A 65,420-nucleotide genomic window follows, 5' to 3' on the forward strand; every position below is an offset into this window, starting at 1 on the left:
TGTATCTCAACTACCCAATTTATTGTTTTTTAGTGATCCGATCCTGGATTGAAAATGTGCAATTAAACACAGTTATTAAGTTGCCTTGCAATCTCAACCAATGATATACTTTGGCTAGTATATATATTTGAGATTTACATCTACAAAAGTTAGCTAGGCTTTTGTTATCATAACTAGTATTATCTCAATCTCACTCTATTGAGAATATACTATATTATCAGATGTTAAATCTTTCATATCAAATATACTAATCAGTATATCATTTATATTTTAAGGCATACAATGACTTACGCATCACATTTATGTCATTGTCTCGGTAGTAGCTTTAATCCATTCAAGGACTTATAAGTTTGCACACTTGACTTTTCAACTGGAACAAATAACTCAGCACTTCAACTGAAAAAAGAACTCTTCTAGTTGTTCCATAATATTTTCCTCGTAGGAAATAATATGCACTATTGTTATAATAATATAAATGATTTTTGGTTCTATCCTAAAGCTTTTAAGACTTGGAACCCCCCACATTTATAAGTATTTCTGTTAAGATGAGTGACTCGTAACAAATTTCATCTATGGATAATATCTCCCCACAACTTTGGGATAATCCTGAAATTTTATCTCTAATGTATTTATTATGATTTTTCAACTATGAAAGTACCATATATTAAATACTTCACCTCATCTACCTTTTCAAGGTTCCATATTCGCTTCTCAACAAGCATATATAATAGTCTCTAGTGTATATGCACTCACTTTATCTTTAGCATATTCTTATAATAATTCACCGACATTACCGTGAATTAATGCTAAAGATATTAATTACAATGGGCTCTAATTAATATTTGATTTTACTTCTTTTATATTTATAAATTGAGTTATTCATGTTTAGGTTCATGTTAAGTCAGTCATATTAACATGTTATAACCTTTCATGTATCACACATCACATAACTCAATCATTTAAGCAAATAATTATCTTATTATTTAAGCTTTGGATACAATCACTACAGAGTGAGCACTCACTTCTCAGCTATCATTACTAGTCAAAAGTGAGTTCTTAACTATCATTACTAGCTTAGATTAAGTACACTCTTCTCATATCTCACTACTAGTTATAATGAGCACCCACTTTTTAGCTATTACCGCTAGCTTGAAGTTAAGTTTGTTTAGCTATCAATTCTAGTAGTTCATAGTTTTAGTACACACTTATCTAAGTAGTCTACCTTGGTAGTAGAGTAATTTGTTTTGAAGAATATTCTTCAAAAACTACTACTTTACAAGTAGTATTATTCCCTCCTATATGAGCAGATATGATGAATAGCTCAAATAGCTTATGGCTAAAATAGCTACTCATCACCCTCGTATTTTTTTTTTTACTACCAAGTTGAGAGCTAGAACCAACTAACAGATTTTTCATCTTCCTCTTAGGTTCTGTGCACCTCATTAATCATTTTAGCTTATAGCTAAGCTACCTTGTTTGCAACTCAGTAACATTTTAGCTTTTAGCTAAATTGTACATTAGAGCTAACTAGTTTGATTTAGCCTGTCTTAGTGTACTAGCTTAGTGTATCTATAACATTTTCCATTAAACTCTTTAGAGTTATCGGAAAATCTTTTCTTATTTATCCCATTCACAGCTATACGTGTCTTAGACACTAGTATAGATCTTTCTCCCTTGACTATTGGAAGAATTGACATACTTAGACTAATCAATTTTTGTCTGTTGTATTAAATACACAAACCAGTCATGAATTCATACAAAATTAATAATATCACACATTAAATAAATTATGTTGTAAATTTGAATTACAATACACATTAAGTAATTCAACTACATAGTTCAATATTATAGTATCAAATGAAAGTAAACATTTATAAAAATAATATTAAACTTGCATAACAATATAGTTTCATATTATATCACATGATTAATTATATCACATAATTAATATAAGAAATAATAATAATCAAGAGAAGAATTTGCTTCCTTAAAGCTTTGTGGCTTGTTCTCCAATAAACATGTTAGAAAATCAGGAATAAAAGATTTAGACGTTCTAGCCTTTTTACTACCTCTAAGCTCATCTTTATTTTCATTGTATGATTTATGCACAAGGAAATGATATGCAATACTGTTATGAGCATAACCTATCAAAGATTTTATGTGTGGGGACTATGCACTTGTAGCTCGCCTAATGTGGTAGCCTGTTAGTGCCTCTTGCACCCGTCCACGACAGACTCACCTATAAAGTTGTCACATTTTAGGACCACTTTAACCTTTCATACGAGTAGGATCTGCAACCTTAAATAGACACCCCCACACTTTTAAGAATTTATAGAAAGGTTTTCAACCTTTCCGTAATTCATATGATGTCACATTTCTAAAGTTTCATCTTTGTTTCGTGGCAAATACAGATAACGGTATCTTGTGCAACCAATGATAAAAGCAACGAAGTACTTTTTTCCACCTCTAGTTGGTACATGTTTAAGGTAATGTCATATACTTCATAATATCATATTACAAAATTAAATAATTCAACCAATATTGAATAATTCAATAATCTACTTATATAACATGCTTCAATTTCACATAATATTGAATGCATTAATATTTAACATATTATCATATAATAATGTATATAACATTATTTTATCATATCTCAACTATTAGTATAATATCTACTTGTTTATATCTTAAATAGAAATATATAATAAAATCTACGTAAGGAAGGAATCTGTCTTAAGATTGTTGGAAAAATATATGCTTCATGTGACATTTAAGATATAACAAATCTTATACTAATATGTTATTAGATAATTAACAATATGCTAAGAAATCATTAATTAAATATGCAACTCTATATTTAATTAAATATGCAAAATAAATTAATAAAATCATAATAATCAATAAAGAACCTGGACCGAGGCTAGTATTGAATACTATGTCCTTTAGACAGATTCGCCCCGCTATGGTGCTAACGGACTCAGTGGCGTCTATCTCCCAGGATACAACGGTCTACATCCACCAGTAGCAGCACTACAAACTCATGGATATGGCGAACCTTCTCCGTGTAATACTCTCTCTAACTCAAAAATGCATCTATGCTATATAAATGCTGAATTGGGTGCAATTCGAATCAAATGGTTCGGACCAATCTTAATATGGCTCGATGAAATTGGATTAGGGTCTAAGTGATTCGGACCACTTAACCTATGGTTTGAACCCACTTGGGTTGGGTTCAAGTCTAGAGAGGGAGATAGAAGAAAATGAAAAATGAACTCATTGCAAATGATCCAAAGGGGGGTATTTATAGAAACAGATATGCCTTTTCGGATTGGGTGTATCTTTTCATTATTGGACACAACCATTGCAATAGGTTGCAATGGTTCACATGGTGTCTGTTCACGACTAGACACATCTATTCCAATAGGTTGCAATGGTTCACATGATGTCTGTTCACCAATAGACACATCCATTCCAATAGGTTGCAATGTGCCTTTTCGAGTGGGTGCAACCATGGGTCATGATGGTTCGGAAAAAGGTGTAACCCTTTGAAAAAACTAAAAAGTGATTTTTTAATTTAAAAGGTATAACCCTTTAGAAAAACTAAAATATGGTTTTTTAATTTAAAAGGTGTAACCTTTTAGAAAAACTAAAAAGTAGTTTTTTTAATTCAAAAAACCAACCACCCAAAAAACCCACTCATTTGTGAAACCCATTTAAATAAGCCCAGCCCAAAATTAGGTCCAATCCAAAATTCCAAAAAGAATAATCTGGACTTTACAATTAGGCCCAAGCCCAAGCCCAAATCCTAAACTCAGCTTATTTAAATTTCAATTTGTTTTAACATTTTTTCTATGTGGGACAAACACTTCCCACATTTTGCATACCCATTTAGGCTTATCAAAACACCACACTTTGGAGCTAATTTCTCATTCATCCAGAAACGGATTTCAGAAAATAAATATACCACATTCATCTCCTTGCGGAGAGAAACGCGTTTGTCTAGAGATCCGTAAAAAATTATTAGCGGAATCTATTTCAAATCTCATCCAAAGTTTATATTTTTAATGCCCCCGTTTCCAACATTTATATGCCCTGGCATAGCAAATTCCTATCTGGATTATAGTGACATATGTTCCTGACATATCTAAAATATTTATGATTTATATAATTGGTGAATTCAATGTATTATGTTTCGATTCACTATGAAATTGATAGTGTCCCTGTGATTACAAGAAATATTTATATATATATGTAAGTGATGGCAATCAATGCATGATATATAAATAGTAATTATAAATTGTTCATAGTCGGTAATTATGGATAGACTCATAATTAATTAAGACTTGAACTGGATCCGCGTTAGGTTGAGATATATTGAGAGAGTCGTCGTATGCAATTGCTCCCTATCACCGTTATAACATTTGACTTCAAGCATGAGAAAAGTATAAACTCTTTTATTAATTAATAATTACTTTGATTTGTTCGGCGGATTCTTCGGGATCCTTAGACCGACACTTTGGGTAGTTATGTAATTAATAGTTAGAGGGTTATATTTTCAATATTTGCATCATTGCTACTTGTATTTATTTTGTATTGATTATGGTTGATCACAAAGTAAATTCGAAGGCCTTAGTGTGTTTTTAGACAAAATGATTTATTATATACTTATTTATTTAAATTATTATTTTTTGTCAAACAAATGTTTTATTGTGATCGAGTCAGAAATAATCAAAGGTACCAAAATAAATATATTAATTAAGTAGTTGGATTGATGGCTTTACTTATCCGATAACTAATTATGCATAGAGGAGTCAAAGTGTAATATTGACTTAGAGGTTATTTATTATTTAATTGGAGTTCAATTAATTTCTTTTAGTGGAGTAGGAATTAATTTATGAATTAATTGAATTGGGTCCATGGACCGGGCCAATTATTAATTCATTGTAGCCAATAAAATAATAGGCCCATTGGATTGTCACTCATAGCCCAACTTGATATTGGAATCATATTAGATTTGAGACATGTAAATTAGAGATTGAGAAGGATTCGTTGTTTCATTTTCTTTACCTTTATGTTGCCTATAAATATACATGGTCTATGTATATTTTGGGGGACGATTTTTAGAAGAAGGAAAAAGGAATTTATTTTCTCTCTCTAGAAAATTAGGGTTTATGTTCTCATCTAATGGAGGCTTCCACAAGCCTAGTTTTTCAAGGTCATCTATGGAGGCTTATGAGTGATTCCTAAAGGCAAGACCATTACCAAGAAGATGGAGATCCATGGAAAAGGTGTCTAGCAAAAAGGATTTACAATAAGTGAAAACATTCACTTTAGAGGAGAGATCTAAGGTTTACTCAAACCTTGATGTAAGTATTCAATCTTTTAATTGAATGATACATCATGTTTTATTTTTGTATAAAACTTGTCTCTATGTAATGAATCAAGATCTATGAATTAAAATTCCTCGAAAAGTTTTTAAAACTAGCATGTTTCCCAACAGATAACCCTCTCCTGGTTTTGCCTATGTCTATTGCTAATAACTTAAATATTTAAATTTTTAATTGTTGAAGTAGCCTGTAACTGGTTGTCGATTAATAAAGGCCTGTGAGTCAAATCTCTTATTTCAGAATTTTCCAATAAACTAAACGCTACACCAACCATCCAACTACTTTAATCACCTTGTAGCATAGAGGCCCATCCTGTAGCTTAAATGCAATATTAGCACCCACTGATTGGTTATAGGAACGATTTTTCAGATCACATTTGTCCATTTCCTCGGTAATGTTTTTGTTTATTTTATTTCTTGTCTTGTGTGTGTATTAATCTAATTTTGCTTACCTAAAGTAGTTTATTATTATATATTTTTTCCAAAGTACCTTCCTCTATTTCTTTTGTTTTGTTTGTATTTAATACTGTTGTGTACCATCGAGAATAAGGAATCGAAAGCAAAGGTTATATTTGTGTAGTTAGCAATATTTCATTACTTGCCAATGTCTTGAATGGAAAACATAGTGTCTACATAGTCTAGTCTTATTGCTTCTTTTTTTGTGGGCTTTGGCGCCCGAAACATAGTGTTAACGATTTTTCAGATCACATTTGATCCGGTAATGCATATTCCAATAAACTAAACTCTACACCAAGCATCCAACTAATTTAATCGCCTTGTAGCGTAGAGACCCAAGTTATGTGTGTCCATCCGGTAGCTTAAAATGCAATATTAGCACCCACTGATAGGTTATAGGAATGATTTTTCAGATCACATTCGTCCATTACCTTTGTAATTTTTTGTTTATTTTTTAATACTGTTTATTATTAATTTTTTTTATTTTTTTTTGGCCGAATAGAATACGAAATGGCGGTGGGTTGAGGTTTCTCCGGTGAGGTATGCGAGTTTTTTTCTCTTTTTTTTCATCTCCCTTGATTGGATATATTTAGTTGGTGAAATCTGATAAGAGTTATTATTATTATTTTTTTTGAGAAAACGTGTTGTGAAATTAATATTTTTGTTTCGTTTAGTCTTTTTGGTGGTTTTTCGCACCTCCTGCGACGCAGAGGCTCTTTAAATTTCCCTGGGGTTAGTTTTGTGAGATTTCAGTCTAATGCTTCATCTTATTATGGGGTAATTGTGTTTTTTTTTCCTTCTAATTATTTTTTTTCACCTCATTTGAATTTTTTTTTTTTTTTTTTTTCCTCCTAACGAAACTATTTTACAGGTCTACTACCCAAAAAAGCCATATATGTTGAACTGTTGCGTTACAGTAGTTGGGTTAATGATGCGAGGGAGGCTGAAAAGGAGAAGATATCTTCAATTTTGTCCTCAAAGTGGTTTATACGGATTCTCCTTTGATTGAATCTATAGAAGCTGTGCAGCCTGAAGAAAGGCCTGTACTGCGATGGCGGGTACAACCACGAGACTGGCATAGGTAGCATTGGTATGTATTTTAATTTCAATTCAAATTCTTTTTTATTTGTTATTTTCATAAGGGCCTGAACATTGCACTTTCTAAATATAAAAATTACAGAGATTTTAAAGTCATTTCAGACTGTGGCAACATTGTGGATTCGTTGAGGCCGATTCCTAAGCGAAGCCCCAGAGTTTCCCAGGGGCTTGATCAAAGGGCATAGCTACCAAGGAGAAGAATTTTCCTGGTGGGTATGTATTTTAATTTCAATTCAAATTCTTTTCTATTTGTTATTTTCATAATATTATTTTCATTAAATATGTGCAGGAGTTGCGGGAAAAAGCCAAAAGATTCAAACCGTGGAATATTGTTTTTGCTCATCGAGAAATTAATCGTGCTGCTAATTATTGTGCCAGGGCTGCAATGCATCCAACAACTCTCCCTTGTTCCCGAGCTGATATGGAGACTCTGGTGCTGAAAGACCTGAGATAGATTTTCGATTTTATAAAAGGGAATTGAAGACAGAGAGGAGATTGAAGGGAACAGGTTCATAACCCTTGATGGGAAGGTGTTGAAGTGATTTTTTGGTCTGTGTAACTTTGAAGTGATTTTATCCTATATGTTAATGGTAGTTCACTTTGGCTATTTTATGCGCAGTTTGGTATGGTATGGACCTTGGTTTTCGATAATACTGTAGTGTTTGATCAATTATTACTACTGTAAAGGGGTTGGCTATTTATGCCCAAACCAGCTGACTTTTCTGGTTTTGGTTGGAATTAAAATGTCGTTGCATTTGTTGTCTTGTGACAATGCAAAGTAAGATTTGACCAAGTTTGATTTATTATTACTGGAAGGTTGGAAATTTATTGCCAACATTCATTAAGCCGACCAATGATTATTGGTGTTTTGGGCAGTGATTTTAGAGGCAGTTTCTTATCATAAAAGTGTCATTTAGATTCAAATTAATCACAGGATACGGGATGGGGTCAGGCTTGGCTTTGCTCAAGTGAAATTTTAAGGGTAGTTCGTTCCATATTTAAATAAGATGCTTGCTAAAGTGGAATTGTAAGAGTAACATCTCATTTTTAAATAAGATGCCCTAGGTCTGACCACCCCCTTAATTGACACAAGAGAGACATCTATCCATGACAGAGAGAAAAGGTTCATTTTAGCCGCCCATGCTCGTGAATGGGCGCGTTTTGCACGGACGGTTGTGCTTGGTGCATCGGACACAATGAATATCCATACAAGCCCATGCCCCTCTATGGGTGCGTTTTGGATGGATGGTTGTGCTCGGTGCGCGTGCACATTGAATATCGGTTAACAATTATTTTGCGGTAGAGAGAGTCTATTGACAGAGATTGACCGATGGATCCGACATTGTTTGGGAATTTAAAAAGAAAATTATGGTCTTTTGCTAACGAATTTTGATATTTGGATTTCTAGCTCATTTTTACAGAGTTTCTGTTTTGAATCAGTTGGACAAGCTAGACCCCTTGTCAGTTCAGAAGGCAACCAATGAATTTAATGTTTTCGTACAAAAACTGAAAAATAATTATGGATTATTGATTCTGGCCTAGATTTGGTTCTGAGTTTTTTTTATTAATTTACTTTGATATCCTGCTCTTTTTTTGTTTTGAAATTATCCGGAAAAAAAAAATGTATGACATTATCACAAAATTGCATATTTATAATAAATTTATATTTTTAATCATACGGGTAAGTATGTCATACCTACTAACTGTTAACATGATCTAATTACAAATGCATAGCTAATCTACAATTGGTAATGAGATCCAATTACAAAATTAAAAAAATAATATATAAAGATGATAATTTTCTTTGAAATAAATTCAATCACTCCTCCCATTAGGTGGATACCAGAGAGAGAAAGAGAGTGTTTCATGTCCATGGGTTGAAAAGAACGACCCAATTCAAACAACTTTGGCTGAGGGTTGAGATTTATCTCGGGCATACGGGCCATTGGTGGGCTGCTTTTGTAAACAAATTGGGTTCAATTCATTAAATACTTTAGACTTAATTAGCTTTGTCAATAATGATAGCCCACTGACTGTTATTGTTTCTTGCCATTGTAATAAAAAATAATGTCAATAATGGACTTTAATTCGTATATAATATATATATACATATAATGTCATCTAACAAGATAAGTAAAGTATACATCAAGTATGGTCCGTAAGTGCACTGTATTCATTTTAATATATTATATATATATATTTTTTAATATAGTACTTTTTAATATATCTATTTTAAAAATAAATGTAATAGTGTTAAAAATCATTACAGTATCACCCTTCCAATATCTTCTCTCCTCCTATTTCAGCAACATATCTTTTCCTCTCTTCTCCATCTTTAGATGCAATGTTACGTCCTAGACTCTTTCAACAATCCATCTTTCCACGGTTTTGCAACTTTTGCTTATTTTCATTTGTATTTTCTTTAATTCGCATATTTTCCAGGTGGTGATTCAATTCTCTTGAGCTGATTTTGTTAACCAAGTGAGATCACCTTAGTGCAACATAGTTGAAAACCACCCTCACACCGTCCCAATGCCACCAAACACAGCCGGAAAAGAGCCTTCACGCGCAGTCACAAGTTGTTGTGACTACATCCGTTCTCACAGGTGTCCACACGCGCCAACATGCATTCACACTCGTTGGTCGTCATTTCACGCGCCCACACACGCCGTAATTGTCCTTGCACTCAGAAACCACATCCCGTCAGCCACTTAAGCATCCAGTCAATCCTGCTGCCACGTCACTCGTCTGCCGTGTTGGATTTTTTTTTTTTTTGATGAACTTTGAGGTTGTATGTATCCTATTACTGATGATTATCTTTCTGCATTTGTCTGCAATTGTACTTTATACTTGGAAGTATCCTTTTTTGAGAATATTTGTTTTTGTATACTTGTAACATGTTAAGTTGTGCAGATTGTGGATTTGATTAATGCTAAAAGAAACCTAAAGTGATTCATAAGTTTCAGTACTATAGAATTAAGGCTCATGGATCATCTCAGATACATGGAAGTCTCGAGCTTGTTCTAGAGAGAAATAAAGAGACTAATTCAATATCTACAAAGTTCAATTCAAAAAAGGTTTCTCTTAAACATAACTCTTTTTTAGTTTCTGGTTTTTACTTGTATTTAGAGACTAATTCAATATCTACAAAGTTCAATTCAAAAAAGGTTTCTCTTAAACATAACTCTTTTTTAGTTTCTGGTTTTTACTTGTATTTAGGACTACAACTCGGGCGAGTTGGGCTGGCTTGGCACTCATCTCGGGCTAGGCCCATATAGAATAATTTGTGTGTAACAAAAAAAATCAATTAATGTTGCACCCATGACTTGAACCTGAATGATAAAGTATAAATCCCAAGCACACTACCAACTTAGTTACCACACTATTGTGACTTAAGTATAATTATAAATATATATAATATTTTTTGGCTCGGGTTGGGCTTCGAGCTTCGGGCTTCATCCATATAAACCAAGCCCAACTTGAATTGAATTCAGGCTTGAAATATATAGCTCAGGCCTAAACTGAAATTAAAAAAATATTGCCTAAGCCCACAAAATTTCGGATTGTGCTTAGGTTATTTCGGGTTGGGTCCCCCTGAGTTGCAGCCCTACTTGTATTTGTGGTTTCATCGTGTCAACATGTAACGACCCACTCCACTAAATAGTATGATATTGTCTGCTTTGGACCTGAGCCCGCATGATTTTACTCTAAGACTTTACCCGATAAAGTCTTATACCAATTGGAGATAACACCACCACATATAAGCACTTCACATTTCCCTTACTCAGGTAATGTTGAATTGTACACCTGTAACTCGTCCAGTGTGGTAATCTGTCAGTGTCTCGTACCCACCCACAGGGTCATCACAATCCACTTCCCTTGGAGGCCCGATTTCCCCGTCGACACATTTCTGACGGGGTCAGGCTTTGATATCATTTGTAGCGACCCACTCCATCACATGGTATGATATTTTTATTAGAATTTATTGGGATGAGCTTGTGGGCTGGTGTGCCGTGGGTGGGTGCGAGACACTAGGAAGCTACTACACTGGTCGAGTTACAGGTGCACAATCACATATCGCCTTGGTAAGGGAAAGGTGAAGTACTTATATATGGTGGCGTTATCTCCAATTGGTATGACGCTTTTTGGGGTAAAGCACAAGAGCAAAACTGTGAGGACTCGGTCCCAAAGCAGACAATATCATATCACGTGGTGGAGTGAGTCGTTATAAATGGTATCAGAGCCTGACCTAGCCTGAAGTGTGTCGACAGGGACGTCGAGCTTCCAAGGGGGGTGGATTGTGATGAACCTATGAGTGGGTGTGCCATAGGCGGGTGCGAGACACTAACAGGCTACCACACTGGGCGAGTTACGGGTGTACAATCCTACATCACCTGGGTAAGGGAAAGATGAAATGCTTATATGTGGTGATGTTATCTCCAATTGGTATGAAACCTTTTGGGGCAAAGTCCAAGAGTAAAACCGTGCTACGGGTGCACAATCTCACATCTCCTGTGTAAGGGAAATGTGAAGTGCTTATATGTGGTGGTGTTATTTCCAATTGGTATGAAACCTTTTAGGGTAAAGCCCAAGAATAAAACTGTGCGGACTCAAACCCAAAATGAACAATATCATATCATGTGGTGGAGTAAGTTGTTACACAACACCTTCTATTCTATCCTCTCAGATTCCATAGAGATCTGGGTTTAGAATTGGAAAAGCAATTGCCAGGTCTTGTAATTTCGTTTTCTTTGACCGATATGGACGATAATGCACACTCAAAATAATATATTGAACTGGTAAGACTACTTTGTTATTGTATTTCTATATCACGTGTAATGATCATGTCATTATTTTGCCCCAACTTGTAACTAATACCAAATTCTTTACTTTATACTTGATATTATTGACTTTATATATCCATTTATGCAGCGTTTGGTGTCAGTGATCTAATGAATAACATTTTGTAGTAAGTATGTTTTTCTAAAACTTTTGGGTTAAATTTCCTCTAAATTTAGAAGAAGAAAAAAATATGTCCTACAAATTGGTATATATGGTATTTTGGCATACTCCACCCACAGATGTGTCAAATTTATTAATTTATTAATATTTTATAATAACTATAAAATATATCTTAAAATAATAATAGGAACACATATAGATTAATATATATTGTCCAAAATGGTCCAAGTGTGTACCATATATTATAATATTACTATTTAAATATTATGTAAAAATATAATATATATATATATAATTATTATTATAAAACAATAATATATATATATATAATTTTATAATAAAATATAGTTATATATATATATATATATATATATATAAAAAATAAAATAAAACTATATAGAAAAACCTGTCAATTGGTTGAGTCTACAATTGGATTTTATCTCTTTAAGATTGATTCGTTTCACTATGGTGCTGACGGACTCAGTGGCGTCTATTGCCCAGAATATAACGACATTTCTTAATTTTTTCGGTAGCAGCACTGCAAACCGAAAAAATGGAGAAATGGGTAAACCGGCTCTGTGAAGTACTCTCTCTGAACCAGACTCGAATTGATACACCAACACTATATATATGTATTCAGCATAAGAGAGGAAGAATTCAAAAATCTGTAAAATGATTCTGAATTGGTGTATTTGGCAAATGATCCATGGGGTATTTATAGGCTACCAGGTGCCTTTTCTCAATGGACGTAATAGTTGAGTGGCACTGGTTCGCAACAGGTGTAATGGTTCACACCAGTTGCAACCCTTGGATGCACTGGTTCGGAATAGACACACCATTTATGAAGCCCACTAGATTAATTCCAGCCTAAAAAACCAAGGCCCAGTTCGTGAAGCCCGCTAGAGTAATTCCAGCCCAAAATAAAATTAAACCAAACATAAGGCCCTATCCAAAAAATCCGTTTAATAAAAAATTAATCGAATTTTTCAAATAAGCCTAATCCTAAGCTTAGGCCCGGACCGGGTCGGGTCGGTTCAAGCGCACGTTTGTTTGGTAAATGGTTTGGACCCAAGCTTGCCTAAGTCCTCCCTCTATTAAAAACTTTGGTGCCTTTGGCCCAAACTCAAATTCCAAACTTGGATTATTTAAACTCTAATTGGTTTCATCATTTTTTTAATGTGGGACAAGCACTTTCCACATTTTGCATACCCATTTAAGCTTATCAAACATCTTACTTTGGAGCTAATTTCTCATTCATTCGGAAACGGATTTGAGAAAATAAATATACTACATTCATCTATAGATCCGCGAGAAATTCTTAGCGGGACCTACTCAAAATTTTGCCCAAAGTTTATTTTTTGTATACTCCATTTCCAACAATATAATAAGAAAAATTCATTTGGCAAACCATTTTTTGATATTCCAAATTTGACGATATGCCAAATGCCAAGTAGGCATTTTAGGTTTTGATTCGAGGAGTTCTTAATGTCAAAAGTAGCTGTGTTGCATATGCCACAGAGGATTTGACAAGATTTGACATATTGGTTGGAAATGCTCTCAGCTTGGAAGATTATTATTGGTTAATTATTTAAAAAATTATAACTCACTCATTAAGGGTTTTGTTTGGGTAAAGTAGAAGCTGTTGTAAAACAGACCCAAAAATTCTTTTAATAAAATTATTTGCTTTAATATTTTCGGTTCTAAAGTGGCTGCAATTGGTTTTGCATGTTGTGAGATAATGTGGGTCATTGGCCCAAATGTGGAAGCCCAAATCTATTGTTATGTAACTTTCCTAAATCCTAGGGTTCGGATAGCCCTCTCTCTCAATTGTTAGGGCAACTAAGTAGCTATATTAGAGTGGAATGACTGTTGTATTGAGTTGGGACATTTGGGTGAAAATGTTTAGGTCTTATAGACCTCTATTCAGTAGGCTTTTCAGTTACAATGGAGCTCCTCATCAGCAGAAAGTTATTATGTGTTCTCATTTAGGTAAAATTTCTAGATTGTGCTTTTACAATTTTCACTATTGATTTATAAGTAGTGTTCTATGAAATAATGGTCAATAATTTCCAATTTTTCTTTGATTCTCTTTTATTTCTTTTTATGAAATACCTGTTACTTATATTTGTATTCTTTATGAAAATATCTTTTAACCAAATTTATAATGTTTTAATTTTTGTTTCCCATGTGATTTTATTAATACATTTATCTATTTTTGTTTGGTAATAAAGGAGTGGTTAATTTATTCATTTTTTTCTCTTATTCCAAAAGGAAGTTATCTGAAGTTACCAAAAGAAGTAAAATTCAAATAATTGGATTTGTTTGGTTATTTAGAGTTCGTTTTATATATGGATACTTAGTTTTGTATCATAGATGTAATTTTCTTTCAATTTATTTTACTGTTAGTCCCTGTAACTTTTTATTATAATTTCAATTGGGATTGTGTTTCGTTTTCTGTAATTATCTTGTTTGTAGAATGGACCATGTAGCCCTCTTCCATGGGATTTATATTGTAATTAAGGTTTTTTTGTTGGTCCCTAACTTGTTGAAATGCAAGGCCCGATTTTCATAAGAAATATTTCACTGAACCTGGAAGTCTTGGACTATTAAGAATTTTGCTGTGTACCATTGAGAATAAGCAATTGAAAAGGTTATATTTGTGTAGTTATTATTGATATCTCATTATTTGCTAATGTCTTGAATGGAAAACATAGTATCTACACAATTTTATCTTATTGCTTCTCTTTTGCAGGCTTTGGCACCCGAAAGACATATCTCTGTTTTGTTTGATCTAGTTGGTACTATACCAACTGCAAGCCAGTTCTCCAATGTCTCCGAGAGTGAAATTGGAAAGATTGAATCATCAAAGACTCCTGCATTTGATCCGGTGATATTTGCTTTACTAGATCCAATTCAGGTATGTTGTGCTTGTATTTAATGTATATTTATTATACTGATAACCCTCTCCTGGTTGCCTATGCTTATTAATGTAACAAAATAACATAATGTTTATATTTTTAATTGTTCAAGTAGCTTATAACTGGTTGTCGATTCTTGACTACCATGAAATCCATGCTCCGCCTGTTAGTCTGATAGAGGTTTGTGATTCAATCTATTTTTTTTCATCTCCCTTGATTGGATTTTTCTCTCTCCACCTAACCAAACAATGCCACAGGCTATGTAAAATTTATTTTGTTTTGTCCACTAATGGATATTTTTATATTTAGTTGGTGAAATCTTATATCTTTAACTTAAGTAATTTCTATGCTATTAAAGAGTTTCCATTTGAGAAAACGTGTTATAAAAGTAATATTTTTGTTTCGTTTAGTCATTTGGTGGTTCTCGCATCTCTTGAGACGCAGAGGCTTTTTAAATGGCTATGGGTTTAGTTTTGTAAGATTTCAGTCAAATGCTTCACCTTATGAGGTACTCGTGGTGTTATTTTTTCTTTTAATTATTTTTTTCGCCTCAATTGAATTTCTTCTTTTTCTTCCTAAAGAAACAATTTTAAAGGTCTACCTAAAGTTAACTTGTTGAAGAAAAACAAATTGATTTCTGTGGAATGTTTTCGGCCTCGAGCCATATATCTTGATCTCTTATGGTACATTAGATGGGTTGATCATGCGAGTGAGGCTGAAAAGGAGAAGATATCTTCATTATTGTCGTGACAGTGATTTCATGTTGTTGATACGGAAACCTCTCTAATTGAATCTATCATGCCCTTGGTGCCTCGAAAATTGACGAATGGCCATATTCGAGCATATTGCGATGCTGGGTATGATCACGGTAATGGCATAGGTAGCATTGGTATCATTTTCGTTGATAGTAATGGCAATTACATGGACCATGTATCCCAGGGCATGTTTCTATGCCTAAAGTTACTGAAATGCGGGTTACAGAGATGCTGGCCCTTTTCACAATTGGCATGATGGTTCAGTGGCATTGGCTCGCAACAGGTGCAATGGTTCACACTAGTTATAACCTTTTGAGGCACTGGTTCGGAATAGACACAACCATTCATGAAGCACACTAGATTAATTCCAGTCCAAAAAACCAAGCCTAGTTCGTGAAGCCCATTAGAGTAATTCCATCCTAAAATAAAATAAAACCAAACACAAGGCCCTATGATTTTACAATTAAGCCTAATCTTAAGTCGGGGCCCGGACCAGGTCAGGTCAGGCGCGCACGTGTGTTGTACATGGTTTGGACCTAAGCTTGACTAGGTCATCCTCCTCTTAAAAACTTGGGTGCCCTTGGGCCCAAACCCAAATTCCAAACTTGGCTTATTTATACTCCAATTGGTTTTATCATTTTTTTAATATGGGACAAGCACTTCCCACATTTTGTATATTCATTTAAGCTTATCAAACACCTTACTTTGGAGCTAATTTATCATTTTCTCGAAAATGGATTTGAGAAAGTAAATATACCACGTTCATCTTTTTGCAAAGAGGAACACGTTCGTTTATAGATCCGCATGAAATTCTTAACGGGACCTTCCCAAAATTTCGCCCAAAGTTTATGTTTTGTATTTTCCATTTCCAACAATATAACGGGAAAATTTTATTTGGCATACCATTTTCTGATATGCCAAATTTGACGGTATGCCAAATGGCAAGTAGGCATTTTAGGTTTCGTTTGGAGGAGTTATTGATGTCAAAAATAGTTGTGTTGCATATGCCATGGAGGATTTGACTTGATTTGACATATTGGTTGGAGATGCTCTTAGCTTGGAAAATTACTATTGGTTAATTATTTTTAAAAATATAACTCACTTATTAAGGGTCTTGTTTGGGTAAAACAGAAGCTGCTGTAAAATTAGCCCAAAAATTATTTTCATAGAATTATTTGCTTTAATATTTTGGGTTCCAAACTAGCTGCAATTGATTTTACATGTTGTGAAATAATGTGGGTTATTGGCCCAAATGTGGAAGCCCAAATCTATTGTTATGTAACTTTCCAAAATCATAGGGTTCGAACAATACTCTCTCTCTCAATTGTTAGGGCAACTAAGTAGCTATATCAGAGTGGAATGACTGTTGTATTTAGTTAGGACATCTGGGTGAAAATGTTTAGGACTTATAGACCTCTATACAGTTGGCTTTTCAGTTGCAATGGAGCTCCTCATCGGCCAAAAGTCATTATATGTTCTCATTTAGGTAAAATTTCTAGATTGTGCTTTTACGATTTTCACTATTGATTTATAAGTAGTGTTCTATGAAGTAGTTGTCAATAATTTCCAATTTCTCTCTCTTATTATTATTATTTTTTAATTTCTTTTTATGCAAGAACTTACTTATATTTTTATTCTTTATGAAATATCTTTTAGCTAAATTTATATTGTTTTAATTTTTGTTTCCCATATGATTTTATTAATGCATTTATCTATTTCTGTTTGGTAACAAGGGAGTAGTTTTTTTTTTTTTTTTTTTTTTGTCTCTTATTCCCGAAGGAAGTTATCCGGAGTTACTAAAAGAAGTAAAATTTTAATAATTGGATTTGTTTGGTTATTTAGAGTTCGATTTATATATGGATACTTAGTTTTGTATTATAAATGTAATTTTCTTTCAATTTATTTTACTGTTAGTCCCTGTTTTTCTTACGTAGAACTTTTTATTATAATTTCAATTGGGATTGTGTTTCGTTTTCTGTAATTATTTTGTTTTTTGAATGGATCAGGCCACCATATTTTCCCTGGGATTTATATTGTAATTAGGGTTTTTTTGTTGGTCCCTAACTTGTTGAAATGGAGGGCTCGATTTTCATAAGAAATATTTCACTGACCTGGAAGTCTCGGACCATTAAGAATTTTGATGTGTACTATTGAGAATAAGCAATTGAAAGCAAATGTTATATTTGTGTAGTTATTATCGATATCTCATTACTTGCCAATGTCTTGAATGGAAAACATAGTATCTACAAAGTGTGATGTTCTGAACATGAGATGCTCTGACACCACCTGTGATGTTCCGAACATGAGATGCTCTGATACCACCTGTGACGTTCTGAATTTTCACAAACCCGGATATGTTAATGTGACTCGAAATTTGATCTGATAACGGATCCGGAATGCGGAAGCGAAAATAAAGAAAATAAGGTCTCTAGGGATATTCGACATCCCAAAGATGCTAGGGTGACTTTCCATGAAGTTACGGAACTTAAAAAAAAAAAAAAAACAAAATGCGGAAGCGATGATCTAAAAATGGATAATTTTAGCCTTAGGGGCAAAATAATAATTTACAGAAAGATATGGGTGCCACCGAGTACACCATTGGATAGACAACGAAAAATTAATAAGTTTAGACTAAAAAATCACCTTATTTGAGTCCAGATGAAAAAGTTATGCAATTTTGAAGTTTTAGGGTAAAAACAAAATTTTTATAAGTATCAGGCATCGTGGATCGATCGAGAAATTTCTGGATCGATCGAAAATTTCTGAATGGATCGAGATCTGCAAAAATACACCAGAAAGTCCAGAACAGAGAGCAAAAATGGACCCCGAGATGATTTTTTTTTTGAAAAACATAAAGAAGAAACTCCCATCAAAATTAAAATTTTCTTTTGACATGGTCAGCTAGAAAACATTATTTTAAGCGGGGTTTTTCTTTGTATTTTTCCAAAAAATTTCATCTCGGGGTCCGTTTTTGTTCTCTGTTTTGGACTTTCTGGTGCATTTTTGCAAATCTCGATCGATCCAGAAATTTTTCGATCGATCCAAAATTTCTCGATCGAACCAAAATGCCTGATACTTGTCAAAATTATGTTTTTACCCTAAAACTTCAAAGTTGTATAACTTTTTCATCTGGACTCCAAATTAGGAGATTTTTGAGTCTAAACTTATTAATTTTTCGTTGTCTATCTAATGGTTTGCTTAGTGGCACCCATATCTTTCTAGAAATTATCATTTTGCCCCCAGTGCTAAAATTGTCCTTTTAAAATCATTGCTTCCGCATTTTGTTTTCTTTTAAGTTCTGTGACTTCATGGAAAGTCACCTTAACGTCTTTGGGATGCCGTATATCCCTAAAGACCTTATTTTCTTTATTTTTGCTTTTACATTTCGGACCCGTTATCGGATCAACTTTCGGGTCACGTTGACACATCCGGGTTTGTGAAAATTCGGAATGTCACACAAAGTCTTATCTTAGTGCTTTTCTTTTACTGGTTTTGGCACCCGAAAGACATATCTTTATTTTGTTTGATCTGGTTGGTACTGTACCAACTTCAAACCAGTTCTCCAATGTCTCCGAGAGTGATATTGAAAAGACTGAATCAGCAAAGGCTCCTGCTTTGATCCAGTGATATCTATTTTACTAGATCTAATTCAGGTATGTTGTGCTTGTATTTAATGTATATTTATTATACTGATAGTCCTTTCCTGGTTGCTTATGCTTATTGCTGTAATAAAATAACATACTGTTTAAATTTTTAATTGTTCAAGTAGCCTATAACTAGTTGTCGATTCTTGATTACCATGAAATCCATGCTCCGCCTGTTTGTTTGATAGAGGACTGTGATTCAATCTCTCTTTTTTCATCTCCCTTGATTGAATTTTTCTCTTTCCTCATAACCAAACAATGCTACAGGCTATGTAAAATTCATTTTGTTCTATCCACTAATGGATAATTTTATATTTAGTTGGTGAAATATTATATCCTAATTAGAGTAATTTCTATGCTATTATAGAGTTTTCGTTACAGAAAATGTGTTATGAAAGTAATATTTTTGTTTCGTTTAGTCATTTGGTGGTTTTTCACACCTCCTGAGACACAGAGGCTTTTTAAATGGCTCTGGGTTTAGTTTTGTGAGATTTCAGTCAAATGCTTCACCTTATTAGGTACTCGTGGTGTTAGTTTTTCTTTTAATTATTTTTTTCACCTCATTTGAATTTTTTTTTTCTTCTTTTTCCTCCTAACAAAATAATTTTACAGGTATACCTAGAGCAAACTTGTTGAAGAAAAATAAATTGATTTATTTGGAATGCTTTCGGCCTCGAGCCGTATATGTTGATCTCTTGTGGTACATTAGATGGGTTGATCATGCGAGTGAGGCTGAAAAGGAGAAGATATCTTTATTTTTGTCGTGAAAGTGGTTTCATGTTATTGATACAGAAACCTCGCTAATTGAATCTATCATGCCTTTGGTGCTTCGGAAATTGACGAATGGCCGTATTCGAACATATTGCGATGGTGGGTATGATCATGGTACTGGCATAGGTAGCATTGGTATCGTCTTCATTGACAGTATTGGCAAATACATTGACCATGTGTCCCAGGCTATATGGCATGTTTCTATGCCTGAAGATGCTGAGATGTGGTTATAGAGATACTAGCTCTTTTCGCAATGGATGTGATGGTTCAGTGACAATAGTTCGCAATAGGTGCAATGGTTCACATTAGTTGTAACTCTTGGATGCACTGGTTCAAAACATACACAATCATTCATGAAGCACACTAGATTAATTCCAGCCCAAAAAACAAAGGCCTAGTTCGTGAAGCCAATTAGAGTAATTCCAGCCTAAAATAAAATTAAAACAAACACAAGCCCTATAATTTTACAATTAAGCCTAATCCCAAACCGGGGCCCAGATCGAGTTGGGTTGGGCGAGCTCATGTGTGGTAAATGGTTTGGACCTAAACTTGCTTAGGTTCTCCCTCTCTTAAAAAGTTGGTGCCATTGGGCCCAAACCCAAATTTAAACTTGGCTTATTTAAACTCTAATTGGTTTGTCATATTTTCAATATGGGACAAATACTTCCTACATTTTGTATACCCATTTTAGCTTATCAAACATCTTACTTTGAAGCTAATTTCTCATTCACCCAAAAATGAAATTGAGAAAATAAATATACCAGGTTCATCTCTTTGCGGAGAGGAACACGTTCGTCTATAAATTTGCAAGAAATTCTTAGCGGGACCTACTCAAAATTTTGCCCAAAGTTTATATTTTGTATGCTCTATTTCTAACAATATAACGGGAAAATTTCATTTCGCATACCATTTTCTGATTTGCCAAATTTGATGGTATGCCAAATGCCAAGTAGGTATTTTAGGTTTTGGGAGAAGTTTTTGATGTCAAAAGTAGTTGTGTTGCATATGCCACGGAGGATTTGACTTGATTTGACATATTGGTTGGAGATGTTCTTAGCTTGGAAGATTACTATTGGTTAATTATTTTAAAAATTATAACTCAATTATTAAGGGTCTTGTTTGGGTAAATCAAAAGTAGTTGTAAAACAGGCAAAAAATTATTTTCATAAAGTTATTTGCTTTAATATTTTGGGTTCTAAACTGGCTGCAATTGGTTTTACATGTTATGAGATAATGTGGGTCATTGGCCCAAATGTGTAAGCCCAAATCTATTGTTATGTAACTTTCCTCAATCCTAGGGTTCGGACAACTCTCTCTGTCTGAATTCTTAGGGCAACTATGTAGCTATATCAGAGTGGAATGACTGTTATATTTAGTTAGAACATCTGGGTGAAAATGTTTAGGTCTTATAGACCTCTGTTCATTAGGCTGTTCAGTTGCAATGGAGTTCATCATCGGTAGAAAGTTATTATTTGTTCTCATTTAGATAAAATTTCTAGATTTTCCTTTTACGATTTTCACTATTGATTTATGATTATTTTTCTATGAAATAGTGGTCAATAATTTCCAATTTCTCTTTAATTTTCTTTTATTTCTTTTTATGAAAGACCTGTTACTTATATTTTTATTCTTTTTGAAAATATCATTTAACCAAATTTATATTGTTTTAATTTTTGTTTCCCGTATGATTTTATTAATACATTTATCTATTTCTGTTTCGTAACAAGGGAATGGTTTATTTATTTATTTTTTCTCTTATTCTAAAAGGAAGTTATCTAGAGTTAGCAAAAGAAGAAAAATTCAAATAATTGGAATATAATAATTGGACTTGTTTGGTTATTTAGAGTTCGTTTTATATATGGATACTTAGTTTTATATTGTAGATGTAATTTATTTCAATTTATTTTACTGTTTGTCCCTGTTTTTCTTATGTAGAACTTTTTTTGATAATTTCAATTGGGATTGTGTTTCATTTTATGTAATTATTTTGTTTGTTGAGTGGATCATGCAGTCCTCTTTTCCATGGGATTTATATTGTAATTATGGTTTTTTTTGTTGGTCCCTAACTTGTTGGAAATGCAACCCGATTTTCATAAGAAATATTTCACTAGACCTGGAAGTCTTGGACTATTAAGATTTTTGCTGTGTACCATTGAGAATAAGCAATTGAAAAGGTTATATTTGTGTAGTTATTATCAATATCTCATTACTTGCTAATGTCTTAAATGGAAACATAGTATCTATACAGTCTTATCTTATTGCTTCTCATTTGCAGGCTTTGGCACCCGAAAAACATATCTCTGTTTTGTTTGATCTGGTTGGTAATGTACCAACTTCAAGCCTGTTCTCTGATGTCTACGAAAGTGATATTGGAAAGACTGAATCAGCAAAGATTCCTGCATTTGATCCAGTGATATCTGCTTTACTAGATCCAATTCAGGTATGTTGTGCTTGACTTTAATATATATTTATTGTACTGATAGCCCTCTCCTGGGTGCCTATGCTTATTGCTGTAACAAAATAGCATAATGTTTAAATTTTTAATTGTTCAAGTAACCTGTAACTGGTTGTCGATTCTTGACTACCATGAAATCCACACTCCACCTGTTACTTTGATAGAGGACTGTGATTCAATCTCTCTTTTATTTTTCATCTCCCTTGATTGGATTTTTCTCTTTCCTCCTAACCAAACAATGCTAAAGGCTATATAAAATCCATTTTGTTCTGTCCACTAATGGATATTTTTATATTTAGTTGGTGAAATATTATATCCTAACTTGAGTAATTTTTATGCTATTATAAAGTTTCCATTTGAGAAAACGTGTTATGAAAGTAATATTTTTGTTTCGTTTAGTCATTTGGTGGTTTTCGCATCTCCTGAGACGCAGAGGCTTTTTAAATGGCTCTGGGTTTAGTTTTGTAAGATTTCAGTCAAATGCTTCACCTTATGAGGTACTCTTGGTGTTATTTTTTCTTTTAATTATTTTTTTCACCTTAATTGAATTTCTTTTTTCTTCTTTTTCCTCCTAAAGAAACAATTTTATAGGTATACCTAAAGCAAACTTGTTGAAGAAAAATAAATTGATTTCTGTGGAATATTTTCGGCCTCGAGCCTTATATGTTAATCTTTTGTGGTACATTAGATGGGTTGATTACGCGAGTGAGGCTGAAAAGGAGAAGATATCTTCATTTTTGTCATGACGGTGGTTTCATGTTGTTGATACGAAAATCTCGCTAATTGAATCTATCATGCCCTTGGTGCCTCAAAAATTGACGAATGGCCGTACTCGAGTATATTGCGATGGTGGGTATGATCATGGTACTAGCATAGGTAACATTGGTATCGTCTTCATTGACAGTAATGACAAATACATGGACCAGATGTTCCGGGCATGTTTCTATGCCTGAAGATGCTGAGATGCGGGTTACAGAGATGCCGACCCTTTTTTCAATAGACGTGATGATTCAGTGGTATTGGTTCACAACAGGTGCAATGGTTCACAGCAGTTAAAACCCTTTAATGCACTAGTTCAGAATAGACACAACCATTCATGAAGCACATTAGATTAATTCCAGCCCAAAAAACCAAGGCTTAGTTTGTGAAGCCCACTTGGGTTATTCCAGCCCAAAATAAAATGAAACCAAACGAAAGGCCCTATGATTTTACAATTAAGCCTAATCTTAAGTGGGGGCCCGGATCGGGTCGAGTTGGGCGCGCGCGTGTGTGGTAAATGATTTGGACCCATACTTGCCAAGGTCCTACCCTTCTTAAAAACTTGGGTGCCCTTGGCCGAAACCAAATTTCAAACTTGGCTTATTTAAACTCCAATTAGTTTCATCATATTTTCAATGTGGGACAAGCACTTCCCATATTTTGCATACCCATTTAAGTTTATCAAATACCTTACTTTGGAGCTAATTTCTCATTCACCCGGAAACGGATTTGAGAAAGTAAATATACCACGTTTATCTCTTTGCGGTGAGTAACACGTTCGTCTGTAGATTCGCATGAAATTCTTAGCGGGACCTACTCAAAATTTCGCCCAAAGTTTGCATTTTGTATTTTCCATTTCCAACAATATAATGGGAAAAATTCATTTGGCATATCATTTTCTAATATTCCAAATTTGACGGTGTGTCAAATGCCAAGTAGGCATTTTAGGTTTCAGTTGGAACAGTTATTGATGTCAAAAGTAGGTGTGTTGCATATGCAACGGAGGATTTGACTTGATTTGACATATTGGTTGAAGATGCTCATAGCTTGGAAGATTACTATTGATTAATTATTTAAAAAATTATAACTCACTTATTAAGGTTCTTGTTTAGGTAAAACAGAAGCTGCTGTAAAATAGGCCCAAAAAGGGCCCAAAAATTATTTTCATAGAATTTTTTGCTATAATATTTTGGGTTCCAAACTGGCTGCAATTGATTTTACATGTTGTGAGATAATGTGGGTCATTGGCCCAAATGTGGAAGCCCAAATCTATTGTTATGTAACTTTCCTAAATCCTAGGGTTCGGACAAACCAATCTCTCTCAATTGTTAGGGCAACTAAGTAACTATATCAAAGTGGAATGACTGTTGTATTTAGTTAGGACATTTGGGTGAAAATGTTTAGGTCTTATAGACCTCTGTACAACAGGTTTTTCAGTTGCAATGGAGCTCCTCATTGGCGGAAAGTCATTATGTGTTCTCATTTAGGTAAAATTTCTAGATTGCGCTTTTACGATTTTCACTATTGATTTATAAGTAGTGTTGTATGAAGTAATGGTCAATAATTTTCAATTTCTATTTGTTTTTCTTTTTCTGAAAGACCTGTTAGTTATATTTTTATTCTTTATGAAGATATCTTTTAACGAAATTTATATTGTTTTAATTTTTGTTTCCCATGTGATTTTATTAATACATTTATCTATTTCTGTTTGGTAACAAGGGGTGACTTTTTTTTTTTTTTTTTTTTTTTCTTGTCTCTTATTCCCAAAGGAAGTTATCTAGAGTTACCGAAAGAAGTAAAATTCAAATAATTGGATTTGTTTGGTTATTTAGAGTTCGTTTTATCTATGAATACTTTGTTTTGTATTGTAGATGTAGTTTTCTTTCAATTTATTTTAGAGTTAGTTCCTGTTTTTTTTTCTTATGTAGAACTTTTTATTATTATTTCAATTGGGATTGTGTTTTTGTTTTCTGTAATTATTTTGTTTGTTGAATGGACGTGACGGCCCAAGTTTTACAAACCTGGTACGTCATCGATAACCCTATGAATTGATCCAAAACGGATCTGAAATACGGAATCAATGAAAAGAAGGTAGTCACTAGGAACTGATACCAACCCTAAGACCCAAAGTGGACTTCAACAAAGCCACGGAACTCAAAAGAGAAAACTAAAAATGGAAATAAAGATCAAAACGGGAAAAATCCGTTAATCAAGGGTAAAATGGTCATTTCACAATAAAAAGAGAAATTTGACTCCAAACAAGTCAAATAAAATTCATGAAACCTAATCTAACCATTACACAATAATCAAAGAGGTTCTAAGAACTTTGGCCAAGAATCCCACAAAACGCCAATTCCTTATTTAAGTAAAATCAGACATTATCCCACAAAAACATGAATAACTTCCACTGTGATTTGAATCTGAGATTGGCATTGGTACCATTGGAAAGCTGACTCAAAATCCTTAAAGATAGGCTAAAAAATGACCCCATTTGGATTAGAAATGAAAATGATATGACCGTTTGAAATTTGAGTAACAAAGCTATCCCAAAACTAAGGAGTAGTGAGCCTGTGGCATTTCGGTCGTCTGAAATAAACCTAGTCTCACCAGCAGACTGAAATGAAAGGGAAAATTCATTTCAGTAGTCTGAAATGAAGAACCGATCTACCGGTTGTGACCTAAACTGACCGTTAGCTACTGGAAAATGCAAAAAAACTGTTCAATTAAATCTAAGAAGTAACTGGACGTCCGAAATAGCATTTCGGTTGCAAGAAATGACTAGAGAAATAGCAAAAGAACCTGTTATGTACCAAAATGTTAAGGTTTCACCCAAGCATCAATCCCGATCATGAATTGGTCCAAAAGAAAGATTTAAAGCTGTGCAAACATGCCAACAAACAAAATTTACATAAATGAATGAAATACAACGGCTCATGGCCTCATACATGTCAATTACAAAAATTTCACATGCCAAGCCTCCAAAGTTCGTAAAATTACTTTCAAAAGTAAAACATGGCACCAAAAGAGTATAAGTATTAACTAAAACATGCTTGGCCCTTGGCCTCATTACATACGTGATAAAAAATATCAAAATAAAGTACTTAGGTACTTTTACACAACCAAAAAGGACGCTAGTGCATGTTTCCATACAAGTTTACATTACATCAAAAATATGAATAAAACAAAACATGCTAACACTTGCATGATAATTATACACAAAAGTGATCCAAATTGCTATAAAGCCACTTAAATCATACCAAGTCATGTACTAAAAGCTTTAAACACTTAAGCACATAAGCACGTAAACAGGTGAACACATCAAAACATGTCACCAAGAAGTATGAAATGAACCCAAGAAAACCCGTCGTCCTAAGGTTTTCGAATCTCAAGCTCTGATACCACTCAATGGCGCATCGGGTTCTTTAAAATTTGGGCTGTCACAATGGATCATGCAACCGCATTTTCTATGGGATTTATATTGCAATTAGGGTTTTTTGTTGGTCCATACTTTTTGAAATGCAGGCCTGATTTTCATAAAAAAATATTTCACTAGACTTAGAAGTCTTGAGATACAGAAGAATAGGCTATTCTTTTTTTAAAATTACGTTGGCCAAGGGATGTTGAAGCTGCATAGATTATTTGCGTTGTACCTACTATGATAAACCAAGGAGAAAATATAGAATGAGCGTGCGGTAATAATTTCATATTGATCTGAACCAATCCATATGCTCCTATTTTTAATAAGATTCTAGCTAAAAGCATACAGGTACTATAATGTGCTTCTCCATGGGTATCTGGTAACCATGTATGTAGGGGTATAATCGGTGATTTGACAGCAAACGCAATAAAAAACCCGATATAGAATATTATTTCCAATGCCACAGGATACGATTGATTGGCCGATGTTTCAAAATTTAATGCTGGTTCATTAGAACCATATAAACCGACACCCAGAACTCCCATTAAGAGAAAAATGGAACCCCCCGCAGTGTACAAAATAAATTTTGTAGCTGAATAGAGACGTTTTTTTCCTCCCCATTAAGGATTTTGATGTGTACCATTGAAAATAAACAATTGAAATCAAATATTATAATTGTGTAGTTATTATCGATATCTCATTACTTGCCAATGTCTTGAATGGAAAACATAGTATTTGCATAGTCTTATCTTATTGCTTTTTCTTTTGCAGGCCTTGGCACCTGAAAGATATGTCTCTATTTTGTTTGATCTGGTTAGTACTGTACCAACTTCATGCTGGTTCTCCAATGTCTCTGAGAGTGATATTGGAAAACATCTTGTGGTGTATTAGATGGGTTGATCATGCGAGTGAGGCTGAAAAATAAATTGATTTATATGGAATGCTTTCCAATATCACTCTCGAAGACATTGAAGAACTGACTTAAAAGTTGATACAGTACCAACCAGATCAAACAAAACAGAGACATGCCTTTCGGGTGCCAAAGCCTGCAATAGAGAAGCAATAAGATAAGACTGTGTAGATACTATGTTTTCCATTCAAGACTTTGGCAAGTAATGAGATATTGATAATAACTACACATATATAACCTTTGCTTTCAATTGCTTATTCTCAATGGTACACAGCAAAATTCTTAATAGTCCAAGACTTTCAGGTTAGTGAAATATTTCTTATGAAAATCGGGCCTGCATTTCAACAAGTTAGGTACTAACAAAAAACCCTAATTACAATATAAATCCTAAGGAAAAGAGGGTTGCATGATCCATTCAACAAACAAAATAATTACAATAAATGAAACACAATCCCAATTGAAATTATAAGAAAAAGTTCTATGGAAGAAAAACAGGGACTAACAGTAAAATAAATTGAAATAAAATTACATTTACAATACAAAACTAAGTATCCATATATAAAACGAACTCTAAATAACTAAACAAATCCAATTATTAGATTCCAATTATTAAAATTTTACTTCTTTTGGTAACTCCAGATAACTTCCTTATGTAATAAGAAAAAAAAAATCCACTCCCTTGTTACCAAATAGAAATAAATAAAGGCATTAATAAAATCACATGGGAAACAAGAATTAAAACAATATAAATTTGGTTAAAAGATATTTTCATAAAGAATAAAAATATAAGTAAAGGTCTTTCATAAAAAGAAATAAAAGAAAAACAGAGAGAAATTGGAAATTATTGACCACTACTTCATAAAACACTACTTATAAATCAATAGTGAAAATCGTAAAAGCACAATCTAGAAATGTTACCAAAATGAGAACACGTAATGACTTTCTACCGATGAAGAGCTCCATTGCAACTGAAAAGCCTACTGTATAGAGGTCTATAACACCTAAACATTTTCACCCAGATGTCGTAACTAAATACATTAGTCATTCCACTCTGATATAGCTACTTAGTTGCCCTAATAATTCAGAGAGAGGGTTGTCCGAACCCTAGGATTGAGGAAAGTTACATAACAATAGATTTGGGCTTCCACATTTGGGCCAATGACCTACATTATCTCACAACATGTAAAACCAATTGCAGCCAGTTTGGAACCCAAAATATTAAAACAAATAATTCTATGAAAATAATTTTTGGACCCTTTTTGGGCCTGTTTTACAACAGCTTCTGCTTTACCCAAACAAGACCCTTAATAAGTGAGTTATATTTTTTAAAATAATTAACCAATAGTAATCTTCCAAGCTAAGAGCATTTCCAACCAATATGTCAAATCAAGTCAAATCCCCCGTGGCATATGCAACACGGCTACTTTTGACATCAAGAACTCATCCAACCAAAACCTAAAATACCTACTTGGCATTTGGCATACCGTCAAATTTGGAATATCAGAAAATAGTATGCCAAATGAAATTTTCCTGTTATATTGTTGGAAACGGAGCATACAAAACATAAACTTTGGGCAAAATTTAAAGTCTTGCAGATCTATAGACGAACGCGTTCCTCTCTGCAAAGAGATAAACGTACTATATTTACTTTCTCAAATCTATTTCCGGGTGAATGAGAAATTAGCTATAAATTAAGATGTTTGATAAGCTTAAATGGGTAAGCAAAATGTGGGAATTGCTTATCCCACATTGAAAATATGATAAAACCAATTGGAGTTTAAATAAGCCAAATTTGAAATTCATGTTTGGGCCCAAGGGCACCCAAGTTTTTAAGACGGGGAGGACTTAGGCAAGTTTGGGTCCAACCATTTACCACACACGAGCATGCCCGACCCGACTCTATCCGGGCCCCGATTTGGGATTAGGCTTAATTGTAAAATTATAGGGCCTTGTGTTTGGTTTAATTTTATTTTGGGATGCAATTACTCTAGTGAGCTTCACGAACTAGGCCTTTGTTTTTTGGGCTGGAATTAATCTAGTGGGCTTCATGAATGGTTGTATCTATTCCGAACCAGTGCATCCAAGGGTTACAATTGGGGTGAACCATTGCACCTGTTACGACCCTGGGCAATATCTCTGTAACCCGCATCTCAACATCTTCAGGCATAGAAACATGCCCTATAACCTGGGACATGTGGTCCATGTATTTGCCATTACTGTCAACGAAGAAGATACCAATCCTACCTATGTCTGCCTGAAGATTGCTTTTTCTAAATATAAAAATTACAGAGATTTTGAAATCATTTCATACTGTGGCAACGTTCTGATTTTCTAATTTTCGGGCGTCCCAAAATTTTCGGATTTGGGCTATTCAAATTACAATTTTGTCCGAGCTTGGATTGAAAATTAAGAACTCGATTTCATTTTAGGTCGGGACGAGTTTATATGTCGGGTATCCGAAGCCCAAATTAAGCATGTCCCTAATTACAAAACCTTACGAACACACAATATGAACTCAATACATATATATCAATTATTATTATTTTATTTTTATTCATTTGTTATTTATGTCATGCCAATATCTTCAATTATTTCATTGAAAATCATTTGTTATTACATGAACCCGAATTATAACATGAGTTGAAATTTACTTCAATCTTATATTTAAGTTCATGTTGCAACCTCAAATTCAACCCGAGCTTTTAAAAAATAAGGATGGGTTGGTCTCATATTTATGGTCGGGTTAGGGCTGATGATCTCATACCTCAAGTTGAACCTCCAATCCACTCGAATTGCACTAAGGGTGTGAAATGGGATGTAGCACCCCTTTTCCAAACCCGTCCCACCAACAATCTTGGTTCGGAACACCCTGCATTGGAGTCGAAACAGGTTAAGGGCGTCCCGAGATACATATTTTTTAAGAAAAATAATTATTAAAATTTGAACAAATTTAAGATAAAATTTATACATTTAAAAAAAAAATTTATATTCACATATTTATTAATCATAATAATAAAAATGTTGTTAATATGTAAAATTATCATAAAAAAAAAGTAAAAAAGAAAAATTATAACTAATAAATATTTATAAATTAATATTAATTATTAATCGAAGCGGACAAGACGGGCTAAACCCTAAGTTGCACCCTAGATCAAATTTCAAACACACTACCCGAACCGGCCGGCCCGTTGCTAATAACAGTATGCATAAACGAACTGCTTAAACAACACATTTTTAATTCTAATACTGTAACAGTTTGGATAAACAAACGATCTGCTTAAACGACAGCATTTTGACCGCAAAGGCAACTTTTTGATAGGAAATACCTTTTTCAAACTTCCATCCAATGAGAGGCTTACATGTGGCTCTTCACGAATGTCAGTTGACCACCTCATCAAGAAAGCTCTCGTCCTATCCCTTCGCAGGAGAGAGAAAAAAACTAGAGAGGGGAGAGAGGCCAGAGGAAGTAGAGAAAGAAAGAGAGAGGGTTTGAAGGTTATCCACACTGCAAGAAGTTTCTTCGCTTTCTCTGCATTTTCAATTTCCAAGTGTCAAAGCACAGTAATGGCTAGAAAGTTGAGGCTTTGAAGAAGAGTTGGAACAATAGTACAATGGAGTGTATAGGAGCTCGAAACCTCGCAGCAATGGCGGTCTCCACATGGCCCACTTGGAGGTCACGGAGTCAGAGACTGAGAAACAAAAAATGCCGTTCATTACATAGATATAGTTTGTGTATATCGTCTCTACATGTAAGCTCTGGTGCAGGAAGCGAGAGTTGTGTGGTCGTTAAGGAAAATTTCGCCGACGAAGAAGACTATATCAAGGCCGGTGGGTCTGAACTTCTTTATGTGCAAATGCAGCAGAACAAGGACATGGATATACAGTCCAAGCTCTCCGACAAGGTCTATTTATTGTCTGATTATCTGTTTATACGCTTGTGTATTTATACGTGTGTATTTTTTTTTCCTGAATTATATATGTATGTATATTGCTTGATTATCTGTTTATACGCTGTTATATGGCACTAGGTATCGATGTTTTATTTAATAAAAAAATGTGAGTAAAAGACTGAAGAACATAATTTTTTTGGCACATTGATCTATTTTTGTTTTTTTGTTAATTTTGATAAGTGTGTATAGTGATGGAAATCGCATGAGAACATTGAAAAAAATATTTCAGAAGTTTCAATTCTCAGAGCAAGTAAATGCCATATGAAGTTGGGAAGTTTAGGGACTTTATTGAAATCATAAAATTGCTAACATTTTGGTATGATTATCCTTTTTTTTTCTTTTTTTTTTTTAAATACTATTGCTTTCATTTTGCCTTTCAGCTCAGTCGTAGCATCCTTTTAGCTTTAACTTCATTGAATTTCTAAATAATAGCATTTAGGGAAAAAAAAATATAAATAAAGCTTTTTTTTTTGCTATATCATTTAGGTTAACAACCATTTTCTCTAAAAACTTAAGCTGTTCAATAGGGTCTAACTTTAATATTTAAATAATTGAACACGCCCTAGCCTATAATTAAGCCTAAACATATGTGACAAAAGATGCAAGTATACAAGCTAATATCAAGCCTAAATCTAAGGGGACTGTTAACACATTATTAGATTGATCCTTATTACTTTTACTTCTTTTCCTCTCTCCGTGTATATACACATATATTGTACAATCAGTCGTTGAGAATATTATGAGGATCATAGTACTCTGCCGTTCATGCAATAGATTACAGTGATTACTGTACTATGGCAAGTTGTTTTCTTTATGGAATCATTATATTATTAATTGCCCTTTCAGTTACCACAAATATCTACCGGAGACACTACACTGGATTTGGTGGTGATTGGTTGTGGCCCAGCTGGTCTTGCGCTTGCTGCAGAATCTGCTAAGTTAGGTTTGAATGTTGGACTTATTGGGCCAGATCTCCCTTTCACAAATAATTATGGTGTGTGGGAGGATGAATTCAGAGGTATTGATTTTTCAGTTGGAGAACCATTATAATGTATTAATTAATTAATTAATTTATATGCTATTTGAGTTTTACATGTTCAGTTCTATGTTAGCTAACATCAGGAAACACAATGTGATATGTGGCTCAATGCCCTTTTTTTTTTTGGGGGGGGGGGGAGGGGAGATAGATGTAGCTTGCAAACTATAATTGTAGTGTTGTTATTTGATGGTTATTCTCATGCCAAAATCATGACATTTATAATTGTAGTGTTGTTATTTGATGGTTATTCTTAAGCCAAAATCACGACGCTCTTTTTCGCTTTGCAGAGAAATGCTCTTCTCAATCTTGTATTTATATGTCTTTTTCAGGAGTGCTTTCATTTTTGCCAACCATTCCCTTCATATTTTCCTTCATAGCAACTTGCTTAGGTGACTGTATTGTAGCTTATCTAATTACAAAGTTCATTAATTGTCATTAAGCGATGTAGCACTTGTTCTATGAACAATGGAGAGGCCATTGTTTTCCATTTTTTTTTATTTTATATTTTAAATATTGAGTATGTGAAACTATAAATCTGATGAAACAATAAACTCTGTATGGCTCAGTTTATATTTGTAATCAATTACATATATATTGGAGAATAGTTAGAATCAAACCCAAACTCCATTCTTGCATTTTCTGTTGTCATTCCATTGTTTAAGGTTTTCCATGAAGTTGGATAATTTATCAGCCTTTTGATATACTCTGGTATTGTTTGCCTTTTTATCCAAAGTGAAGATTATTCTGCATATTTTCAGATCTTGGACTTGAAGGGTGTATTGAACATGTTTGGCGGGATACCATTGTATATCTTGATGACGATGATCCCATACTGATTGGTCGTGCTTATGGACGAGTTAGTCGACATATGCTCCATGAGGAGCTGTTGAAAAGGTAAGATTACCAATACAAGATTGGCTTACTTTCTTTAACTTAACTGCTATATTGTTGGTGTTGTTCTTGTTCTCATTATGTGTTCCACAAGAATTTATGACCAACTCGTGTCTGTTGGTATGTTAAAGAATATATAATTCATATTAATTTTTCCTAGGTGTGTCGAGTCAGGTGTTTCATATCTTAGCTCTAAAGTGGAAAGGATTGTTGAAGCTACAAATGGTCAGAGTCTCATAGAGTGTGAACACAATATTGTTATTCCCTGCAGGTACAATGCGATTTCTTCATATATAGTAATAATTTTCACAATATAAATATAGTACTGTAATCATTATCCACTCCAAGCCTTAATGTTTTATTATAGGCTTGCTACGGTTGCATCTGGAGCAGCTTCAGGGAAACTCTTGCAGTATGAGGTGGGGGGTCCCAGGGTCTCTGTCCAAACAGCTTACGGGGTGGAGGTCGAGGTAGGAATGGAGGCTATTATCTGTTTTAAATTAGTATATAATTTCAAGTTTTTGACGTAGGTTTTTCGCATCATACACTCTATTAGATATATAAAGACAGTCCTTTCCAGCTTTTATTGTGAGATATAAACAAGAATAAGTCCAATTGTTATGTTTTGCTGCAGTGAGTACTCTAGTCCATGCCCTTTCTCCTTATCTGCCTATTTCTTAAAGTAATCATAATATAATCTTAATTTTATATTTTTCCAATTTAACTGGAACTGCCATCTGTATGAGTACACCATACTTAATGGTTGCATTATGGATATCATGGATAAGAATGTTCACATCTTTTCAAAATTGTGATTATATTTTTTGACACGTGCATTCATTTTAAGTAATCTAATCAATTCCAAATTCTGCAGGGTGCCTTTGTGTTGAACATTTGTGGTAAACTTAGTTTTGTCTATTACTGATAAAATACATACACATACATATGGTTAAATCTATGATCCATCCAAATAAAGGGCAGGGGAAGAAAATTGGAAATTTTTTAAAATCCATTCTGAATAGAACTAGCCTAAAAATAAGTATGATGTTTTGTAGAACGTCACTGGACAGTGGATACACACGAGGGAATAGCCATTCCCAATCCATATCACCCCCATCCGAACAAATCCCACGTTCAACTTGAATCTTGCACTTTACCTAATGGAGGAGCAAGATATACCACCAGAGGTAAAATCTGGTGGTCTAAAATCGGAACTAGCATTACCTATTCTATCCTCCCAACACGTAAATGGAAGATTATGAAGTAAAATTTTCATCTGTTAACTAATTTCAGGTGGAAAACAATCCATATGACCCTAGCTTGATGGTTTTTATGGACTATAGAGACTTTGCCAAACAAAAAAGTCAAAGCTTAGAAGCACAATATCCAACATTTCTCTATGCCATGCCTATGTCTCCCACAAGAGTCTTCTTTGAGGTTTGCTCTATGAATTTAGTTAGACATATCATTGCTTTAATTGTTAGAGTTATGTGATATATTTAGATTTCAGTGAACTTTACTGCAGGAAACTTGTTTGGCTTCAAAGGATGCAATGCCTTTTGATCTGCTAAAGAAAAAACTCATGTCAAGATTAGAGACAATGGGAATTCAGGTTATAAAAACTTATGAAGAGGTAATTTTCTTAGGTCCTCCCTCAGTGTACTTCTGGAACTTCTGCTGACCCTAGCAGAAATGATATTCTTTGCTCGCTTAAAAAATGAAGTCTTAACTCTTCAATTTTCTAAGCAGGAGTGGTCTTATATTCCAGTTGGTGGATCATTACCAAATACAGAGCAAAAGAATCTTGCATTTGGCGCTGCTGCTAGCATGGTGCATCCAGCCACAGGTAAGAAAACTTAATCCATGTTTACTTTGACTTTTTGAACTAAATTGTCCCAATTATCATTTACCTTCATCAAACAGGCTATTCAGTTGTGAGATCATTGTCAGAGGCTCCAAAATATGCACATGTAATTGCAAATATTTTAAAGGGAAGCCATTCCAAGGACATGCTTACTCGAACTAGGAGCACTGAAAATATCTCGACACAAGGTACATGAGGTGATTGCTTAATACAATAATTTTTTGTTCCATCATTAGTACCAAACAACCTTCATTAAATATTACCCGCATCATACTTTCAGCAGTTCAGATGTTGAAATTTCCATGTGTGTATATATATAATCATGTTTATTTGTAAGTATAGTGTATAAGGATGTCATTTGTATAAATCTAAAATCAATGCCAATTACTTGTAAGAACTATGATTTGGTAGGTAGGAAGAAGATGGACTTATGATCTGCAAAAACTTACCTGTCTCGTGGCTCATTGTAGAGAATCTTCAAGAGACTAAAATAGGGATGTTTCTTTATTCCCTTTACCATTGCTAATCTCATAGTAGATTGCCTTTAATTGATGGGGGTTGTGAGAGGATGGGACCGCCCTTTTATTCATGGAACCCCATTAATGGACTAGAATAGTCTCACATTAGATTCTATACCCACACCAAAGCTCAGCTAATGATTTTGATTACTGATGCACTAGGAAAAAACTGAGACTAAAGAAGTATGCTTCGCAGCTTTCCTACCTCATGTGAAGTTCATACTTTCTAAAGACAAGAAATGACCACATCTAAATCTGTAGCCTGCAGGTTTACTTTGGTTTAACGTTTATTGACCCTGAAGGATGCGTTGCTTGTAAAGACATTGAAAGGCAAGCAATAATGCCCTTTCCAAGCAATAATGCTGAATATGAGAAGTACAGAGTAAACCAAAGAGAACCTCATTGATTTTTACTTGTAAAAAGTTGAAGCAACCAAGTAACACCTTTCTCAAATTTCATGTGCTCATAATAAGAGAGTGTTAATGGCAGTCCAACTCCTGTGTATTGGAGAGACAAAGACCTTTAATTATCTTATGAACAGAGCAACACGATACAGTTTGTAGTTTGTTTTCTTTGTTCTTAATGACCCGGTTGTGGTTTCTATTTGGTTTGTTATGAGCAGGGGTCACATATATGATTATTCATCTTTCTTTTTTAGTTTTTTGGTTTTTTAAAAAGATGGTAACATTCTTCAGCTCTTCCTTATATGGGCAACCAAGAACTCTAGGAACACTTAAACTCAAGGACTTAAGATGACAAAGGGAGGCCAGTGGCCTAGCGGTATCAGGCCCTTACTTCCCAAAGGGAGGTCAAGGGTTCAAGTCTCAGTGGAGGCATGTGTGTGTGAGTACCAACTATGAAAAAAAAATAAAAATAAAAAAAAGAGATGACAATAGTTCCACCTTAGGGCAAATATTAGACAGATTGAAAAGTTAATATTCATGGCTTGCTTTTGGGCCTTAGTTGGCTATGTCTCTGATAGCTCTCACAGATTTTGACAACTGGAGAGCTAACTTGAGTCTCCATGGGATATCTACAAGCACTTTGTTAACCTGTCAGGGTTGCTCGGATGGCAGGGTCTCAGGGCTACTACCTTGAGATCTCAAGTTTGTGTCCTATTTTATGTGTTTTCCGTGGTTTGTGGGTGATTGTGGATATCCACGGATTACATTATACCCACAAATCCAAAGGGCACCTGGTTGGAACAGTTCCTCATTACAAAAAAAAAAAAAAAAACATTCCGTCCTCCCCCCTCCTACCAATAACTAAACAAATAAGTAAGAGCAAAGAAAAAACACTCTATGATTCTACAAACTGAATAATATTGGCTCCTTATTGGAAACCTGGGATAATTGGTATCAGAAGGATTTGTCTGGGTCACATGGGATTCTTTGTTGCACTTCTCCAATCCTAGTGATTCGTAAACTCTCTTTTCAGTGTCTCTTACTATCCAGTGGGGGCCTAGATAGACTACTGCTTGCACTTTATCTTGTTTGTTGTAAAGTGATGCTACGCAAGCACGCTACAATGAGCTGTTCAAGTATCTTTATGCCATTGAAGTGCACTCTTATCATTACGGATGACCTTTAATTGGTTTAGATTGAGTGAATTATGAAGTAGCTCGGCACATTTGTTGCATCCTTTATGCTCACCTTCCCCTTTATGTGCTCTTCTCTGTGAGACCAAATCCATCCATCTTGTACTATCTTCCCTTCTATTATAAACTTATTTCAAATAATAATGAAAAATAACCTGCACTTGAACTTGGGAGCCGGTTTCATTAGCAGCTATACTGGTTAATCACGCTTAAGAAGTAATGATAATTAAAGAGATGAATTTACTAATTTGTTAATTATGATGCCACAGACTAAAAAGTGAAAGAAAAGTTAAACTATGCTGTGGACACTTAAATATGATTTATCATGTTTTTATATCGTTGGTCGGTAATAATAATAATATGTTTAGATCACAGTGATGCATGGATAGATATGAGATGGACATGTGAAAGGAATTTGCTTTACAGCTTTACAAATATTTATATTCAGGCCAAGCCCTTTTAGCTAATATTTTTATGCATAAACATGCAAATCTGTGTTTGAACTGGGGCACCATTGAATGTACAACTATTCTGTTTCGACACCTATTTTTGGGTCATCATAAAAAGATTGTGAACTTCCTGAAGTTAGAAAATAAAAAATAAAAAATCAAGGGCTCCCTCGATATAGTGGATGTTTTTACCTCCCTGCTCACTATTACATTCTTTTTCATTGATCATTAAATGGAATAATTTGCATGGAACTGTGAATAATAAAATGCAACACATGATGGACTAATATAGTCATTAAGAACTTGTGCTTCTTTTTGAAATTGTGACTTGTGGCTTGCGAATTGCATTTTTCTTTTGTTTCAGCTTGGAACACTCTTTGGCCACAAGAAAGGAAACGGCAGAGGGCATTCTTTCTATTTGGACTGGCTCTCATTCTGCAGCTGGATATCGAGGGCATCAGGACATTCTTTCATACTTTCTTCCGTTTACCTGAGTGGTAAATTCAAAGTTTTGACTTTCTTCCTTTCTCAATTATAGATATCTTCTTCTTGTTCCATAGGCACTGCTTTTCAGATTTTATTGCATGCATTGATGTACTTGAGTATTTTTAAAAAGTACTGTTGTGACTAGGATTTTTTTTGTTTGTCCTTACAGGGGTAGATAATTTTCCTTAGTTCTATATAGAAACATATTTATGAGTAACACATGACACGTGTAGCATCTCAAACTAATTTTCTCATTCTGAAACTATTCTAAGAAAAGCCATAGGATCATATATAACGGTTCCATATGATAAGTCTAAACCACAAAGCTGAGCCCCATGGATGAGTGGCATCACTATCTTCCTCTCTTCTTTTTCCTTTTAAGTATTTTGTTTGATTCAGAAAAATCTGAATAATTTACTAAAGAACAACTAGATTTTGTCCATTTGTAAAAGAAAAGAATACCAAGGAAAAGACAAAATTTTCCACAACCTCAAGAAGTTTCATAAGTTCAGCAAAGACCAAAGTCCAGGCTGCTAAGTGGAACCCCCTAAATACAATCAGGGTACATCACCAGGACGCTACCATCTTAATAGTATGATTCTCTTCCACTGTGATCCTAGACTGGATCCTTAACAACTTCCTTTTCTTTTTTTAAGCCTCCTATTCCTTCTCTCTGGGAGACAAAAAAAAAATCCTGCCCAAAAGATGATTTTTCCACAATATCAGTCCTCTTGGACTCTATCCCCTGCCAAACCATCAACAAGCTCATGCAATGAAGCTGGGTTTTAACATGTAGTAAGGAAAGTAGCCCACCCTGGCTGGTTTATGAGCAATGATTTGATCAGATCTAGTATCCAATTATAGTATCATGGAATTTTGGCTTTCTTGAGTATTGAAGTGATAGCTTAAAGATGTTATAGCAAATGACCATAATTATTTTGATTTCTTCCCAATAATAGTTGTACAGAAAAATACACTTCAAATGTTGCATCACGTGATTCTTTGCAATTAGGCAATCCCAAACTGGGGAATGATTTTTAAATGCAATGCTGAGCCGGTATATTTCTTGATTATGACCAATATCAAATAATTCCTTTTTGTCATACTAGTACAATGATGTAACCTTTCACTGGGACATGCATTTGCATGTGATGGGACCTCGTTTATGGGTAATTAAAACTTGAGTGCGTACATGCAGTCTTCATACTTATTGGAAAGGGGATCGAGCACCGGAAAATTTTTAAGAAATGCAAAAATGGGAAATGAATGAGCTCTATTATTTTACGTAATATTGGAAACTGAGAAAAGTAGGATATGTAGAAGCAAATTGGTACGAAATGGTAGTGGGAGTGGTAGGAAAGCAGAACAAATAAAAATTATGATGAAGTACCTTTCTGTGGTTCAATGTTGCTTCTGTCATGCTATACTTATATTTCTTAAATGTCTTAGTGACATTTCCATTTTTCCCAATCAGATATTTACACTTGAGTTCGGTTTCCAGATTCGTTTATCCCATGCTTGCACAATCACCTTATTCTGGAAATGGCTGGTTTAAGAAGGGAAATTCGCTTTTCCTAGAAATGTTGATGAGAGAGAGTTTTTATGTTAACTTTGCATTGCATCATGGACAAGGATTTTTGTATATGAGCCCAAAATACACAGTTTTGTAGTGCACTTGGGGGTTCAAGAGAAAAGGAGGTGTTTCTTGGTGCATGCAGTGCAAATTATGTTGAATGGTAAAAATCCAATGTGTGGAGCTTTCTTATTCTTTTAGATAGCATCTCTTTGACATGGATACTTAGAATTTAACTCTTTGGCATGTACTTTGAAATAGTTTTGCTTAACATATAAAAGTATGCTAGTAGACATAGTTCAAAAGTACAGAACAATCATTCTACAAGAATAGTGTGTACTGTACAAGAGACATGTTAACTGAGACAAGACAGATGGCATTTTTGTTTGATTTCACTCTGTGTATGCATCAGTACAAACAAAATTTCTAATAAATTATAAATGTGGATGGTTTACTTTGACCAAGCTAAATTAATTGATGGACGTTCTATCCTTGCAGGATGTGGTGGGGTTTTCTTGGCTCTTCTCTTTCCTCGGCTGACCTTGTATTATTTGCCTTCTATATGTTTGTTATAGCACCAAACAACCTGAGATCATGTCTTATCAGGCACCTACTTTCTGATCCTACCGGGGCTATTATGGTAAGAACATATCTCACAATATAATTTGTAGTTTTGGTACTTCTTCCCCATCATGTTATTCCTTCTATGATAATGTTTAACAAAAGCAAGAAGCCCTCCCCCTTTTGAGAAGTATGTATATATAAATTTGTATTTGTGTATTCTGAGATTGATATATGATGGACTTTTTGTTTCCTTATTAAATTTTATGTGCATATCTATCTTGTAAATTTTGTATGTAAACCTGTATAAGATAATGATGCTTTGTATCTGAGCATCCAGGCGGCGGCGTCCTCATTAGCATATTTGCTCTGCATTAGACGAGTGCTACTTTCATTTCCAGTCTTTTACATCATGATGATTCCCTTTAAGGTTTTGCTTATTTTTTCAGTGTGTCCACCTTTAAGTTTTCTTGCAGCCATTGTAACAAGTGAATAAGGTATTATGTTTTCTTTTTCTTTTCTTTTTTTGAAAACAAAGGCGTGCTTATTTTATTATATCTTTTCCCAGTCAGTAAGGTAGGTAAGGCAGTTCTTCACTAGATTTTAGTACATCATTACAAAAAAAATCTATCTTGATATTAAAAATAAATAAAAAACTAAAAAACTATATTTGAGTCCTTAAAATGTATAGAAATCTCAGAAGACCATTTCATTTGCAGCACAGGCAGATTGATAGATTATCTAAATTCCATACAATTCATATGGATCTTTTTTTATACTTTCTGGAAAACATGCTTCACGTCTAGAGTTCACTGGATTTGTTACATCCCAACTTGAATATGACGAAGTAATGACCATCATAATGATGGACTGATGGATACCTACGAGAATCGCCAATATCCTACTCTTTTTTTTTCTTCTTTTTCTGATTTTTGATAGAGTATCCACAATTACTTGAACGGACCTCTAGTTCATGAAGTGCGAGAGTTGTTGAACTACATGTTGTCACATGACCACTAAAGGCCATAGGTTAGTGGCTTCTCATCTACCTTTTATTTTAAAAGTCCGAGTTGTAACGACCTTAGCTGATGCCAAAAATTTTAAACAAAAATTCAGCATAACCTCCCCTAAAAATGGATCTACCACAACCTGTTTAAAAATGTATTTCTAACCTGTCATGGCTCAAATTCCGAATTCACGGCAATAGTAAATGATAATACACAATCAAATGACCTCGATAATATTTCAAACTAGTATTTCCCTCCCCATTCATCAATAAGGTTTACATGATATCAAACTCACATCCAAAATATCATCTAGTAACATAATTATATTACCTAACCATGGTTTTGAAAAATAAATACACATTACTACACTTTTGGGGCCTTACAAAAATGGGAGATATACAAAAGATACAAAATGAGCTCCAAGTCATCCTTAAGCTTGTGGAAGATCGGCATCCACTACCTCCTTACCGGTTCCTGGAAAATGTTAAATAAAATGGGGTGAGCATAAAGCTCAGTAGAGAGTGCCTAAGACGCACCTCTTGTAGCCCCGTGAATCCAAACAAAGCATAGGCCAATAGGAAGAGGGGTCATGCAAAATAAGGGAAACACATATTAAATTCCAATTCCAAACAATCATATGTAAAATGCCATGAATGCTATGATATGCGTGTCACTCCCCATTTCTCAGAAAACAACCATACTTTTCAAACTGTTAATATAACCCGCCCTTTGGTGACCCCGCAACGACACGAGAGGAGGATTGGCTAGTGTCCCTGACCCTTGGTAACCCCGCGGCGTCATTATGGGACCCAGCTAGCTCAACCACGCTAGGGCGACTCCCTAGTCCCCTCTAGGCTATATTAACCTCTGGCCCTTTGGTACCCCCGCGGCGACCGGGTTTCTCAAAAAAAAACTTTTTCAACAAAGCTTTCCCGAAAATCCCCATTCTTTCATTTTTCAAAAGTCATTTCCATACGTGCAATCCCCAATGATGAATTCGTGAATGCCACATACTTTCAATGTTGTAATATAAGGGATTTTTAACATTTGTCATGCCGTGACAATATCATAAAATGGGGAATTTAATACCACAATTTATCACACATGCTCACAACAATCAACTAAATATTTAGCATTATAATAAGCATGATAAATCAACCATTTATCACAATTTCCATACAATCCAACAAATACACATAGATACATGTTTCACATACACAATTAAATCATTTAAGGAGTAATCCATCTAAATTAAGCATGCTTATCACATAAGTCAACAAACACACATATATAAAATCTTTATATGCACCATTAAATCATTTTTAAAGCAATCAACCTTAAATCAAGCATGTTTGGCCAAAATTCTAGAGGAATAACTCACTAAGGTACAAGAAAAGTGTGAATTAGACACCTTTACCTCTAATTGAGCAAAAACCCCAATTTTCTTCACAAACCCTAGAAATGGGTCCTAAGATTCGAACTCCAAGGAGTGCACTAAATCTGAAATCGCTTGTATGGATGTGTAGAGCTTGACACGAGCTTCGTTTTGCCTCAAACGGCACTCAATTTCGATAAGAAATGAGATCAAGATCTTGCTTCAAAGTTTTGGAAATCAAAATGAAAAGAAAAACAGAGAGGAAGAGGGGAAGAGAGAGGCGCACGGGAGAGAAGGAGAGAAATGAGACCATTTGTGGTCTCTTGGCCCTTAGTTAGTTTAATGGTAGGTCCCACCACCTTTTATTTCTTTTTCCTTTAACTTTTTGCTTAAATTTGAGCCATAACACAACATAATACACATATACATACACACAATTATATATACACCTATGCACATAAATATACAGACATTACATTCTCCCCAACTTAAAAGGATTTCGTCCCCGAAATCAAGTCATACCTGGGGAAGAAAACAACTCTAGATACTTGGAGCGAATCTCCTGTTCAAGCTCTCAAGTAGCCTCCTCAACTCCGTGGTGTTTCCAGAGAACTTTCACTAATGGTATCTTCTTGTTCCTCAACACCTTGTCGAGAAGCCTCACAAAACCCAAGACCATGAATTCACCAACTTTATTGCCTTTGACACTAAACATCACCAGGAAATCACATACCACTGCCATCAAAACCAAATGCGGTACCCATCTCTCACCTCATTATGACATCAGACCAACTAGGCTCTACGCCTGACTCAAAACGAACATCAGTTTACTCTACACAGTCAAGAAAGGTTCTAAAATCTGAAAAATGAATAGTCGCCAGACCACCAAATATAACAACGTCCAACCCAACTCATCCTCTAAGGGACACACTAAACCCCAAACAAGAAATCCCATCCATCTCTCAATCCATCTCAACCCTAATCTACACGTCCCTGACAGACTAAACAGTTGTTATCTAATACGTAGCTACCCCATTACATAACCGTACCAATAACTACTAATTGCACTATATGATAATCACTATACTTATCGACCTCAAGATGACCAAACAATAATTCTCCCAACAACTGCATAGACATTTGTTACCCAATCAGTAAAGCGCACTGTCCTGTACCCAAGACACAAATCCTCAAAACAAGATCCTTAGTAATCAAATGGTTTTGATACTTGGTCCCACCTAACACACCTTGTCACCGAGACAAACCACCTGAATCCACACTATCACATCGACACAATTCATAATTTCGTGCTCTCACTGTTTTTGACAAACTAAAACAATTATGGACCTTTGACCCGACATCGTGCTAAAGATGGACTGACTCAGGAGAAATGGTTGGCCAGGCCATCCTCATCATCGTTCCAATCTCAACACCGACGTCGTTCTTGTCCTTAGGTCTAAACCTTGAACACAAACCCATACAGTCCGCAAAACAACTATAAGATCCACTCACTATCCATCCATTTCTATACACAACCCCAATAACTATACAATTGTATAACAGCTCTAAGAATCTCAATCATGCCTTAATCACACAATCATAACAAACTAAAAGCAACACAACACCAAACGTCACAATCATCAACCCGTACAAAATATCTCTAATTTCCTCATAACACCCACACTAGATAAACAACACAGCACTATTCAATTCAATTCTTACCTTTTCAGAACCCACAATACACCAATCTCATGCCTGAAACCTCAAAACTAAAGTCAATCACTCCTATTATTACTGAGTGAAACCACACATTTTCTCTCTAGCTGTTTAACACTCAACAATACCAATACCTGTCCTCAGACATCAATAAAAACACCCAAACACATGACTCACATCTCATCACCTAATTATCCTCAATTGCCGTTCATAACTCATCTCTAGCCATCATCGATAGTACAATACACCAAAAACAAAATCCCTATTCGGTAACCCGTGCCTCATATTCCACCTGTCAAAACCATTCTCAGAATAAGTACTACAAAACCTAAAGACTCCACCTCCCTCCGTGGGAGTGAGTCGACCCATTCAACCAAAACCTCTATCGAGGAACCCCAACAGCATAACAAACCACTCATAGGTTTGTCCACCCACGGACGCACACCACTCCTAAAGGGAGAACAAGACTTACGACAAAGGATTTCCTTGCCAGGACTAGAATAAACGGAAGGGTAACAGAGCCCGCTCTCACAAGAGACCAACAACTCGCACCTTAATGAACTAAACACCCTATCACACACTACTCACCAGTCGTCCAACCATGGATACCCAATCTCACCTGAGATGAAATGAACTCCTTATACCCTAAGGAAAAGAACCAACTTGGAACGTTTACGGAACCACGAACACCAATTAAAGCGACATCATCACTAACGGATCATTAGACATTATCAACACAAAAAAAAAACCTCGTGCACACTTCTCTGCAACACTAGTCAGATTAAAGCACCAACACCCTTAACATACTGACACTAGGAACCATCACCGTCCATCCTACCCAATAATCACCCAATGAAAAACTTTATGAAATACTACGACATAAAATCACCTGTTCCACCTCTACCCTTTGAAGTCTACACTACCTCAATCACTGTATACACAAAATCGGTGACCTCAATCACAACGACCGATTGACTCATCAAAAGATAAGGGTGCCTATCTGGCAATACTACTCTCACTAGTTCTAAAAATTAAGCCATCCACAATCGCCACAACTGGCGCACAATCCCATCACATACCTGTCAGCACATAACAACACTCAAAATTTTCAACCTACATTCGGATCATACCTCGAACATTGTGCTCATCAATGCCAAACTACATCATAACGTCTTCACGGCCATTCATTTAAGACAACGGTTTAAGTCTATGACCCCATCAAACCATCAAACCTCTACCAAGCAATTCTTCTCTCAATAACCCTAACGTAACACCATCACAACAATAAAATGAGTACTACTCTCAGTACTTCCTACAACGACCACTATTTACCACTAGATAAGAACATCCATACGGCAATGCCATGCCAACAAATCCTCAAACAAAAATGAGCATAAAAATCCAAAATGCTCAACACCCAACTGTCTCCTTAAAACCATCAATAACGCAATCAATCACCACTTTCTTCTTGAATACTGGGGTCACCCCTGAACTGACTTACTCTATAATACAGGAACATCCAATATTAATACCCCCATGATCATCCTTCCCAAAATAACTACACAACTCTAATCCCTTGGAAATAACAAGCCTCCATTACCAACTGGTCATTCAAAAGTGATGCTAACTCGACATGAAAACACACATCACTCATGATACCCGACACCATAGTCAACAACCCGTTACAAGAAAATAAGAATCCTACGTGGCACACTACAGAAACAGTCCCTAAAAGGGAAACAAGCATTGCGCTAAATGGTCAATCACATAAACTACACTATACGGTAATTACAAAACAATGGTCTTTCATTGATATCTAACTAGATACTACCTACAACCATGACTACCATCCAACACAATGGAATGTCCACATTGATTTCATCTGAGTTGTGTGCCCGTAGCTCGCTCAGTGTGGTAGCCTTCTGGTGCCACCTGCACACGCTGACACACACCCGCCCACAAGGCCACAAAACAAATAAATCAAATAGAACAAGCCACCAAGCCCAAGAGGTTACTCCTCATCCTGGCTTAACACAATCTGTGACCAACACTCTATGGTCACCAAACAACATCACACTTAATTTCTGCCTTTCTCACTGGAAATCGAAACAAAAAGTGCAACCTATCCATTTGGTCGCCAACCCCAGTCAACTTCTATTCTCATCCCCAAAACAGCAAACTAAGAGACAACTCTCAACCTTGACATCAGTAAACTTCTGGATAAAAATCCAAATACAACCCTTGTTCAACCCGCACCATACCTGAACCTTACAAGTCATACACTACACACCACCTCACATCCTGCGACATCAAATCAACTTTGCATACGTGAAAGAATCCCATGACTTACACACCCTACTCTACTAATCCATCATCCCAAGAGTCCATTCGCTACACCAAGGAAACACAACATAAACCCTTGCCCGTGCAAGAAAATTAGAATTTCCGTCCCGGAAGACACCTAAGATCAAACCTTTTCGCCATTGCCAATCTCTAGGAAAAAAAACTCCTAGTGGAACGACACATTCAGATCAAATCGGACTCAGAAGATTGTGCTATTCACCTCACCCTTGCTCACAATGCTGATACCTACCCCAGTCGAAGGTGATAACTCATAAAACTAATACAACATAAAAACGTGCATGCTACACAATTATGCACTGAAGACATAACACCTACCCGGGGATCACTTAAGTTAGTGCTTCACACTTATAACATATAAGCATGTGATCACATAAACAAATAAGCATATAGGAAATTAAACAGATAAACAAGTAAACAAGTAGGCATGTTGCACAACATTTGAACATTTTAACATGTAGCACATAGGCAAGTAAATGATTTAGCATGCTTCTTCAAATATCTAAGCACGTAACAAATAATCTCATACGTAAGGCAAACAACTTCTCACGCAATCCTACGTAGGCCTCTACCCGTCGTCCTAAGGTTTTCGAACCATAACTCTGATACCAAGTTTGTAACGACCCTAGCTGATGCCAAAAATTTTAAACAAAAATTCAGCATAACCTCCCCTAAAAATGGATCTACCACAACCTGTTTAAAAATGCATTTCTAACCTGTCATGGCTCAAATTCCGAATTCACGGCAATAGTAAATGATAATACACAATCAAATGACCTCGATAATATTTCAAACTAGTATTTCCCTCCCCATTCATCAATAAGGTTTACATGATATCAAACTCACATCCAAAATATCATCTAGTAACATAATTATATTACCTAACCATGGTTTTGAAAAATAAATACACATTACTACACTTTTGGGGCCTTACAAAAATGGGAGATATACAAAAGATACAAAATGAGCTCCAAGTCATCCTTAAGCTTGTGGAAGATCGGCACCCACTACCTCCTTACCGGTTCCTGGAAAATGTTAAATAAAATGGGGTGAGCATAAAGCTCAGTAGAGAGTGCCTAAGACGCACCTCCTGTAGCCCCGTGAATCCAAACAAAGCATAGGCCAATAGGAAGAGGGGTCATGCAAAATAAGGGAAACACATATTAAATTCCAATTCCAAACAATCATATGTAAAATGCCATGAATGCTATGATATGCGTGTCACTCCCCATTTCTCAGAAAACAACCATACTTTTCAAACTGTTAATATAACCCGCCCTTTGGTGACCCCGCAACGACACGAGAGGAGGATTGGCTAGTGTCCCTGACCCTTGGTAACCCCGCGGCGTCATTATGGGACCCAGCTAGCTCAACCACGCTAGGGCGACTCCCTAGTCCCCTCTAGGCTATATTAACCTCTGGCCCTTTGGTACCCCCGCGGCGACCGGGTTTCTCAAAAAAAAACTTTTTCAACAAAGCTTTCCCGAAAATCCCCATTCTTTCATTTTTCAAAAGTCATTTCCATACGTGCAATCCCCAATGATGAATTCGTGAATGCCACATACTTTCAATGTTGTAATATAAGGGATTTTTAACATTTGTCATGCCGTGACAATATCATAAAATGGGGAATTTAATACCACAATTTATCACACATGCTCACAACAATCAACTAAATATTTAGCATTATAATAAGCATGATAAATCAACCATTTATCACAATTTCCATACAATCCAACAAATACACATAGATACATGTTTCACATACACAATTAAATCATTTAAGGAGTAATCCATCTAAATTAAGCATGCTTATCACATAAGTCAACAAACACACATATATAAAATCTTTATATGCACCATTAAATCATTTTTAAAGCAATCAACCTTAAATCAAGCATGTTTGGCCAAAATTCTAGAGGAATAACTCACTAAGGTACAAGAAAAGTGTGAATTAGACACCTTTACCTCTAATTGAGCAAAAACCCCAATTTTCTTCACAAACCCTAGAAATGGGTCCTAAGATTCGAACTCCAAGGAGTGCACTAAATCTGAAATCGCTTGTATGGATGTGTAGAGCTTGACACGAGCTTCGTTTTGCCTCAAACGGCACTCAATTTCGATAAGAAATGAGATCAAGATCTTGCTTCAAAGTTTTGGAAATCAAAATGAAAAGAAAAACAGAGAAGAAGAGGGGAAGAGAGAGGCGCACGGGAGAGGAGGAGAGAAATGAGACCATTTGTGGTCTCTTGGCCTTTAGTTGGTTTAATGGTAGGTCCCACCACCTTTTATTTCTTTTTCCTTTAACTTTTTGCTTAAATTTGAGCCATAACACAACATAATACACATATACATACACACAATTATATATACACCTATGCACATAAATACACAGACATTACACGAGTGTGTTTAACTTCTCATACCAGAAAAGTGAGAATATGCGAGTTACTAGCATAGACAAAAAAAATAAAAAAATAAAAAAATTGTAACATAAAATTGCATTATAGTTGCTTATAATGATAGGCATACTTGAACTATCACTCTGATCTTGTTTGGATCACTTGATGTTGGGAAATTCGTTTTTCTCTTTTTCTAGATGAAGTGGATCAGTTTCCAGCATCTATGTTTCACTCATTTAGTGAATCAGCCAATCTTATATGAGATGATCTCTATAACTTGGCAATATTTGATTGATGGCTTTTTATAGTTTAATGTTTTTCGGATACGGCTTTCCTCAATGCACGAGAGATTTCTACCCATATTAGGTTACTGGCTTCATGTTTCATGTTGTGATTTGGCTTGTGAGATAGATGAACACCACTTTGAGAAAGTGCTAAATTTGTGGATGCAGCAACATCACTTGTGAAAGTTGGGCACTGCATTTAAAGAGTCGCATTCTGAAATAAACAGAAAGTTACATGTATATATTCTTAGCGTACTGCGTGATGATTTATAAAAATCATGCTTGTGAAGATGATAACTTTGTGTGAGTGAGGTAGGTAACAAAGCAATATGGAAGCAGTAGTGATGGCTGTTAGCTCAAGCTTCCAGAGACCAACCTGAATCAATTTTCCTGTGATTGCTGTTCTCTGCACAACCTTCCTCTTCACCGCCTGATGTGACATTCTTTGAATCAAGTGGTTTGGCTATTCAAGGGACCAAATTTGAGTGGTCCCTTGATACATGGTTAGGATAAAAAAAAAATGGTACAATCTTGAGAAGGAAATAAAGGTAGCTTTCTTTTCCTGATGATCATGATGTTACCATTCTGCGTCTCCTAAAGAAGAGGTGGAGGGTTTGAGTTCTAATTGGAACAATGTGGATGTGTGTCTAAAGAAAAGGGGGAAAAAAATAAAGAAATAATTATGAGGATGCAAGAATTCTTTAGTCTCAAAAAGGTTTATCTTTGAACTAAGACTATGAGTCGGTTATAGGGTAATGTGACATGTAAAAAGGAATTATCCTACGTAATACATTCCCATCCTCAAAGAAGGGGTGAAGAGTTCAATCCTCGAGGTGGACAAAGTGTATGCGAGTATTTACCTGATATAAAAAAAATTACCGCGCTCCTTCACCAGCAAAGATCAACTATGATGACTGCAATTGAATATGTCTATACATATAAAATGAGAGCAAAATAAGTAAACAACAGAAGCTTGCAGAGGCACATTTGAATGCATTCTACAAACCGAAAAAAGAAAATCAGAATCTTCATAATTTGGGGCCAAGATAATGTGCTTTTATCTTGCAACTCTGAACAAATAGGACAATTAAAGTAAACTCAATCTGAAATATTTTATCCGGTTAAAACACCCAAGGAAATGATGATGGAAGGAAAGAGGTGCTCCGTGATTTTATTATCACACAGTCACATGGTGAGTAAGTGTGATATTTAAAGGCCAAAATTTAAAAAGCCTTTCCGTCCACTTCGCAAGGGAAAGAGTATGGTGGGCTTGAAGAGATGCTCTCCTTCTCTTCTCCTTTAAACCCAATCAATTTATGTCACTCCCGTTACTCCCTCCCCCTTCTCCTTGCATGTTAGGCTTGTGATTCCTCCTAATGTAAGGTATCGGAGTTACAAAAATAAAAAAATAGAAAATCAAACAAGAATATAAGAACGCCAGATTTACATGGTTCACACAAACTAGGGCTACGTCCAAATTTCACTACCATGGAGAACAAAGAATAATTAGAGGTTCCATACTACCTATCAATTCCAAGATTTATTTATTTATTTATTTATTTTGATAAGTTTCAATTCCGATTTATACCAGATGACATTTTAATATCCCCACTTCAGGGTCTATGCTTTCTTTGTCAGTGTCTCTCTTTGCGATAAATATTGCAATTCTTATCAGAGAAATAACAAGGAACTTTCAGTGGGTGGAATAATACAGTGAGTCAACTTTGAAGTTTCAATTTAGGCGGCTAAGTCAAGTGACTCAAGTTAGTTCCACCATTTTTTCAATCTGTTGGTTACATTCATTGAGCCTCTTCAACATTTTTTTATGAAAATTGAGCCTTGTTATCACTAAAAATCCATGGATATAGCGACTCTTATAATCAGAACAATTGGTAGCTCAATCAATTCCATTGCCACAAAGGTAAGCTATGTTGTGAACTTGGATCGAAGGGTCAATTCCCTTGCATATGAACTGAGGAGACTGAAGGATGCAAGGGATGACTTGCGGCTACGGATTGATCGAGAAGAGTTAGCCGGATTAACATGCACAAACCAAGTCAAAGGATGGCTAGAAAGAGTAGGAGCAGTTGAAGCTGAAGTGAATGTGATCACAGAAGACATTGGACAGCGAAGTCAACGGTTCTGTTGCTGCAATGCCGATTGTTCATCAAGATATAAGCTGAGCAAGAAAGTTTCACAAAAGCTTCGAGACATAATTCAACTCACGAGAGAAGGGAGTTTGGATGTTGTGGCTGATCGATTGCTTCCTGTGGCTGTTGAGGAGATGCCTAGTAGGCCTGCTATTGGCCTTGATGTGATGCTTGAGAAGGTGCGGCGATTTCTTAGTGAGGATGATGTTGGAATCATTGGAATTTATGGTATGGGTGGTGTTGGGAAGACAACACTATTGAAGAACATAAACAATGAGTTTCTAACATCAACCCATGATTTCAATGTGGTGATTTGGGTTTTGGTGTCTAGAGATTTTGTTCATGAGAAGATCCAAGAAGCCATTTGGGTGAGATTGGGCTTGTCTTGGGACGAAAATGAGCGCCAAGAACAGAGAGCTTCAAAAATATATAAGGTCATGAGAAGGAAGAGATTTCTGCTACTGTTAGATGATGTCTGGAAAGGAATAGATCTTGAGGAAATCGGAATTCCCCTTCCCAACAAGCAAAACAAGTGCAAGGTGGTGTTCACGACGCGTTCTATGGATGTGTGTAGTGACATGGATGCTCACTGCAAGCTCAAGGTTGAATTCCTTAAAGAGAAGGAATCGTGGCAACTCTTTGGTGAGAAGATTGGTAGAAGTGAGATTTTGCACTTGCCATTCATAAGGCCTCACGCTGAGACCATCATCAGAAAATGTGGAGGTCTACCCCTTGCTCTAATCACTATTGGAAGGGCTATGGCCAACAAAGAGACTAAAGAGGAGTGGAAGTATGCAATAGAAGTACTCAACAACTCTCCATCAGAACTTAGAGGTATGGAAGATATTTTTACATTGTTGAAATTCAGTTATGACAATTTGGACAATGATATCTTAAGATTGTGCTTGCTGTATTGTTCTCTATACCCTGAAGACTATCCTATTGAGAAAGAAAAGCTTATAGAGTATTGGATTGGTGAAGGGTTGTTAGATAGTTCCGGTGATGGTAATGACCATAATATGGGATATGCTCTCATTGGATCTCTGAAAATTGCATGCTTCTTGGAAACTGGTGAAGAAGAAACACAAGTAAAGATGCATGATGTGGTCCGAAGTTTTGCCCTATGGATAGCATCAGAATGTGGAAAGAATGAGAAGAAGATTTTGATACAGGCGAGTGCAGGACTAACTGAAGCACCCCGTGTTGAACACTGGGAACGAGCACAGAGAGTCTCATTATTGGATAATGGGATCACTGAACTATCAGAAATACCTGTTTGTCCCAATTTATCGACCTTGCTGCTCCAATGGAACAGCAGTTTGAACAAAATATCAAATGGGTTTTTTCAATTTATGCCTACTCTTAGAGTTTTAGATTTGTCATTCACCAGTCTACGAGAGATCCCAGCAAGTATCTGTAAACTAGTCAACCTGCATCATCTTGATTTTTCAGGGACAAAGTTAAGTTCATTGCCAAAAGAGCTAGGAGGTCTGGCAAATTTAAGGCATTTGGATCTACAACGCACACATTATCTTGGAATGGTTCCATGTGAGGCGATATCTGGACTCTCTCAGTTGAGGGTCTTGAATCTCTATTACAGTTATGGAGGTTGGGAAGTGCAAGATTGTGAAGATAAGAATGAACTTAGGTTTGCAGACTTGGAATGCTTGAAATACCTTGCCAATCTAGGGATCACAATTTCCGAATTAACTGCTCTGAAGAGGCTCTCTGGTTTCAACACTCTACTGAAATGTATACAGTATTTATACATCAAGGAGTGTGAAGGCTTACCCTATTTGCAATTATCATCAATTCCTGGTGATGGTGAGAAGCTAAGAAGGCTTAGCATTAACAACTGTTGTGACTTGAAGTGCTTGGGAATTGGTGAGGGGGCTGGGAGAAAATGGCTGCCTAGCCTAGAGGTTCTCGCGTTACATGGGCTTCCCAACTTGATTACGGTGTGGAAGAATCCAGTGACTAGAGGGTGCCTTCAAAATCTTCGCTCTATAAGCATTTGGTATTGTGACAAGTTGAAGAATGTTTCCTGGATTTCAAGACTTCCAAAGCTCGAAATGGTTTACTTGTTTTACTGCAATGAAATGGAAGAAGTGATAAGTGGGGATGAAGTGGTAGAGGAAGACACTGTGGCATTTCCAAACCTCAAAACCATGTCAATCCGAGACTTGCCAGAATTAAGGAGTATCTCCCAAAAGGCGATGGCTTTTCCTTCCTTGCAGCGAATTGCTGTGATTGATTGTCCAAAGTTGACGAAGCTGCCACTGAAAGCTTCTAATGCCCCAACACAACCGACAGTGTATGGCAGCAAGGAATGGTGGGATACATTGGACTGGGATGACACGTCGCTGCAAACTTTTCCCCACTTCATGGCAACCTGATGAGCATGTACCTGGAATTCTAGGTATGCTTTGACAATGGGAACTTTGTTCTCGCTTTAGAGGCTTAATATTCATATCATCGCTCTCTAACATCGTAGTGTACCACTCGCTCTTCTGAGAAACTTTCATTTAAGTAAAAAAAAAAACTGCACATATTTCTCCATAAAGTTGATCTAGCTCTAGCTCAAACATCAAGTCCGTGACTACTCAAGGTTTTTGAGCTATAGAGCAGTATGCTATTATAGCGGCAATGGTAGAAAGAAATCTATCAGAAGACAACGTGACTGTTATGATATTTGCATTTTACTACTGCTCAAATCTATCAAAGTATCAATGGTACAAATAAAACATCTGGGAAATATTAGAACGGAAAAATGCTATACAAATCGATAGGACTCCTCCATATATATATATATATATTTGTAAAGCAATTTCCTACCGATAGAGAATGTGAGAAAGATTCTTATAACTCACCTTATCAAGTCTATTTAGTAAAAGGGACCAATTGGATTATTGAACTTTGTCTTTGAATGTTGACAAGGTGAAAGTTTTATCACTAAGTTGATGATACTGAAAGAGTAGTCACTAGAGAGGGGCTCAGCTGATCGGTATACATGAAGCTAGAATCAATTCCATGTTACTTTTGCTTTGACAAAATGATCAGGCTGGCATTCAGTAACAGCAAGAACTTGTAAGCATTCAAAAAGAGAAACGTCCTTCTCGTCTCACTCAACCCATTTAGCATGTTCCCTTTACAATGAAATCCACCATTTCTCATCTCACTCAACCCATTCCTCTGTCCTGGGTTCCAATCTCTAATCTTTTGATTGTTGTATACTCCAAACTCCCAACCTTAAACAACAACAAACTGTTCACAACGTGGTTGATGCACTATTGGGCTAATTCAAGGTTCGAATACATTGTAAGCTTTATCACAATATGTTTTTTCACAAACAAAACGTTTCATAATCATATATGAAGTAGGAAATTTTGGGTGATAGAAAATTCAAGCATAGCAAAAGTTATTTGACAGTACCAAAATAGAGAGCATTGTGGAGTTATTTGATAAGAGAAAAAAATTGAATTGTTTAATTTCATATAAAACAAAAATAAAAACCAAAAAAATGATTAGGATGGAGAATGTTTTACCAAATTTGATTGCTTGGTAAGCAAACAAATGATACATTTAAGAGTTTTAGAATGTACAATTCTAAAGTATTCTCCAAATTATATTGTTTTAGAGAATTCTAAAATTAGGTTCTAGAATGTTTCAAAAAATATATTAAAGGATATTTACAAGTTTACTATACAACAAGTATCCTAACGAACGCTAATGTAGAGTATTCTAAAATGTCTTGCTACCCAGACTTTTCATATCATCATTCTGTTAGGAAACGTGCTAGTTTTAAAAACTTTTCGAGGGATTTTATGTAATGTTTTTAACTTTATATATATATATATATGTATATATATATATGTATATATATATGTTAAAGTTAAAAAAAATGTTATTCACCTGTGGGGCCCACATGATTTATAAGCCAATATAATGATTTATTTCTTCTTCTCTGCGTATCAGTTTCTCTCTCATTCCAGAAGCTCTCTGGGCTTTTTTTTTTTTCTTTTTATGGTTTCAAGCTTCAAGGCTTAATTTCTCTCTCATCTCTTATCGGATTAAGGTGCCGTTTGAGGCAAAACGAAGCCCACGACGAGCTCTACGCATCCATACGAACAATTCCAGATTTGGTGCCCTTCTTGGAGTTCGAAATTCAAGACCCATTTTAAGGGTTTTGTGCAATCTTGAGGTAGGGGCCCTTAACTCATGATGTTCTTGCTCTTTTGTGAATTATACCTCCTAAATTGTTGAAAAGTATGCTTATTTTTGAATTAATTGTATTAAAGATGATATAAGTATTATATGTAAGGTTATGATTAAATGTGTTACTTGAGTTGTATGAGAACATGTTTATTTGACTAATTTTCTTGTCTGATAAATTGATTTACCATGCTTATATTGTTGTAAAACTTGCTAGAATGATATGGAATGGAATGTGTAATTTCCCTAGAGTACTTGTAATGTATGCACAATTGTATAATGTGAAAGCCTTCACTTCCATGGCATTAAGAACATGATGTACATGCATACCATGAGACATGATTGGGAAGATTGTTTTTGAAATGAAAATAGGGAGTTTTGGGGAAAAGTATTTTGATGAAAGTGTTTTTGGAAAACCCGGTCGCCGCGGGGATACCAAAGGGCCGGAGTGTTAATATAGCCTAGAGGGGACTAGGGAGTCGCCCTAGCGTGGTTGAGCTAGCTGGGCCCCATAATGACGCCGCGGGGTTACCAAGGGTCAGGGACACTAGCCAATCCTCCTCTCGTGTCGCTGCGGGGTCACCAAAGGGCGGGTTATATTAACAGTTTGAAAGTGATGGATTTTAAATGTGAAAACGGGGAGCGACATCGGCATGCATTCGCATTTCATGGCATTGCATTGTTGTACTTGAGTTTGATTGGAATGTTATATTATCCCGATATTGTATGATCCCCATTCCCATTGACCTATTCTATGTTTGGATTCACGGGGACACAAGATGCGTGTCTTAAGTGTCACCTACTGAGCATATAGCTCACCCTGCATACTTATTATATTTTTCAGGTCATGGCAAAGAAACGGCGGATGACAATCCTCCGCAAACTTGAAAGTTGTTAGAAGGTTGTTTGCTATTTTGTATTTTGACCATTCTATGTATATTCATAGTTGTAGAAATGTAACTAAGTTTGTAGTCATGGCCTTGTAATTTAAGAACGAACTTATCTTTTGTTTAATGTAAATGAAACTAATGGATCATGGTATATATTTCCATGTAATTGTATCATGTAACGTTGTAAGACATGGACTTTAGATCTTAACCATGTATTTTGGGACTGTAATTATGATAATTTGGATTAATTGGTGTGTGCATGTTCTACCATGAGAAGAACTATGTTGAGGTGTAATGACTGGGATGCTGGAGTATATTTTTTTGTTTTGTGTATTGGGACAGGTTGTTGAAGGACCACTTTTAGGGGAGGTCATGCCGAAATTTTTGTATAAATGGTTTTAGTTTAGGGTCGTTACAAATTTGGTATCAGAGCGATGGTTCGATTACCATTAGGACGACGGGTAGAGGCTTGCCTAGGGTTGTCTGGGAAGTCATTTGCATTGTTATTTCCTTGTTTGGAAAAGTGTTTTGCTATGTGAAAAAACATGTTTAACTGCTTACTTGCTTACGTGCTTATGTGTTTATATGCTTACATTAATGTGTTCATTGCATAGTATTACATGCTAAATGTTTGTACAGTATGTTTTTGCATTGGGTTGTTCACGGTTGGACGGATGTGACAGAGGATCATTTGAAGATCATCCTAGCTACTTATAATTTTGCTAAGGATGCTAAATTATGGTGGAAGTCGGTTACGAGTCGATACAAGATAGAAGAGATGAGTTGGGTCAAGTTCAAGGAATTGTTTTATGAAAAGTACTTTCCGCTTTCCAAAAGATAGGAGTTACAAGACCAGTTTCATAACCTTATCCAAGGGAGCATGTCAGTGGCAGAATATGAAAACAAGTTCACTTCACTTTCTCGCTTTGCTCCAGAAATGGTGAGAGATGAAGTTAACAAGACTCGGAAGTTTGTTTCTGGTCTTAATGATTGGATGAGGCCGTTGATCATAGCACAGTTCATTAAGGTTTACTCTGAAGCAGTGGAAAGGGCTTTAATGCTGAAGGCTGATAATAAAGAGAAGGATGCAAGAAGAGAGCAGTTGAAGCAAAAGAGGGGTGCAGGGCCATCTTCAGAAGGATCTTCTTGGAAAAGGAACAGGGGCGGTCCATCTCAGTTTCAGGGACAGCAGTCTGTACGATCTGCTCCTACCACTCCGTTGCCAGCTGGGTCTAATAGAAGTGCAGTTGTTTACTTTCAATGTCAGCAGCCTGGGCATTACAAGTCCAGTTGTCCCATGAGATTGACTTCAGTTTCTTCAGTTCCGAAGGCTTGTTATGGGTGTGGCCAGCAGGGCCATTTGATTCGGGACTGTCCGAGTCAGGGAGCAGGCACCACTAGTGGCAGAGGGTCACGGCAGAGGCCGTTACAGTCGGCTATGGTTCAATCAAGTTTCAGACCACCGCCGCCACCACCACAGCCTGCCTTGTCTTCTCAGGGTTCACGACCAGCTAGGAGGGATACTCCTACTATGTCGGCACAACAGTCTGGTGTTCAGATTAGTAGTTTACAGGCACAGACACCGCAGGGGCGTGTCTTTGCCTTTGCACCGACTGATGCATCTCCTGGATCTTTAATTCTCCGAGGTATATTTCCAGTGTTTGGTTCTTGGGCCTGTGTTTTGTTTGATTCTGGTGCATCTCATTCTTTCATTTCATCATCATTTGCACTTGCATCGGGGTTAGAGGTCAGTTTTATGGATCGGGCGTTGTGTGTTGATACGCCAGTTGGAGTTTTAGTGTCTTTGAGCCGAGTCGTGAGGGACTGTTCCATTGTGATAGCCGGGCGGACTTTTGTGTTTGACCTTATCCTCCTGGAGATGACTAGCTTTGATGTCATTCTCGGGATGGATTGATTAGCTTCTTTTCATGCCACGATCGACTGTTTCAGAGGAAGGGTTACAGTTTGTACTCCCGAGGGAGACTGTTTCTTTTTCGTGGGAGATCGAAGTGATTCCCACATTTCATCGTTTTATGGAATTCGTGGACAGAGTCGTGGTGATTACTTTTTGGCTAGTCTTATAGCCGAAGAGGATGATGTTGTGGAAGAATATTATCCTGCAGTTGTTCGTGATTTTCTGGATGTGTTTCCGGAGGATTTGACAGAATTGCCTCTACATCGAGAAGTGGAGTTCTCTATTGAGTTAATGCCAGGTACCGCGCCGATTTCTATGGCACCGTATCATATGGCACCAGTTGAATTGGAGGAATTAAAAAGACAGCTTGATGATTTGAGGATGAAAGGTTTCGTCCGACCGAGTGTGTCACCATGGGGCGCACCGGTCTTGTTTGCTAAGAAGAAAGATGGTTCTTTAAGATTGTGCATCAATTATCGGAAATTGAATCGCGCCACCATCAAGAACAATTATCCTTTGCCAAGGATAGATGATTTATTTGATCAGTTGAGGGGAGCCAGTTGTTTCTACAAGATTGACTTGAGATCTGGCTATTATCAGTTGCGGGTTAGGGATGAGGATATCGCAAAGACAGCATTCCGTACACGGTATGGACACTATGAGTTCCTTGTTATGCCTTTTGGCTTGACTAATGCTCCAACGGCATTCATAGACTTAATGAACCGCGTCTTTCACGATTACTTGGACCAGTTTGTGGTAGTTTTCGTGGATGACATTCTTGTGTATTCACGATCTCGGGAGGAACACGAGATCCATTTAAGTATTGTTTTACAGATTTTGCGGGAGCACCGGTTATATGCCAAATATGAGAAATGTAAGTTTTCGCTACAAGAGGTGAAGTTTTTGGGACATGTTGTTTCAAAAGGCGGAGTGTCAGTTGATCCATCAAAGATTGAAGCTGTTTTGAATTAGGAGCAACCCAAGAATGTGTTTGAGATCTGTAGTTTTCTTGGTCTAGCGGGTTACTACCGGAGATTTGTGAAAGATTTCTCCCGTTTGGCAGCGTCTATAACCCGTTTAACCCGAAAAGGGATTAAGTTTGCATGGAATGAAGCCTGTGAGTCATCTTTCCAGGAATTGAAGACAAGATTGACTACGGCTCCAGTGTTGGTGATACCTGAGCGTGGCTTGGGTTATGTGATCTATTGTGATGCTTCACGTGATGGTTTAGGGTGTGTGTTGATGCAGGATAGTAGAGTAGTGGCTTATGGGTCTCGACAGTTGAAGACTCACGAGTACAACTACCCTACTCATGATTTGGAGTTGGCGGCAGTTATGTTTGCTTTGAAGTGTTGGAGACACTACTTGTATGGTGAGAGATTCGAGGTGTACTCGGATCATAAAAGTTTCAAGTACCTTTTCTCCCAAAAGGACTTAAACAATAGACAGAGAAGATGGGTTGAATTCTTGGAAGATTATAATTTTGACTTGCAGTATTATCCGGGCAAGGCAAATGTGGTAGCAGATGCCTTAAGCCGAAAATCTCGTGGAACTTTGGCCTGTCTGGTTATTCGGAAGTGGAAGATGCTTAAGGATTTGGCAGAGATGGGATTGTATTGTTTTGATGATGATGTTGACAGCAAGTCGGCATTCTTGTTTAGTCTTATGGCTCAGCCTACTCTTGTTGTACGAGTGATTGAGTCACAGAAACAGGACCCGGATTTAGATGCCATTCACGCTTTGATCTCCAGTGGTGAGACAGTGAAAGATTGGGCTTTGTATACAGATGGGGGTCTACGGTTCAGGGGTTTGTTGGTGGTTCCTACTGTTTGTCGTGAGGACGTCTTACGAGAGTTTCACACTTCCTACTTTGCAGTTCATCCAGGTGGTACCAAGATGTATCACAATTTGAGACGTCAGTATTGGTGGAACGGGATGAAAAAAGATGTTGCACAGTTTGTGGCTAGATGCCTTACCTGTCAGCAGGTGAAGGCCGAGCATCAGAGACCAGCCGGTTTGTTGCAACCATTACCTGTAACGCAATGGAAATGGGAGCATATTGCTATGGATTTTGTGACAGGTCTTCCAATGTCACGAAGGGGCAATGAGTCCGTATGGGTCATCATTGACAGATTGACCAAGACGGCTCACTTTTTGCCTATTAAGGCAACAGATGATACAGAGAAGCTTGGTGTTCTTTATGTGAAGGAGATTGTAAGGTTGCATGGAGTTCCAGTAACCATTGTTTCAGATAGGGATGCTAAGTTCACTTCGAAGGTTTGGGAAGGACTTCAAGCAGCGTTTGGCTCAGCGTTGCACCGGAGTACGGCATTCCATCCACAGACTGACGGTCAGTCGGAGCGTACTATCCAGATTTTGGAGGATATGCTTCGGGCATGTGTGCTTGACTTGGGTGGTAGTTGGGAGGATCACCTTCCACTTATTGAATTTGCCTACAACAACAGTTATCAGGCAAGCATTCAGATGGCTCCATTTGAGGCGTTGTATGGTAGACCTTGTAGGTCTCATGTTTGTTGGACTGAGGTAGGCGAGACAGCCGCCTTAGGACCTGACATTGTACTCGAGACTACTGAGAAGATTAAGTTGATAAGACAGAGGTTACTTACAGCTCAAAGCCGACAGAAGAGTTATGCGGATAAGCGGAGACGATCGTTATCCTTTGAGGTAGGAGACCACGTTTTTCTTCGGGTTTCTCCACGGAAGGGATTGATGAGATTCGGGAAAAGTGGCAAGTTGTCTCCATGATTCATTGGACCATTTGAGATTTTGGACCGTGTAGGAGAGGTTGCCTACAGACTTGCTTTGCCACCACAGTTGGATAGGGTCCACAATGTTTTTCATGTATCGATGTTACGGAAGTACGAGCCAGATCCATCTCACATTTTAAGTTGGGTTGATGTAGACATTGATGAGGATGTTTCCTACGAGGAAGGACCAGTTCAGATTCTTGACACACAACAAAAGGTGTTGAGGAACAAGACGATACCAATGGTGAAAGTCCTTTGGAGACACCACAGAGTCGAGGAGGCTACTTGGGAGCTCGAACAGGAGGTTCGCTCCAAGTATCCAGAGTTGTTTTCTTCTCCAGGTATGTCTTGATTTCGGGGACGAAATCTTTTAAAGTTAAGGAGAATGTAATGTTTTTAACTTTATATATATGTATGCATGTATATATGTTAAAGTTAAAAAAAATGTTATTCACCTGTGGGGCCCACATGATTTATAAGCCGATATAATGATTTATTTCTTCTTTTCTGCGTATCAGTTTCTCTCTCATTCCAGAAGCTCTCTGGGCTTTTTTTTTTCTTTTTCTGGTTTCAAGCTTCAAGGCTTAATTTCTCTCTCATCTCTAATCGGATTAAGGTGCCGTTTGAGGCAAAACGAAGCCCACGACGAGCTCTACGCATCCATACGAACAATTCCAGATTTGGTGCCCTTCTTGGAGTTCGAAATTCAAGACCCATTTTAAGGGTTTTGTGCAATCTTGAGGTAGGGGCTCTTAACTCATGATGTTCTTGCTCTTTTGTGAATTATACCTCCTAAATTGTTGAAAAGCATGCTTATTTTTGAATTAATTGTATTAAGGATGATGTAAGTGTTATATGTGAGGTTATGATTAAATGTGTTACTTGAGTTGTATGAGAACATGTTTATTTGCTAATTTCCTTGTCTGATAAATTGATTTACCATGCTTATATTGTTGTAAAACTTGCTAGAATGATATGGGATGGCATGTGTAATTTCCCTAGAGTACTTGTAATGTATGCACAATTGTATAATGTGAAAGCCTTCACTTCCATGGCATTAAGAACATGATGTACATGCATACCATGAGACATGATTGGGAAGATTGTTTTTGAAATGAAAATAGGGAGTTTTGGGGAAAAGTATTTTGATGAAAGTGTTTTTGGAAAACCCGGTCGCCGCGGGGGTACCAAAAGGCCGGAGTGTTAATATAGCCTAGAGGGGACTAGGGAGTCGCCCTAGCGTGGTTGAGCTAGCTGGGCCCCATAATGACGCCGCGGGGTTACCAAGGGTCAGGGACACTAGCCAATCCTCCTCTCGTGTCGCTGCGGGGTCACCAAAGGGCGGGTTATATTAACAGTTTGAAAGTGATGGATTTTAAATGTGAAACGGGGAGCGACATCGGCATGCATTCGCATTTCATGGCATTGCATTGTTGTACTTGAGTTTGATTGGAATGTTATATTATCCCGATATTGTATGATCCCCATTTCCATTGACCTATTCTATGTCTGGATTCACGGGGACACAAGATGCGTGTCTTAAGTGTCACCTACTAAGCATATAGCTCACCCTGCATACTTATTATTTTTTTCAGGTCATGGCAAAGAAACGGCGGATGAAAATCCTCCGCAAACTTGAAAGTTGTTAGAAGGTTGTTTGCTGTTTTGTATTTTGACCATTCTATGTATATTCATAGTTGTGGAAATGTAACTAAGTTAGTAGTCATGGCCTTGTAATTTAAGAACGAACTTATCTTTTGTTTAATGTAAATGAAACTAATGGAATCATGGTATATATTTTCATGTAATTGTATCATGTAACGTTGTAAGACATGGATTTTAGATCTTAACCATGTATTTTGGGACGGTAATTATGATAATTTGGATTAATTGGTGTGTGCATGTTCTACCATGAGAGAAAGTATGTTGAGGTGTAATGAATGGGATGCTGGAGTATATTTTTTTGTTTTGTTTATTGGGACAGGTTGTTGAAGGACCACTTTTAGGGAAGGTCATGCCGAAATTTTTGTATAAATGATTTTAGTTTAGGGTCGTTACATTTTAATTCATAGATCTTGATTCATCACATAGAGACAAGTTTTATGCAAAAATAAAACATGATATATCATTCAATTAAAAGATTGAATACTTACATCAAGGTTTGAGTAAACCTTAGATCTCTCCTCTAAAGTGAATGTTCTCACTTATTGTAGATCCCTTTTGTTAGACACCTTTTCCATGGATCTCCATCTTCTTGGTAATGGTCTTGCCTTTAGGAATCACTCATAAGCCTCCATGAATGACCTTGGAAAATTAGGCTTGTGGGAGCCTCCATTAGATGCGAACACTAACCCTAATTTTCTAAAGAGAGAAAATTTATTCCTTTTTCCTTCTTCCAAAAATCACCCCTAAAATATTTATAGACCATGTATATTTATAAGCAACATAAAGGTAAAGAAAATGAAACAACAAATCCTTCTCAATCTCTAATTCACATGTCTCAAATCTAATATGATTCCAATATCAAGTTGGGCTATGAGTAAGAATCCATTGGGCCTATTATTTTATTGGCTACAATGAATTAATAATTGGCCCGGTCCATGGACCCAATTTAATTAATTCATAAATTAATTTCTACTCCACTAAAAGAAATTAATTGAACTCCAATTAAATAATAAATAACCACTAAGTCAATATTGCACTTTGACCCTTCTATGCATAATTAGTTATCGGATAAATAAAGCCATCAATCCGACTACTTAATTAATATATTTATTTTGGTACCATTGATTATTTCTGGCTTGATCACAATAAAACATTTGTTTGACAAAAAATAATAATTTAAATAAATAAATATATAATAAATCATTTTGTCTAAAAACATACGAAGGCCTTCGAATTTACTTTGTGATCAACCATAATCAATACAAAATAAATACAAGTAGCAATGATGCAAATATTGAAAATATAACCCTCTAACTATTAATTATATAACTACCCAAAGTGTCGGTCTAAGGATCCCGAAGAATCCGCCGAACAAATCAAAGTAATTATTAATTAACAAAAGAATCTATACTTTTCTCATGCTTAAGAGTCAAATGTCATGACGGTAATAGAGAGTAATTGCATACGACGGCTCTTGCAATATATCTCAACCTAACGCGGATCCAGTTCAAATCTTAATTAATTATGAGTCCATCCATAATTACCGACTATGAACCATTTATGATTACTATTTATATATCATGCATTGATTGTCATCACATACATATATATAAATATCTCTTGTAATCAAATGGACACTATCAATTCTATAATGAATCGAAATATAATACATTGAATTCACCAATTGCATAAAACATAAATATTTCAGAAACGTCAGGAACATATGTCACTTTAATCCAAACAGGAATTTGCTATGCCAGGGCATATAAATCCCAACAGCTCCCACTTGCCCTCATAGCCAATTCAAATTGCACCTAACTCCAATGTTATCCAGATGATGATCAAAATTATTGATCAATGATACCTTTGATAATGGATCAACAAAGTTGTGTTCCAATTCAATGTTCTAGCTACAAGCACATTTTCTTGCCGGACAATATCATGTAGAACATGATACTTCCTCTCAGTGTATCTTGTTCCTCAATAGAACCTTGGGTCATTGGTTTGGACTACTTTTACACTATTGTCACAACATAGCTCAATAGGCAGGCTAGTATACTCCACAACCTCCAAATCAGTGAGATCAAACCAATAGGCTTCATTTGCCGCCTTTAAGGTTGTAATATATTCCACCTGCAGGTTTGAGTCAGCAGTTGAAATCTGCTTAACAATCTACCAACTGATTTCCCTTCCATTAAGTGAACATATACTA

General features: G+C 36.0%; 2 protein-coding genes and 1 long non-coding RNA gene across 5 annotated transcripts; 2 read left to right on the forward strand and 1 right to left on the reverse strand.

The window, feature by feature from the left end:
* The first annotated feature begins 30,958 nt into the window (after positions 1–30,958).
* LOC132275949 (lycopene epsilon cyclase, chloroplastic) lies at positions 30,959–40,725 on the forward strand. Of its 3 annotated transcripts, XM_059777164.1 has the most exons (11): positions 30,961–31,437; positions 32,332–32,503; positions 33,283–33,418; positions 33,576–33,686; positions 33,783–33,885; positions 34,709–34,852; positions 34,941–35,048; positions 35,165–35,261; positions 35,339–35,467; positions 38,208–38,340; positions 40,401–40,725. In XM_059777164.1, exons 1-11 carry the CDS (start codon positions 31,147–31,149, stop codon positions 40,564–40,566), a joined length of 1,590 nt encoding a protein of 529 aa, XP_059633147.1. In that variant the 5' UTR covers positions 30,961–31,146; the 3' UTR covers positions 40,567–40,725. The 3 variants fall into 3 exon arrangements, with proteins under 3 accessions (XP_059633149.1, XP_059633147.1, XP_059633148.1); XM_059777166.1 differs by lacking the exon at positions 40,401–40,725 and having other exon boundaries at positions 30,959–31,437; positions 35,339–35,476; XM_059777165.1 differs by lacking the exon at positions 34,709–34,852.
* A 955-nt stretch (positions 40,726–41,680) lies between these two features.
* Positions 41,681–49,166, reverse strand: LOC132275951 (uncharacterized). Its single transcript, XR_009470803.1, has 3 exons — positions 48,891–49,166; positions 42,888–47,947; positions 41,681–41,944 (listed from the first exon to the last, which is right to left on the reverse strand). It is a non-coding gene; the product is annotated as an uncharacterized LOC132275951 (long non-coding RNA).
* A 2,124-nt stretch (positions 49,167–51,290) lies between these two features.
* LOC132275953 (disease resistance protein RPS2) lies at positions 51,291–60,018 on the forward strand. Its single transcript, XM_059777169.1, has 3 exons — positions 51,291–54,177; positions 55,834–55,959; positions 56,815–60,018. Exon 1 carries the CDS (start codon positions 51,467–51,469, stop codon positions 54,152–54,154), a length of 2,688 nt encoding a protein of 895 aa, XP_059633152.1. The 5' UTR covers positions 51,291–51,466; the 3' UTR covers positions 54,155–54,177; positions 55,834–55,959; positions 56,815–60,018.
* The last annotated feature ends 5,402 nt before the right edge of the window (positions 60,019–65,420 follow it).

This window comes from Cornus florida, unplaced genomic scaffold (assembly GCF_030987335.1).
Source record: "Cornus florida cultivar Cherokee Brave unplaced genomic scaffold, ASM3098733v1 CherokeeBrave_3.0.0_Hap2_Chr10, whole genome shotgun sequence".
Taxonomy (NCBI): Eukaryota; Viridiplantae; Streptophyta; class Magnoliopsida; order Cornales; family Cornaceae; genus Cornus; species Cornus florida.

Bases quoted from the DNA above. Each gene is read 5' to 3' on its own strand.
- LOC132275949 (XM_059777164.1), top strand. From the start codon at position 31,147: ATGGAGTGTATAGGAGCTCGAAACCTCGCAGCAATGGCGGTCTCCACA. The intron at 33,419-33,575 runs GTAAGATTACCA...AATTTTTCCTAG, and splicing joins CATGAGGAGCTGTTGAAAAG to GTGTGTCGAGTCAGGTGTTT. The intron at 33,687-33,782 runs GTACAATGCGAT...GTTTTATTATAG, and splicing joins AATATTGTTATTCCCTGCAG to GCTTGCTACGGTTGCATCTG.
- LOC132275953 (XM_059777169.1), top strand. From the start codon at position 51,467: ATGGATATAGCGACTCTTATAATCAGAACAATTGGTAGCTCAATCAAT.